The sequence below is a fragment of the Amblyomma maculatum genome, chromosome 1 (assembly GCF_055883805.1).
Source record: "Amblyomma maculatum isolate TAMU_Amacu chromosome 1, ASM5588380v1, whole genome shotgun sequence".
NCBI classification, from domain to species: domain Eukaryota; kingdom Metazoa; phylum Arthropoda; class Arachnida; order Ixodida; family Ixodidae; genus Amblyomma; species Amblyomma maculatum.
In genome coordinates, this window is record NC_139344.1 from 429783693 (window position 1) to 429855781 (window position 72089).

General features: G+C 43.9%; 2 protein-coding genes across 2 annotated transcripts; both read right to left on the reverse strand.

Annotated features, from left to right (window-relative positions):
- Positions 1-5184: 5184 nt before the first annotated feature.
- Positions 5185-17352, reverse strand: LOC146209365 (uncharacterized). Its single transcript, XM_084587393.1, has 5 exons — positions 17222-17352; positions 16119-16270; positions 15977-16044; positions 11308-11391; positions 5185-5475 (listed from the first exon to the last, which is right to left on the reverse strand). The coding sequence occupies exons 1-5, from the start codon at positions 17336-17338 to the stop codon at positions 5339-5341; spliced, it is 558 nt and encodes a 185-aa protein (XP_084443519.1). The 5' UTR covers positions 17339-17352; the 3' UTR covers positions 5185-5338.
- A 29120-nt stretch (positions 17353-46472) lies between these two features.
- LOC146209366 (uncharacterized) lies at positions 46473-56461 on the reverse strand. The gene is made up of 5 exons (XM_084580138.1): positions 56345-56461; positions 55381-55532; positions 55239-55306; positions 48814-48897; positions 46473-46651 (listed from the first exon to the last, which is right to left on the reverse strand). Exons 1-5 carry the CDS (start codon positions 56459-56461, stop codon positions 46515-46517), a joined length of 558 nt encoding a protein of 185 aa, XP_084436264.1. The 3' UTR covers positions 46473-46514.
- Positions 56462-72089: the final 15628 nt, after the last annotated feature.

Here is a 72089-nt window from a genome sequence, read left to right on the forward strand (position 1 = left end):
TACTCACCTATGGGGCTGAAACGTGGAGGCTAACCAAGAGAGTTCTACTTAAGTTGAGGACAACCAAGAGGGCTATGTAACGAAAAATGGTAGGGGTAACATTAAGAGATAGAAAGCGTGCAGAGTGGGTCAGAGAAATAACTCAAGTTACCGACATTCTAGTGGAGATTAAGAAGAAGAAATGGACATGGGCAGGACATGTAGTGCGAAGAGAGGATAACCGATGGTCGCTGAGGGTTACAAACTGGATTCCAAGGGAAGGAAAGCGTAGCAGGGGGCGGCAGAAAGTTAGGTGGGCGGATGAGATTAAGAAGTTCGCAGGGGTCAAGTGGATGCAGCTAGCACAGAACCGGGTTAGTGGAGAAATATGGGAGAGGCCTTCGCCCTGCAGGGGGTATAATCAGGCTGATGATGATGAATGACCTAGATAATAAGTGTTCGTGCAATGCCCTAACCATTTTGTATTAAAAGATGACGAAAGGAATTCGGCATCAGCACTGGAGGCTCCTGAAAACTGAATAAAGGTCAGGCTGGGCATTGGGCATTGAGGAGTTTTCAGCCGAAAGACTCAGAAGTACGGGAATTATGTGCACCTAGTAGGTGAAATGATGAATTGTTGCCATTTGTTTTTCACAAACGGAAAGTATCTGTTGCCCTGTTTGCTTGGCATAACGCAGAAAATATACAAGTGCCTTTGAAATGCACGCAAATTGCGGCTGTTAGAGCGGTGATCTATTGAAGCACTTGACAGCAGATTGCATTTTGAGTGATATTACTACGCGTTAATGCAAGAAATATTGTCAACAAGCTAGGTAATCTTGTATAAATACTAATACTCTCTGCCCTGGACGTGGTGAACATTACAGACTTATGGCTGAACCATATACACGCTTCTGGGATAGTCCCTTTGTCTTACGCCCTACTTTGTAGTGATAGAGACGGCCGTGGCGGTTGAGTGGCTATGGCTGTCAAATATTATCTGCCGATTACAAGAGAATGATATCGCTGACCATGAACGCGCAGAGCGCACAATTAAACGCAGTCACACTTCCGTTCTGGCAGGTGCCAATTACCGGTATCCAGGTACTTCTGAGAGCCACACAGTTATGACTTGTTACCGAGGTGTCTAAACCAACAGATAGAATTAATCTTAGCCAGTATTCTTAATCTACCAAGGATCAACTCAAGCAATTCGGTAATAGGGAACAGGGATATGAAATATTTCGAACATGTTTTCAACGTAATATGCAGCTCTTAATTCAACCAACTTCAGAATAAACTCACAAGACTTCATAAGCAGGCTTGGTCGACATTGGACGTAGCATTCGTGTCCTAGATCTTGATTTCAGAAATAAAACTACAAGAGGGTAGTTCTAGCCCTGAAATGCGTTTTCTGCCAGTTGGTTCCGGCATGCAACCTACGCACGATGACTTTCATATAGTGATTAAAGATTGCAATAAGGCCAATAACGAAAGTACAATTCACTGTCGAAATTACGAAAACCAGCTTTTTCAATCTTTATTGGCGCAATGCTAATTTGTTGTTCAAGAATGAAACAACCCACTGTGAAGCCAATTATATACCATCTACTCTTAAACAGACTCGGCAGGAAACTTCATAGATTACAAGGGATGTCATTCACCTGAAACAAAAGAATTGCACAAATGCGTAAACATAAAAATAAGCACACCATTGCTGCTAAACTTTCTCGCTAACTTGAAACGGAGGTCAAGGATTCAAGACAGCGCTTCTTTGCTAACACACTGAATTCACGGCGTATGAACCTCGCAAGTTCATGTGATATTTATCAAAACCTGACCGCGCTTTCAGCGAAATTAAAATTTCTGGCTCAGTGGTTGAAGTTGTTTCCTTCTATTTTCTTTGAGCAGTTCCTCGAGCTCGTGTTTCTAACTTTCCTCTGGGGAGTGCACGATGGCAAAGCAGAAAATTACGATAGCAGAGCTTGGCACTCTTAACCTCCTTTGTAAATTGGCATCAACATTGTTATGGGGTAGATAAAATTTCTAATGCGTTTCTCAAATGCTATACAGTTCAATTATCACCTTTCTCCAAAATTTCACCACAAAGGGATACGCTTTCTACACATTGGTTAGGCTCGAGTATCATGCCTATTAAACATGTGGATTGAAACGTAAACGCCAGTGCATGCTTTCAAATAATAGAATATATTATAAATAAAATATCAAGTATCTACCTGAAAACAATTTACTCCGCGTAAACCAGCATGGATTCAGAAGAGGGCTCTCAACACTGGTGAAATTAGTAAAAATTACGCATGGTTTTGCCAAGGTAATTGCTTCCGGTATTACAGTAGATGCAATATTTATAGATTTCGTCAAGGCCTTCCGACCGCGTTTTTCATCCTCTCTTATTGAAAAGGCTTGTTCTGTGTAAAATCTAAATTTCCTTGTTGAATTTCAAGCCAGCCTCTCTTCTCGCGTTTTGAAGATTCTATTTTTTCCCAAATAAGGAATTATAGTTCTAGCTTCCTCTAGTGAGAAAACAGCGATATCATGAAATAGGGATTAACTTCTAGCTTGGTTTGTCTAAAGGGGTGTGTTCAAATAAGAACGGTAATCGAGATTTCATGACCATTCTTTGTTTTCAATTAATATTTTATATGTGATGGGAAAATGTCCGGACACACAGAAATGAACCGTAGCTCCGAAAGATATGCAGTAGTTTTCTCGAAAAAAGAATTCGTATATCACTAGAGGTTGAACAGCCGTTTTTGCCATTTCAGAACGTTGCAAGTTTCTAGACCTGTTGCTTTCATACTAAATTATTGCCATCTATTATTCCTTACTCACAAAGTGTATGCAACATTTGTGTTTATGAGAACTATTAGAAACCTGTCTCTTTTTTTTTTTTTCCAGTTGGGCTCGTAAAAGCTCATGAACCTTGCTCCAGGAGCGACGAGCTGTAAACAATTCCATTTTCGATCTTACATACGGAGATGATGCATTAGGCTGTTGGTACTAAAGCATTTTCTGGTTTTTACAAAAGTTGTTTCCATAATATCAGCCAAACTTAGGACCTCTAGACCGCTAGATGGGTTCTCCACAATAAATTAAATTCGCCCCAAATTCGAAAATGGCAAAAAAGGTGCAACTTTAATTACAATTAAAACACACACACACACACACACACACACACACACACACACACACACACACACACACACACACACACACACACACACACACACACACACACACACACACACACACACACACACACACACACACACACACACACACACACACACACACACACACACACACACACACACACACACACACACACACACACACACACACACACACACACACACACACACACACACACACACACACACACACACACACACACACACACACACACACCTTCGATTTTTATGAAACTCCCTTTGAGAATCCTCAATACCTTAGAAAAATTACGTATGAAAAATGTATTGCATCCTATTGTTCACAATTAGAAAAATGAATATGAAACTGTGCGATTGTTCACAACATTGTCAGTAATCGCCCCTACATTCTGGCGCGACTTGCTAAAGTGTTGCCAGTGAATCTTTCTGTCTTTATTATCCATGCCTTGCCCTTTATTCATGAAAAACGTTGATGGTCTTGACTTGTTCCTTCTTTCTCCACATTATTTTGAAGCCGGCCAAAATTCAAGATTATAAAAAAAATAGACAACTTTGATTCAAATTAAAAACGGAGCCTTCCACATCTCTATCCGCACTACCCCAAACAACATTTTTACTCATTTCTCCTAGCAACAAACAGAAGTAAAAATAAATATCAGGCACTGAAAGTATTGCACCATGTAAACTAGGAATAAAAAATGTATATATACAAAACTGCATGTATGTTTTCATTCTGTAGTTGTGCTTATTTCTTTCACTTAAATAGAAGGCGGCAAAAGTTCGTATTAGTACTCTCTGAACTTAGTTCAATTTTAACTAACGCAATATCCAAAGCCTTCACAATACTTATAAAATTGCCTTCAGCTTGTTGGCAGTGTTGGTAATTATTTAAATAGGAATAAGTTCGCAATTTCTGGATATTTCATGGGAGAATGCAATTGACGGTTAAACTTATTTTCTATCCTCTCTCTATATTTTTTTTTGTTGCGAGGTGCAGTGGTATTCAATACAGTTCTTAATAAATTATTTCAGTTCTCGGTTATGACAAAATAACAATATTCTGTTTTTGATGACCGTTTTTATAATATGCACTTAAGTACACTCATAAGCCAGACGCGTTGCAGCTCACTATTTTTGTTGAAATTGCAAATTTCATTATAGCAGCCGTGAGGTTGAGCTGAAATGAGGAGTATTCTTGTCGACAGAGCTATCTAGTTCAGAGAACACGCGACCCAACTCTGAGCCAGTCCGCCGTCCCCCTAACCTGCAAGGCGTACGTAACCTGCAATTTGTGTGGACGGCGCTTTTACTCCGTGTTGGGTCGCGAATTTGATGTATTCTGTAGAACAAACCTTGCAGTCTAAAACTCTCAATTTAGGCTTACATTAAGGAAATAACTTTAGCCATAAAGCCAACAACCTAAAGCATCATGTCCGTATTTAAGGTTGAAAATGGAATTGTTTTCAGTGCGTCTCTACAGGACCAAGGTTTATGATCTTTTACGAAATTAACTGCAACAAAACAGGAATTTAGAGTTGAATTAAAAGCTAAAGGTACATAAATTTTGTGAGTAAAAAAAAAGACAAAATTTTAGTACGCAAGCACCACGTCTCGAAACTTGATACTTCTTAAAATGGCTAAAACGGCATTTTCCACCTATAAAGGTATATCATTTTCCCCCCCGATAAATCTACTTAATATCTTGAAAAACTATGGTTCATTCCTTTGTTTTGAAACATTTTCCCACAACGTATAAAAGTTTATGTGAAAAAAAAAAAAGTGTCTGAGACCTCGATTAACGTTCTTTTATCTGAACACACTCATAGTACTTTGGTGTTCTCATACAGCTGTGTGTTTTTTTTTTTGAAGGTTTTGCTGCTGCATTCTTGTCCATGATGGTGGAAACCTGTTACTCAGGGATCATGTATGTCGACATGTTCTCTTCCATCTATTTCACAAAGAGACTTACATTATTATTAATAAATATTAAATAGTAAAGCACTCTACTGCCTCTCCCAAATATTTTTATTGCAAATGCACACCACAGATCTGACACACACCAAGAGCAAGCAAAGAAACTCAAACGACCTCATCTCGCCAGCAGCCGTTCTTATGAATTACAGAACTTCCCACTTAAGCAAATAAAAACTGCTTTCGATTCTTCATTTTCAGAGGTCATCCGTGTCCTTTCTGCATGCTTCCTTGGAGTATTCCTTGATGCTGACGTCACAGATATCGTGCAGTTGGTCCACGCAGTGTTGAGGGACGTCGTCCTTAACACGGTTCGAAACACAAAGCTGACACTCTGCGTGAAAAACAGGTGGTCACAACAGTTTGTCTTCCTTATGTTGTTGCGACTGTCAGTGTATACATGCACCGATGCTCTTACAAACCCATAATGGAAAGGTGGAAATATCCTGCAGCTGTAAAACAAAGTGCAACTGAGCAGAAAATGGGCTATACGCCATGCGCAGCGCCTATAGGGGCGCCACTGAAAGCCGCGTAGCGGCGGTCGTCGGAACACGAGGCGGGCCTCACGCGGCAAGCGTGTCCGTGGTGCGCGCGTGCGATCTGCCGTTTGTGCGCGTCTCGAGCGCACTTCCGTGGTGACAGTGTGCGCAAGGGGATCGCCCTTTATAAGGGGACATGTGTTCGATATCACGGCCGTCTGAAACTACATCACCTCCATATGCATCAAGTGTCTCCTGCAGACGGGCGTCAACAATGTTGTGTACGAAGTGGAGCTCATTTTGAGTGCCCCGCTTTCATTACAACGCCACGTTAATTCGTTCATTCCTTCACATATGAATCAATGTTCTTTCTTTGCTTAATGGTACACGCTTGCTTCGCTTACATGCAATAAATTGCTACAGCAAAATAGGCAGCGTCGTTGAAACTGCGAGCGGTTTCGTACCAGTGCGACCTCAGGGAAAGCCAGCGAGCTTGCAAACCAGCATTCTGAGCATCAGAAGAATAGTGCATATTGAGCTCCTATAGCAAGAGTTCAGAGTTTTCATTCTTGCGCTTTACCACTGCCTGTACAAGATGGATTTCACTTATTCCGTCGTCAAAAAGGCGGATCGGGTAGATAATTTCATGGAGGAGTGAGACATATCAGAAGAGGTAATATCTGAAAAACTGCATCACAGGTTAGCCAAGAGCATGTTAGATTTAAATTTTATATCCTATTTTATTATTGTAGTATCATCTTTATTTAATTTGTATCGCCCTCGCGCCCAACTGCAGAATTACAGCGTGCTTTACAACAAGCTCTAGAACCTTTAGACTGAATATCAAGGGCAACGACAAGTTATGTTTTCGTAATCTTGCCAGCCAACAGGAACACTGGCTCTGGTCTTCAAAGTAATTGGATGACAAGTTTCAAAACGCATATTGGAAAATGTCTGTTCAATAACCTTCCGCAGCGGCTCAGGCTACTGAGGAAGATCGAAAGTTGACCGCGCCGCCCGCGTTTAAGTGGAGGCGAAACGCAAAATGCAACCGTGTGCTGTGCGATGTCAATGCATGCTAAATATTTTCTGGCTAAGTATTTCATAAATCTAATGCGTATTGTATATTCCTGGCAGCGGAGGCAACCAAGTTTAAACAAGAAGTGTTCACGGAAGGTACAAAACACTGAAAACATATAGTTATCACACTCAGCCCTTCCACACGGCAAATTTAATACCTTTTCCACGAATGACGTTCGTTCAAAATGATATTTGTTTGCTGCTACATGAGAAAATATAATGACATTCGATGAAAACGACATTAGGTATCGATTGAGTTTGAAATACTCATCTGAATGCGATCAACGAGGAAATGTGTTATCTCGGCACCAGAGACACGGTGAGAAGATACACCCAAAATAAACTACAAACGTGCCACCTGCATTAAATACTACTGTGCTTCTATAATTGTGCAGCTAGTCATGTTTGTGAAATATGCCAAGCACCATCGTAAAAAAAAAGAACAAAAAACTGGCACCCATCACTGCCAGCACACCCGTAGCCACCGCACCCTGCGCGGGCGAAGCAGGTCGCTCCTGTTGCCGCGGTCCGTCGGCGCCGAGTCGCCGTCACGGCGGATTTCTTTCGACACCTTCAGAAAAGCATGCTCTGTTGATCGCTGTTATGTAACGAGATTTTGTAAGAAGTGAGAACTGAAATAAAAGCAATTTTCTGCTCTTAGCTGCCGCCGGTGTAACGCAGCTAGCTCATCCGATTTCGTTCTCTAGCTCCGCTGCTAAGGCGTCTCCGAAGTTACACCTTCCGTTAACTGTAAGGCAATTTGTGAGACAATTGAACTGATACTAAGGCAGTTTTATGACTATGAAATTTACTATTTCCAAAGCGCTTCCAGCTACGGCTTTGATGCTAAACTGTTTAGGCGTTTAGGTATAGAGACGACTAGGGCATAGCACACGGCCAGAGCGCCGTCGTCGGCAGCTTTCGCGGGCAGCGTCGTTGCGGTAAGCTCGCGGTATCCGATGTGGCAAGCGTTACGAACTTGCCATATGCTTTCTTGATGAGGCCAAGCTCGGGCATTTTTCAACGGGCCTTACTACGCCAAGCGAACGATCTGGCGAAAACATACGGGAGTCAACGGGGCAGTAGTATGCTGCGTCGTATGGCGATACTCGAAGGTTTTATAAAAGCTCCGTCGGACAGTACACTAGATACTGCCAATTTTACATGTTGCTCTTGACACTTGCTTTAGTGCGCAAAGTTTCGCAGTCGAGCGTAGACGTGCGCATCTTCCGTGCCCTTTCGTAAACAAACGCCGCCGACACTGCCGCTAACTTCGTAATTGATAGTCCTAATCAACAGGCTGGTTACAAGGCATGCAAGACATGAATGTCAATTTAAAGGCTGCTTTCGTTTACAGCGTAGTCATCTTCCCAACATATTCAAGGCGCAACAACATTTGCATGTCAATCGCAGTTACCATACTTTGGAAATGGCATTAGCTTTAATCGTGTAGAAGTGCGTCGCAAAAATTGAACAAATGTCATTCGGGGCGAGTGCTTGCTGTCTGCGTCGAAAAACCGCGACTCGCGGCCGCCGTCGTTCTCGTGAAACATCACTGGAAACTTATACAAACGTATATTGGGTGGAACAGCGCGAAAAGACAAAACACAAGAAGAGACGCACAACAGACGAGCGCTGTCTGTGTTCCGTCTTTTCGCGCTGTTCCACCCACTATGCAATTGTACCAACTCGCCCAACTGTCCATTATACAAACGTGTTCCTGGCAAGGTTTTATGTCTGTTCTAAAAACCAACTACGCAGCAATTCTTCCCGGACATTGCTAAAGGTTGACAGCGGCGTTATATTTGTTAAACCACGACCAACGACGAAAACACGACGCGCGCGCATAGAGGCTGATATGAACAGCGCCCGACCGAGCCCGTCTGCGCTTTGCGGCTTTGGCGACAGGCGGCGTTGTAGGCGTTTTGCGCATAGCGTATAGCCATATTAGTGTTGTTATCCTTACTCACTTTGAGCCAGCCTACGTAGCTTCTTGGCCTTTTAGCTAGTTATTTAAGATAGTTGATTGTGCGCACTAGTAAAAATGTCCGCTGGCTACAGTATGCAAGCACAGAATTTAATGGGCTCTCGGGAAAATAACAGTGACGCGTTTCACCTCCCAAATCTTATAAGAGCAGTACAGAGAGCAAACACAAATGAGGAGACGAGGAGCTGCGGTGGTTCCGGCGCTTGTAAACAATGAATCTCTTGAGGCTATCAAATTTTATCAGGGGGGACGAGGGCACTCCAGAAGGTTGTGACTACAAGAGAAAATCTAACCAGCATCGGCAACAATGAAAAACATAAAACCCTTCAGTAGCGCTGCCACTTCCCACATATCGGTCACACACACACACACACACACACACACACACACACACACACACACACACACACACACACACACACACACACACACACACACACACACACACACACACACACACACACACACACACACACACACACACACACACACACACACACACACACACACACACACACACACACACACACACACACACACACACACACACACACACACACACACACACACACACACACACACACACACACACACACACACACACACACACACACACACACACACACACACACACACACACACACACACACACACACACACACACACACACACACACACACACACACACACACACACACACACACACACACACACACACACACACACACACACACACACACACACACACACACACACACACACACACACACACACACACACACACACACACACACACACACACACACACACACACACACACACACACACACACACACACACACACACACACACACACACACACACACACACACACACACACACACACACACACACACACACACACACACACACACACACACACACACACACACACACACACACACATGTATGTGTGTATATATATGTGTATATGTGTGTGAACAATATGTGGAGTATATATATATATATATACTTCATGTGTGTGTGTGTGTGTGTGTGTGTGTGTGTGTGTGTGTGTGTGTGTGTGTGTGTGTGTGTGTGTGTGTGTGTCCGAGCTTTTAAGCACCAAGTTGGCGTTCCCACTTTCATGCTTTGTTGCTTTTCCATTTTCGTGAAAAGCCCATGATAATGTGAATGCCACCGCGAAGGTTTGAAAATTTTGACTCCTTCTCCACTATAATTGTGATTCGTTTTTTGCTCAAGCTTACAAGCCAGTAAAATCAGTTCGGTCAAATCCAACGTGCCTGAATGAAAGTAAAGACTTAACACTTGAATGTTTGAAATGCAGTTGCACAGGTGGCCTCACATAAGACATCGTCAAAGCAACTATTCACAATCGCAAATCATGCCACACACTTGTAAAATCAGGAGTCGAAATGGTGCTTTCTGTCATGGAGTATGTGCTCGATTGCATGTTTTAAAATGGGGGAGAGGGTAGCATCCTGTGTCGGGATTCTGATGGAGGTCTCTTTTACCGGAAATCGGCGAATTCGGTACGTAATTTCTCTACGTTCAGAAAAAAATATTTTATCGCAACAGAATTTCGTTTTTCGTTTCGATGTTCTCGATGCAAAAAACGTCCAGTTTTTATTTGCAACGAAATTGTATGATTGAAAAAGAATGTGATGATATCTACAGTGTCACGTGACCCCTAAAAATACAGGCAGATGATGCCCTCAAATTTTAAAACACCGATAATCTCTGATTGGCCGAAAGAATATGCCATGACCCTCAAAGAGACAATCAAAGGGTGCTGGCAAATTTGAATGGCAGAGAACCCCTGAAATTCGCACTTGGTTCGTCATATATAGTGACATGACCCACTAACGCGCAGTTGCCACATATGACTAATCCTGCCCATTGATGGAGGTTATTCATTGAAATAATCCGTCTGAATAACGATAAAATATTATTGTATGAATGAAGGCGCATCAAACTTAAGTTCGAGTAGATTATTGGGATCGAGTAGGCTAACCCGATCGACCATACTTTAACATTATACGAGGGGATGTCACATATACCTTACAAAAAATGTGGAATCTAAGCCAACCGCTAAATTAGCGGACATACGGGGTGTAGACTAAATGACTTAGATCCACTGGAAATCGCGTCTGTTGAAACGTTCCCAGGGAGTGTAGCTGGATTACTGTGCAAGCGCATGAAGACAGAATTTTGAACGGAAGGCTCAATTTAATCGAAAGAATGACAACAGAGAAGCAGACGACTAAACGGACAACTTCAATGCTCTCGCATTCACTTCGTGAATGTTGTTAGTAAGACCTCCACCAACCCCCTCCCTCTTTCAGTATATTAAACGCATTTGCTTGTCTGGCTCTAGAATTCAGAAATAAAAAGAACAGCTCTCAAACACGCGACTTTGTTTTTGTGCAGCAACCAATGATTGTCTTCTTCTACTCCGGAACTAAAACATGGTAGCACTGGCTGGAAAATCTGCCCTCTACCTCGAGGTGTTGGCGGCACCATGACAAGATTCAGCTTTCCTGTCGTTTAGCTGTTCTGTGAAGAGTGTGGTAAAATAATGAGAAAAACCAAATAAGCATTAGATCTTTGTTCATCTCACGGTTTCCGTCGTAGGGAATCTCTACAATGACGCAGTCCTTGTAATCCGTGTACGCAAAATGAGCCACCCAGGTCGATTTGGAGTCTGAAAAACAAATTTAAAGAGCATCCAGTTTTGCTAGTTTGACCATTTCTTTTTCTCTTTCTAGCGAAAGTAATAAACAAGTATCTTTTAATGGTACTAATAAATCAATGCTTCAGTTGTCTTATAATGTCAGAATTAGTAATATTAACACCTACTATCAGTATATTCGTGTGGCTGTACTCGAGCGCGTAGACTGGACGGACATTTGCACCCCTCAGCTGTAGCCGGTAGGCCTGGGGTCATGCTGCGCGGTGTGTTTGGAAGCAGCAAAGATCGCGGGTGGACATCGTCCAGCGTTTAGCGGCGCTTAAATTTGTCCATGCCACGCGCTCAAGCATTCGTGTTAAGCGTGCTGACGGCTGTACGTAGAACGCGAGCACTCACTTAAGCCATGAAAACCATAAGAAAATGTACTATTCGTTTTTATGCATATAAGGGAATATGTAATGTAGAGTCATTTTAAGGATCGAAACCATTGGTAAGAAAGTAAAAAAGAAACAATCGCCAAAGGGCCATGCGAATTCAGAACGTTCCAATTTTGCGTATTATATTTTATCGACTCAGCTAAGGTTTGGCGGCAGTTGTTCAGTCTACGCCTATAGTGGGTGTGTATCATCATCACCATCATCATCATCATTATCATCCAGATTATACCCACTGTAGAGCGAAAGCCTCTCCCATATTACTCCGCTTAACTCGGTCCTGTCAGCTTCCTCTTGACCCCTGCGAACGTTCCAATCTCATCCATCCACCTAATTTCTGCCTCCCCCTCCTACGATTTCCTTCTCTTGGAATACAACTTGTTACCCTTCGCAACCATCAAATAATCTTTCTTCGTAATACATGCCCTGGGCCCCGCCGGGGTGGTGCAATGGTAATGCGCCCGACTACTGTGCCGGAGTACCCGGGCTCGAACACAACCTCGGCGGCTGCGTTTCGATGGAGGCGAAACGAAGCGGCGTACGTATGCTGTTTGGTGTCAGCGCACGTTAAAGATCCTCAGGTGGTCGAAATTACTTCGTAGGCCTCCACTACGGCTCCTCTTTCTCTCTTTCTACTTTCACTCCCACCTTCCTCCCTTCCCTTACGGCGCGGTTGAGGTGTCCACAGAAAACAAGCGAGACAGTTACCGCGCCTTTCCCTTCCTATAATCTAATCAGTCAATCAAGCAATGCCCATTTCTTCTTGATTTTCACTGGAATGTCACTAACTCGAGTTATTTCTCTGACTCACTCTGCACGCTTCCTAATCTTAACGTTACACTAACCATTTTCCATTCCATAGCGCTCTGCGTTGTCCTCAGCTCAAGTTTCCGTTAGCCTCCATGTTGCAGCCCCATAGGTTAGTACAGGTAAGATGCAACTGCTACATATGCTCCTCATGAGTAATACCGGCAAGCGGTGGGCGTGTATGATTCTTGTAAAGGAATTAGGGAATGCTCACGAGCGCTAACGTTGTCCCTGGACGCCGCCGTAGTAGGCACTGTAACTGTAATTACGTCCAAGTCACGTGTAACGGGATTGAACGAGAAAGGCTTAATTTGTGAGGGAACCCTGAAATGCTACGTATGACATTCATTATTGCCAGAACTCAAGCTCTCGTTATGCTTTAACATATAATAGCAAATATTATAGGCGTGTTACGACTAATTTGCGAAAGAGGCCAATAACCTCAACAAAGGATAACAGAAACACAAGTAATAATTTTTTTTAGTTCTTAAGTTGATTAAAAAAGTGCAATATTTATGTGGCAGGAGTGTAATAGATTATGCAGAAAAAAAAAAGAAGAAAACATCATGCTACCGGTAGGACTCGCGAACCCATGGCGTCCGAGTTTTCAGCTGGTCAATATCACATTTTCTTTTAAATACACGTTTACATTTTTCCGAGCGTTCGGTGAATATTGATTTCATTCATAGTTATGTCATATCGAGCACCTCATCTCCCTAACATTGCCTGTTCGGTACTCAAAAGAGAGCCGTGTCTTTGGCTTTCTAACTAGAATATGTAATAAGTACCATAAGACGGTAATTGACTGCAGTTGCGCTCCACATGATTCGACCACGCTTCATGTCACATTCGCGGTTGTATCGACGTACTACGTTTGCCGCTAGGGACGAGGATGGCGCTGCTGAAAACTTCAAAAAGTTAGGCTACACGTAACACATAAACACCTAGAGTGCCGCTTTAGCCCATTCGGCAGAGTCATCATCATCAGCCAGACTATACCGACAACAGGGCGAAGGTATCTCCCTTCATAAAAAAAAAACAGCGCGAACAAACGGGGCGACAGGTTGGTTGGTTGGTTCATAGGAAGGGAAAGGCGCAGTATCTGTCACACTTGCTCTGTGGACACCTGAACCGCGCCGTAAGGGAAGGGATGAAGGTGGGAGTGAAAGTGGATAGAGAGAAAGGGGAGCCGTAGTGGAGGGCTACGGAGTAATTTCGACCACCTGGGGATCTTTAACGTGCGCTGACATCGCACAGCACACGGACGCCACTTCGTTTCGCCTCCATCGAAACGCAGCCGCCGAGGCCGGCATTCGATCCCGGGAACTCCGGCACAGTAGTCGGGCGTCTTACCACTGCACCACACCGGCGGGGCCGGGGCGACAGGAAGAAACAACAGAAACAAGCGCTGTTTCTTCCTGTCGTCCCCGTTTGTTCGCGCTGTTTTTTGGATGATGTATCACCAACTCGCCCGCTTAACTATCCTGTTGTATCTCCGGTCTGGACGAGTCTTCAGCTGGAGTGAAGATCGCTGGAAAACGTATCAACATCATTAGATATGCGGATGATACCACTTTAATGGCAGAAAGTGAAGTGGAACTCAAGAGACTTTTGATGCGCGTACAAGAGAGTGAGAAGTTTGGGCTTAAACTGGACATTAAAAAGACAAAGATCATGGCGTCTTGCCCTATCAAGTCCTGGAGCATCAATGGTCAAGAAGTGGAAGCTGTGACAGATTTTCTCTTCTTGGGCTCCAAGATTACCTCGGAAGGGTACTGCAGCCATGAAATTAGGAGACGCCTGCTTCCGGGAAAGAGAGCGATGGTTAGCCTTGACCGCCTAGTAAAGAGCAGGGACATTAGTCTGCCAACCAAGATCCGTATAACTCGTGCTATGGTCTTTCCTGTTGTGATGTATGGATGTGAGAGTTGGACTGTGAAAAAGGCTGACCACCGAAGAATTGACGCGTTTGAATTGTGGTGCTGGCGAAGACTCTTGAGAGTTTCTTGGACTGCCAGAAGATCAAATCAGTCGATACTGTCGAACATAAACCCTGACTGCTCATTGGAGGGTTAAATTTTAAAGTTAAAGCTCAGCTACTTTGGTCATCTGATGAGAAGAGAGGAGTCGCTGGAGAAAGATTTGATGTTGGGAAAGGTTGAGGGTCGCCGGAGAAGGGGTAGGCAGCGAACGCGATGGTTAGATGGCATCCTCGAGGCACTGCAGATGAAGTTATGTGATGTTAGGAAGATAGTGAGAGACCGGAAAGCGTGGCGTGACGTGGTCCATAGGGTCACGAAGAGTCGGACACGACTGAACGACTGAACTGAACTGAACTGTATCTCCCTTATTACTCCAATTAACCCGGCGCTATGCTAGCTGTATCCGCTTGACCCTACGAATTTCTTAGCCTCATCCACAAACATAACTTTCAGCCTCTCCCTGCTAAGATTTCCTTCCCCTGGCATCTTATTGGTTACTGTTAGCTACCATCGGTTATCCTGTATTCGCACTGCAAGCCCTGCCCATGCCCGCTTCTTCTCTATTTTCACTTGAGTGTCATTAACTAGCGTGGGTGGAGTGTAACAATTGCTCCCCTTTAATTACATATACAATCGCAGTACCAAAACTGACCTTTCAAATGTAGAATTCTCATTCCTTCAATACTTATCTGAGGCATCTCTTAGTCTTATTTAAAATGTGTATGGCCCATTATAAGAACCAGGGAGTGTTATATTAACATGAAAAAGTAGTTGTGGTTTAGCTATAGTTAACCCTAGTTGAATTGCGAAAGCAACGATGGATGCTTATTTTTCCTGCTACAATATTCTCGTATGTGCCTGCGTGTCGAAGGGGTAACGCGAATGCAAACGGTTCTGACAGGCTGATTCTGATATCACCCTCCCACATGAAAGGAGCGACCCGAATGGCAGCTCCTGCCTGTGGCATAGGGGTAACGTGGATTCAAACTTCATCGTAGGCTAATTTTTTTATGAGGGACCACGAGCACGGAGACGTACACGGACACGGCACCCAGTGACGAGCGGTTAGACCTGGCGTAGTGTTGCTTTCGCGACAAAAACTCTATCCCTCCCCTAAACCCATCTGTGGTGCCTCACTTTGTTAGGGCGCCCGACTTCTGAACCCAATTTAACGCAGGACTAAATTGCGTGTGCGGCTGCCGCTTTCCAATGGAGGCGAAAAGCATTGCGCCCGTGTACTGTGCGAAGTCACTGCAGGTTAAAGACCCCAGGGTGCTCAAACGTTCTTGCGTCTTGCACCATGGCTTCCATCATAGTGGCTTTGGGAGTGTAAAACCTATCAACAAACCCAGACCAAGCAAAAGCTGTGCTCACCGTCATTCAGCGTGAAGACAGCCTTGTCTGGTGTATCGCCAGCTGACAAATGTAAGGCTACGTTCTGTCTGAAAATAAAGAAGCAAACAATTGTTCGGTAAGCGTTACGGATCATATCGTCCCTTTGCTTCACACAGTATACCTGTTCGTCCCATGATATCCCTTGAACATCCAGACGTATGTGGCCGTTTTTGCTTTCATGTCAAGTTGCACTCGTTTGTTGGTCAAGCACTGGAATTCCGGATCTTCTCCCGAAGTGTACTCGAGTACGACGTAAGGGAAGTGGGCAAACAGCTGCGGCAGAGTTGATAAAAAAAAGAAGAAAAAAAAACGGGATGCTTTGCAGTGTTTCCGGGCAAGTACTGAAATTGAGCGCTCGCGATCAGAGGGAGCGGTACTACCGGGGTGAAACATCTCCTTGACTGCTCGCGTGGCATAGACGCGCTGCAGCGTGTAAGATAAAGGCACGCAGCCTGCGTCATGGCTGTAGTATCGCAGAAACGGATAAAAACGTGTGGCCCTTACGTGACCCTGATCCTGGCTCGTGCTGGCAGTCAGCTTTATAAAGCTTTTTTCTGCTTATCAATTTGACAAAACCAAAAGCCACTCAAGAACCGTCCGCCGTGGACATGAAGCTAAAGAATGCTGGAAATCTGCGTTGCCAATCTGCAGTGAAGGATTTCAAAACAAAACTCGAAAAAAAAAGAAATGAAGAAATACGATTGCTTGTATCATTGCGCGATAACGCACAGTTACGGCTAGAGGAACCATATTTATTGTTTGCCGTGATATGTGTACAAAGGACTTCTATCGTCCATCCCTTTGTTTTACAGGCCACGTTCCTAGGGGCTTCTTCAGAAGAGCTTTTTACCTTCCGGAGATCTTCCAAAAGCAAAACAATGCTGAGAAAATGTGTCCTTTTATAAGGTCTGATACTATATCACACCACACTTGTATGAAAGTGAGTGAAGGCAATTTTGATGTTTGGATGAACGTCTGAAGAATGGGGCTGAACTTATATGCATTTATGATTTCCAAATGCACATCACTGGCTTACTCGCGGCGATATTTTATTTCCATCCCCCAACCCCCCAAAAAATAACGAAAAACAAAAGCTGCTCGCGTGCTTAGTACAAGCATTTCATACTTCACAGCGGTCGCGCTGTGCACAGTCCGCCGACAGCCTATCATCAGCTGAAGAAACGTGAATGTCAATACCTGACTGCCCGCCAATTCTAAACTTACCTCAAATGTATCCGTTGTATTGCGAGCAAGGCGGTGCGCTGCCTTCGCGCTGGCAGGTGCGCAGAGCAACACAGCGTGGACTGCAGTGATAGCGACTACAGCAGCTGTGAACCTCATACTGTCGTCTCGTCTGAGCGCTGCTGTGTAGCTGCCACAGATACTTCGGCAATTTATTATCCCAGTGGCAAACGTGCGACCACGTGATGGGTTGCGCGCAGTAAGACTGGGAAAGGATGAAGCAATCATGCGCCGCATTTATTTTTCATTCAGGCTCCGAATAAGAACTAATTATGGAACACACCCCGGCTTCCATTATTCTGTCTGTATATAAAATATTAGCCCCCACAGTAAAAAATTTCGGCCAAATGTCAGAAGAGCTCAAAAAACCGTTCAGAGACCGATCTTCGTATCCTATGCTTTTCTCCTGCAGAAACTGAAATTCTATTACGCCCACCGCTTTACTTTGAGGCAAGTGGATTATATGAAATTAACTTTGGTTAATGATGATGCGTGAAAGGGTGACAGACGACGGGAAGGGTACACCATCGCGACATGTTTTTTTTTTTTTTTGTTTAAAGCCCTCCGTACCGCTCGCACTGATAACACGGATAGCTTCAGGCGTATTGGACACTGCCAGCAAACAATGGACCCAACTCTCGTTTCCACGGGGCTGTAGTAATTTATTCTAAACGAAAATTTTCCCCGTCCTCCGATTTGACTGTATATATCCAAATTCTATTGCGCCGTGGTTTGGAAATAGTGTTAAACTCATTTATGCTTGCATGTATTAAAATGTGGTTGACAAATAGGAGAGGAAACCAGAAATGACGTGTAATGAAGCTGCGGCAGGCTAGCACTCTGTTCGAGCAGTCACGTAAATGAAGGCTGCTTGCCTCTTCTGCAGAAGTCGTGGAAAAGAAAGAAGTTCACATCCACACGAAAAACGAGCATAACGAATGGAAGCCGCACATGGGCACAAAGAGGCCAACAAATCCGAACCTGGGCAAACAAAGACTTAGAAATTATGGACAAGGGCTTTGCAAACACCGTCGGAAGAATGAAGATGCACACACCTGGGTTAGCCCCAAATGGCCTTGTAGTCGGTTGTATAGGGTACTTGGAAGTAGCGCTGAGGTTAAGCTTGCATCACAAGTATTTTATTAACACAAATGACATGCATAGAAACGAAGCTCACCTTTCCTATTCGGTTTTACCCTGAAGATTAATCTAAATTTTTCCTAAATTTTGCTTTTTTATGTGATCAAGATTTTACCTTGGTGACAAGCTCTTGAAAGGAAAGATAGGCATGAGTGGCACTTCCTTATTTTCTTACTCTCGGGAATACATTATTGAGGCTTGTTACTTGCATATGTAGCAAACAGTATGTGTTACTGCATATTCTAGGGTATCTATAATATACTTCATCATTCCTTATTATTGCTATTGTATTCACCTAGAAGCTTGGTGTAGCTGGTCTCCTTCAATAATTACTTAGGTGTGTGTGTTATCTGCTACAGCAAACGTAGGCAACACTCACAGTAGGAAAAATGGGAGCAAACAGGCATAGTGGCATCACTTGTTGGTAGCATGCATTAAAATGTATGTATACATACTGATAAGTTGCTGCTCAATATGTTTATTTGCTTGATGTAACAAATGACAGAGGAGACAGTTTACTAATAAATAATAGTCTGATGACCAAGCACACTGGTGTGTAAATTTCACTCCAGTTTTTCTTGGGCCCCTATTGTGATTAACCAATGGCGAATGACGTAGAGGATGAAAAGGAATACAACTAAAGACAGCAGTAGTCTCTATCTCTTAAGGGTGTTTTGCAGGTAGGTATTCGTTTGTACAGGAAGTGGTATCAAACCAGTTAACATATATTTGAGGAAAAAGAGGCATCTGAGTGAAGAGAGATATGTGTGATGCTAGCACAAAGCATGTGAAACTGGCAGAAAAGTTCTGAGCATGTATATTTCTTTTCGTGGATACACCAGAAAAAAGTTTGATATGGCTGCTTCATCAAACACACAATGTCATTGTTGCCTTAGGAAACCAAGCGCTTCTGTGTCAAGGGTTTGTGCAATAAATGAAGGTATGAATTTGCATCTTTTTCTTTCACCAGTGTCACTTTTCACGAAATATTACACACATGTGAATAGTGAGTAAAATACACTTTATTATTGAACACTTGAAGTGTGGTTAGCATGATAACACAAGATATTAGTACTTTGTATGAACACAATTTTTTAAAATAACAGTGGCCAATTATCGGAACACAGTCGTTACGGTGTACATATACATTGTCAGTACGCCAATCACAGGAGGTATAAATACATTCTATGAAAATACATTCTTTTGACACGGTGGCCAATTGTCGGAAGGGTGGTCATACATAGATTATATGGGCTCTAAAGACATTCTTTTGATGGTCGATAGCTTCCTTGATTATATTGTCTAAAGATATCGCATAAAGCGATCATAGACATTTTTGTAAGGGTTGATACTCTTCGTAGGACAACCGCTAATCACAGTTAAATGGAGTATCATTAATGACATTTAGTTCCTCTAACACGAAGTGAGGAACCACCACATCTTCACAATAAACCTCCTGCTGCTGACTTCCTCGGCGGAAAAACTACAGTAAAGCGGCCTATCAGCAATCGTGAAGTTAGGTTGCAATCTGGGCTAAGAACACGGCCGCACAAATCATACCGCAGTAAGCGGTTATTCACAGGGACGTTTGGCATGGTTTCAAAATTATGAGGACAAATCGTACAAACTGAGTTTACTGTATTGGTACTGCATTAACTCTGCTATCATAGAGAGAGAGAGCGCAAGGGAAAATGTATACCACTACAGTTGCTAGAAAAAATATTTCTTTTCAGTTTTATTTGAGCCTACATTTATCTTCATATTCGGCTACCGGTCGAATACATTAAAATATTTCCAGAATGCAGGGAAGTTAACGTAGGCGCCTACATTTTGGCAGTGTATCCCGCATTCCTTTCCCCCCTGGGGATGAACAGAAAGGTGATATATGTTTCTTTTCTGTTCTAAACAAAGGTGTCACTGTTTTCCTAAAGTGTGTATTCAAATTTCTTCGTCATGATTTCTCTATAACATGCAGCCCTGCTCACGAGAACCATGCACATTCTGCAGTTGTAGTCAGTTAAACACAGTGACACCATTTATCTGCAATTTTGCCTTAGAACATTTGATTTCACGAGCTTTTAATTAGGAAAGCGAATTGAAGCAAGGATTTCATTGAAATCGGGACGATCAGACAGTAAAACCCACTTCTATATTTAAACTGTGCAAAAAGGTTTGGGAGCATTATGAAGAAAGGAATGTTGTGCGCGCTTAAGCTTAGTTATTTGGATTCAACGGATATTTATTTTTATTTAAAATACCCTCAAGGCCATACTGTATTACAGAGGGGAGTGGTTATACAATGTAATAAAAAGCAAAACATAAAAATATGAGCATAGGTTTACAAAATGTTGCTGGTGTAGTGTAGTATCTTCGTCTCCATAGCAACTGCCATGCATCGCGTGCTGGCGCGCTCGAGGACGAAGACATTGGTCGCCGCCTTGCTGATTCGCCACGCCTGACGCTGCGCTGCGAGTTCCTCCTGAGCGGCTGAATCCATCTAGGTTTACTGAATAAATACACCCCTACAATTAGTGGAGGTGCGGGGTGCGTTCCCATCCACCGTGAAACTCAGAAGCCGCACATTGCCCTCTGATTCCACCAAGCCGTACGAGACCACCTCGACATCGCCGCCCATACCAACCACGGTACTGTTTTCTGGCGCTTTACGACAGCGTGATCCATGCCTCTTCAGTGGCACGGCCGACCAAGACGTCGATGACTGGTTGTCGGCGTATGAGCGCGCCAGATGATAACGTGGATGATATGCTTCGCCGGCGCGTCATACAGCCATCAAATAGTCCATGGGCTTCTCCGGTTGTTTTGGTCACCAAGAAAGATAGTTCCATCCGGTTTTGCGTCGATTACTGTAGGCTAAACAAGATCACGCGCAAAGACGTCTATTCTCTGCCACGAATCGACGACGCCTTGGACTGTTTACAGGGAGCCGCGTATTTCTAACTCTGGATTTGCGCTCTAGCTTCTGGCAGGTGCCAATGGCTGACGATGACCGCTCGAAAACTGCCTTTATAACACCTGATGGCTTATACGAGTTAAACGTTATGCCCTTTGGTCTTTGTAATGCTCCGGCTACGTTCGAGCGCCTGATGGACACTGTTATTCGTGGACTCGAGTAGCAGACTTGTATTTGTTATCTGGATGACATCGTAGTTTTTTTCTGCCGACTTTTCTTCTCACCTTCTCCGCCTAAAGCATGTCCTCACGTATCTCGCCGACGCTGGGCTTCAGCTGAATTTGAAGAAGTGCCACTTTGCCACTCGAAAACTCACAATTTTAGGCCACGTAGTTTCTAAGGACGGCATTCTTTCCGACCTCATCAAACTTCGCGCAGCTGCAGTTTCCGAAGCCAACCTCCCTGAAGCAGCTCCGGAGCTTTATCGGCCTCTGCTCCTACTTTCGACGTTTCATCTTGAACATTCGCCTCTGTCATCGCTCCTCTTATCGAGTTCCTTGCCGGCAGCTTCGACCTTTCCGCCTGGATTCCAGCCTGCGATAAAGCCTTCGACACTTTACGCAGCCTTTTGGATTCGCCTCCCATTCTACGCCAATTTGATCCGACTGCGCCTAAGGAGATTCACACTGACGCCAGCGGCACGGCCGCTCACTGGAGGCGCACTTCCACTGAGCGGCCGTGTCAGCGGTATTGGGCTTGGTGCCGTCCTCACCCAACGTAAGCCTGGTATGTTGTGTCATACGCCAGCCGAACATTGACGAAAGCAGAGTCTAATTATTCAGTAACAGAAAGAGAATGTTTGGCCATTGTTTGGGCCATCGGAAAATTTCGGCCCTATGTGTATGGCCGACCGTTTTATGTCGTGACAGATCACCACGCTTTGTGCTGGCTGGCCTCTCTGAAGACCCATCCAGTCGCCTTGCTCGCTGGGCTCTTCGTCTCCAGGAGTATGACATTCATGCCATCTATCGATCAGGTCTGAAACATACGGACGCGGATGCTCTTTCCCGCTCGCCATTGCCTCGTGATACCTCGTATGACCACGTCTGTACTTACCATTTGTCGACTCTTTCCACAGTCGACATGGTTACCGACCAGCGGAATGACCCGTGGATCAGTGCACTTTTGCATTTTCTTTCAAGTCCTACTCCCGATCATTCATCCATAGCGCTCGTCCGGCAAGCCCACTACTTCTTCATTCGTGACGGTCTTCTCTATCGCCGCAATTATTTGCTTGATGGACAGAAGTAGCTTCTAGTCATCACGCGTCATCTCCGCGCCGACATTTGTCCTGCGTACCATGGTGACCCACAGTGTGCCCACGGGTGCGTATTGAAAACCTACACGCGTCTACGTCTGCTATTCTATTGGCGTGGAATGTACCGCTTTGTACGACATTTTGTGCGCGCTTACGAATCTTGTCAACGCCGAAAAACTCTACAGAAGCCCCTTGTTTCGTTGCAGCCGTTACCCTGCCCTGCTCGTCCGTTTGACAGCATTGGCATAGATCTCTATGGCCCTCTTCCTTCTACTCCCGCTGGAAACCGGTGGATTATCGTGGCAGTAGATGATCATACTCGTTACACTGAAACATCACCGTTACCCTCTGCCTCCGCAAGAGACGTTGCTTTGTTTCTTCTCAACAACTTTAGTCTTCTCCACTGGACGCCGAAGGAACTACTTAGTGATAGGGAACGCGTTTTCTTGTCCGAAACTCTCGAGGCCCTACTGAAAGAATGCCGCATCATTCACCGCACCACAACTTCTTACCACCCTCAGACGAATGGGCTGATCGAGCGATTCAACCGTACTCTGAGTGACATGCTGGCCATGTACGTTAACGACGCTCATTCCAACTGGGACCAAGTTCTTCCCTTCATAACCTACGCGTAAAATACTGCGATACAGACCACCACTGCGTTCTCTCCCTTCTTTCTTCTTTACGGGCGCGAGCCAACCTGCACAATGGACGCGCTTTTTCCCTACCGCCCTGATGTCTCTGAATCGACGCCACTCTCGGACGCTTCCCAGTACGCAGAAGAATGCCGTCCGCTTGCCCGTTAGCCTACAACGGAAAACCAGTGGCAACAAAAACACCACCGCGACACCGGCGAGCCTTCTACATATGCACCTAACTGCCTGGTGTGGCTCTGGGTCCCTGCCACAACCACCAGCCTTTCAAAGAAGCTTCTTGACTGATATCACGGTCCATACCGAGTCCTCCAACAAACATCTCCTGTCAACTACGTAGTTGAGCCTGTTACGCCCTCTGCGGACTTACGTCGCCGTGGACGCGAAACAGTTCATGTGAACCGAATCAAGCCATACTACGATCCGTCTGTTCTTACGGCTCCATACGTGACCAGGATGGCTCCTTCTCTACCCGGGGGGAAAATGTTGTGTGGTAATTTTCGTCTTCATAACCACTGCCATGCATCGCGTGCTGGCGCGCTCAAGGACGAAAAAGTTGGTCGCTGCCTTCCTGATTCGCCAATGGATCATGAACATCACGCAGGAACAGAAATCTGCTGACAATCTGCCGCAAAAAAAGATGCCCTAAGCCTACGCCGCCATCCTTGACACTTTTAAATAAATTCGTGAGGCTGCATCTTTCCCATCTTGAAGCCCACACAGAAACCGCGAATATCCTATGCAGATTCATGCACATTCAATCTTGCACAGTGTAAAACTTGCATCGCATACCACTGCCTAGAAATGAAGAAGAGGTTGCACACTATGGCTCTGGCAAAAATTTATAAGCCAGTTCATTTCCACTTATGTGCCCTTTCCCGCATGTCATCTGTGCATGCTCTCCAATATGTCCCGCTATCACGATAACATTCTATTGGCACGCCAAGGTTCTTTGGCGGAGTCGTCACCCAGGACAGGTTTGCAAAATTATCAGAAGCACTTTGCCACCTACCATGCCAGAGTTCCAGGGACTTGGACCAGTTTATCCTACTGCCTGTAACTTCGCTAAAGGTTATTACAGAGTAAACAACTTCTGTTATACTCTCCTGGTTAACCGTAAAAACCGCAACATCATCGGCGTACGCCATCAGCTTCACTTCCACGGCCTGCAAACGAAAACCAGTAGTATTCTCATTGTTCAAGATATTTAATCAAAGGGTTTCAATGTAAATGCAGAATAAAAGATGGCTGACGGGACAACCCTGCCGCACAGAACGCTGCACGTTAATGGGGTCACCACGGCGGGGTTATTGAAATTGGAAGTTTAATCAGCTCGTCGCTCCAGGAGCAATTTTTGTGACTCTTTTACGAAATCAACTGCAACAACAAAACAAGATTTTAATAGTTCTGATAAAAGTAACTATTGTATAAATTTCGTGTCACCCCTCCGGAGTGGTGCAGCGGTAAGACGCCCGATTACTGTGCTGGAGTACCCGGGTGCGCATTTGGGTTTGTTCGCTACGGTGGCTCCGCAAGAGAGAAAATGATAGAATCGGTGAAGAAAGCGGGCTGCTCCAACTAGCATCTACCGCCCCCAGGAGCCGAGCGGCCTAGCAATTCGCGGCGCATGCTTCTTCAATGGGCGTCATATTGGCCGCGGCAGTAGCTTGAGAGAGGCTATAATAATAATAATAATAATAATAATAATAATAATAATAATAATAATAATAATAATAATAATAATAATAATAATAATAATAATAATAATAATAATAATAATAATAATAATAATAGTAATAATAATAATAATAATAATAATAATAATAATAATAATAATAATAATAATAATAATAATAATAATAATAAATACCCGGGTGCGATCTTCACCACGGTGGCTGCGTTTTGATGGAGGCGAAATGAAGAGGCGTATGTGTGCTGTGCAATGTAAGTGCACGTTAAAGATCCCCAGGGGATCGAAATTACTCCGTAGCCCTACCGACTCCCCTTTCTCTCTTTCCACTTTCGCTCCCACATTCCTCCCTTCCCTTACAGCGCGGGTCAGGTGCCCACAGAAAGAAGTGTGACAGATACTGCGCTTTTACCTTCCTGTGAACCAATTGTTATTATTATTATTGTTATTATTATTATTATATAAATTTTGTGAGTAAAATATAATGGATGACAACACTTTAGTACGCAAGCATAGTACGCACGCAACATGTCTCCAAACTTGCAACTTTTTAAAATGGCAAAAATGGCTTTTTTCACCTATGGAGATATGCTATTTTTTCCCCATAATACTACAATATCTTGCAAAACTAAGGTTCACTACTTTGGTTCGAGACATTTGCCCGTAATATATAAATATTTCAGTGAAAGCAAAAAAAAAGGTCGTGGGACCTCGATTACCGTTCTTATCTGAACACACCCATAGGTTTTTGGTCTTCTTCACATACAGCAGTGTTTTCTCTTTTGAGGTTCTTGTTGCTGTGTTGGGGACCATGATGCTGTTGTTCAGTGGTCATGTATTTTGATGTGTCCGCTCCTGTTTATTTCAAAGAAAGACTCACATTAATAATTCACTATTTATTTTATAATAACTTTATTAATTAATATTAATTATTAAGGACATTAGCAATAAATTAACAGTAAATAATAAAGCACTCTTACTGCCTCTCGCAAATATTTTTATTGCTAATGAACACTTCAGATCTGACACACAAAGTGCAAGTAAAGAAACTCTATTGGCCTCATCTCGCTGACAGCCGTTCCGTTTATGAATTACAGAATTTCTCGCTTTTGCAAACAGAAGCCACTTTCGATTCTTCATCTTCAGAGGTCATCCGTGTCGTTTTCGCATGCTTCCTTGGAGTATTCCTGGATGCTGACGTCACAAATATCGTGTAGCTGGTCCACGCAATGTTGAGGGACGTCGTCTTGAACAGGCTTTGAAACCCAAAGCTGACACTCTGTGTAAAAAGCAGATGGTTACAACAGTTAGTCTTGCTTATGGTATTTGTGACTGTCAGTGTATGCATGCACCGATGCTCTTACACACCCATAAAGCAAAACTGGAAATATCCTGCAGCTGAAAACAAATTGCAGCGGAACAGGAAATAGGCTAGCCATATTATTGTCGTTACCCTCACTCGCTTTGGGCCAGCTTACTTAGTTTCTTGGTTGTTTTAGCTATTTATTTAAAAAAGATGGTTGCGCGTAGTTCTAAAAACGTCCGCAGGATACAGTATGTAAGCACAGAATTTCAATAGCTCAGTAAAATTACAGTGACACATTTTATCTCACAAATACTGTAAGGGCAGTGCAGAGAGCTAACACAAGCAAGGAGAGAGGGCGCTGCTGTGGTGCTTGCGCTTGTGCGATGTAATCTCTTGGGGCAATCGAACTTAATCAGGGAGGAAGATGGCACTCCAGAAGCTTGTGGCTACAAGAGAGATTCTAACCGGCATCGACAAAAAGGACAAATACAAAATACGTGAGCAGCTGCCACCAACCGTATATCGCTCAAACATATGTAAATATATGGTGCAAAAATTAATTGTCCTGTGAGGAACATGTCCGAGCCTTATAGACTAAGTTGGTGTTCCTGCTTTCATTGTTTCTTGTTTTGGTATATACTCTCGTAGAAAGACCATATTAATGTGAATGAAACCGTGAAGCTTCGAAACATTTGATTGCTTTTCCTCTTTGTTTGTGGTTCGTTTTTTGCTTAAGTAACGGTAAAGCCGGCTCTTTCATATCCACCGCCTGTATGACTGCAACATAGCCTGTACGAGAGTAAATACTTGTTATTTAAATGTTCGAAAGGTGGCCTCACATAACACATCGTCGAACCACCTATTCCCAAATGCAAATCATGCGCGTATTTGACAAATCAAGAGTTGAAACAATGCTTTTTGTCTCGAAGCAATGTGCTTGAATACACGTTTTAAATTGAGGGAGGGAGGTGGGGGGGGGGGGGGGGGGGGGGTTGCATGATGTGCCTGTATTTTGCTTAGGTGTATCTTATCGGGAATCAATGAATTTGGAACGAATAACTGTGCATTAAGAAAAGAACATTCGGAACGTAATTAGGATTTTCGTTTTGACAAAAATATCCGAATTCTTTGTAACGAAATTGACTTATTAAGAAACGGCGTGATGACGCCATTAGTGTTACGTTACCCCGAAGGATGGAATCAAGTGACACCCTCGAATTATAGAACACCGAAGTTCTCCGATTGGTCGAAAGGGTGACTGCGTCAACAATGTCCCGTTGCACATAAAGAAACAGTCCGAGGGTGCCGCCAAATCGAAACAGCAGTGAACTCCTAAAATTCGCCCTTGGTTTGTAGTAACCTGCATCACTAATGCGCCTCAATTCATATAATAATCTGTTTAAACCATGTAGGTAGTTGCTAGATGAGACTAATTGTGCCCATTATTCGACATTATTCTACGAACAAATTCGTCTAAAAAAGATGAAATAATATTACTAATGAAGGCGGATTTAACGTACATTTAGATAGATTAATGGGATATATTAGACTAATTTAATAGCACATACTTGAATATTCGACAAGGGGAATGTCTCGTGTGCCCTAAAAGGAATGGGAAAGGACGACTAACTGGAAAAATGGCGGGCATAAGTGATATAGGCTACGTGACTCACTGAAAATCAAGCCTGTCGAAAAGTAGCCCGGGAGTGTAGCTGGAATGTGCAAGCGCATGAAGAAAAACATTTGTGAGGTAGACAAAGTTTAATCGAATGAATAGCATTAGGCAAGCAGACATTTAAACGAAGAACTTCAATGCTGTCGAATTTACTTGTGAATTATGTAGTTAAGATCTGTTTCTTCCTGTCATTATATTATAAGCATTTACTTCTCTCACCCAAGTAGTGGAAAACAAAACAGAAAAAAATGCCCACGTTTTAACACGCGACCCTGTTTTTGTTCAGCAAACACTGCATGTCTTCTTACACTCTAGAACGAAAAGATGGTAGCACTGGCGGGAAAATCTGCCCGCCAGCTCAAGGCGTTGGCACCGTGACAAGATACAACTTTCATGCCGTTCAGATGTACTGTGAGGAGTGTGAAAAAATGATTTTAAAAAACTAATAAACATTAGAACTTTGCTCATCTTACGGTTTCCATCGTAGGGAATCTCTACGATGACGCAGTCCTTGTAATCAGTGTAGACAAAGTGAGCCACCCATGTCGATATGTAGTCTGGAAAGCAAATTTAAATAGCAACTCTCAATTCTATGAGTGTACCCATTTTTATCTTTTCCTAAACAAAAATTCTAACAAGTAAGCAATGCAATGCTTCAGTTCTCTTGTAATTTCACATTTGAAATTATTGTCGCCTGCCATCAGCATATTCATGCGGGCATGGACTGGGCGTGCATTTGCACCAGTCTGCGCTAGCTGATAGGCCCAGGATGATGCTGCGCAGTTTAGGGCTGGCAAAGATCGCAGGTGCATTTTAGACCCCTGATCGGATGTAGAACACATCGGCCAGATTTGAGCGACGTTCGGATTCGTCGTTGTCACGCGCTCGAGCGTTCGTGCGGAGCGTGGTGACGGCTGTAGTATGTACAGCCTTTGTGAAAAGTTTAGAGCCCAGGGGGTCTACTTCTGAGCCACACTATTGGCTCGTAATGCATTCCCATGTGCTTAAACTTGCTGATGGCAAAAAGATTGCACTGAAGCCATGAAAACCATAAGGAAACGTACTTTTTTTGCTGCGTTTCTAACGGCAAATTTATAGTGTATTCATTTTAAGGATGAAAACATTGATATGAAAGTAAAGAACAAAATTCTAGGGGGCATTCTGGTCCACTAAATTGCGATGAGGCGAAAGCCTTTATTGCGCGGTGACCCGAAGCTCTCCACTACGGCACCTCTTTCTCTTTTTTCACTCTCACTTCCCTTAAGGCGCGGTTCAGGTGTCCGCAGAGCCCCGCTGGGGTGGTGCAGTGGTAAGATGCCCAACTACTGTGCCGGAGTACCAGGGTTCGAACCCGACCTCGGCGGCTGCGTTTCGATGGAGGCGAAACGAAGAGGCGTCGTCCGTGTGCTGTGCGCACGTTAAAGATCCCCAGGTGGTCGAAATTACTCCGTAGCCCTCCACTACGGCTCCTCTTTCTCTCTTTACACTTTCATTCCCACCTTCCTTCCTTCCCTTACGGCGCGGTTGAGGTGTCCACAGAAAATAAGTGAGACAGTCACAGCGCCATTCCTTTCCTGTAAATAAATCAGTCAGGTGTCCGCAGAGATTAGTGACGGACACTGCACCTTTTCATTCCTGTAAAGCAATTTGAAACGCCGCTAATTCTTGCTTTGCGGCGTCTTCTTCTGTAAGCTTTTTGGCGCGGCGTGAGAAAAAGCGCCAAAAGACTGTCACAGAATAGGCGGCGTCCATTAAGTTGCCCATGTTGCATTTATACACATGCGGAATTGTTGTCTGTAAACCCCATATGTTCACGGGACCTGTATATGTGACCGTCGGTCGGGCGCGCAAGAACGCGTACGTGCACGTTGCCTCGGAACAGTATAGCTTTCCCTGTGTTAGCTCCAACTCTCTCCATGCTCGAGCAGAAGAGTAAGTGCTGCCTGTGTCGTACGTTTCCCACTAAAATCACCCCTACTATGTCCAAAGTATAGAGCTTTCTTTGTATATCCGTTTTTCCTTGGCAATGTGACCCCCAGAAGAACCGAAGTTGGGGGCGTACGTGACTGTTGTTTTTCTTGTGCGTTATGTTTTTCAAACCTAAGATGTCGGCCATGCAGTGCTATTGTGTGGTGTGTCTACGTGCGCCTTCATCTGTGAGTGAACTACTTTGTGCGCTTTAAGTGTGTGTTTTGTTCGGACTCCGACTCTGCGCACAAAGCAACGTCGACAAGGGTTTAAAAAGGAGCCGCCGAGGCCCAAACTGAGTCCGCCCAGTTCGCTCCCGAAGAAGGAAACCCGAGCTGCCGCGTGCTCCCGGGGGGTACCCGAGCGCCGCCGCCGGCACCGCATCCTCAGACCGCAAGCTTCACCGGGAGGACTGTCGCCTTCGAGCGCCGCCCGTCTGCGTCGTCCCAAGGATGGACTGCCGCCGCGTTCCCCGGTCAGTTGTACGTTCGAAACTGCTCTGAACTTTCTTTCCCTTGTTGTTACTTAAATTGTTACTTCCATCCCGGAAAAGCATGAACCTGTACACGTAATTCGGAGTATTTAATTCGATTGTTTCTTCACTCGTGTCGTTGCCTTTTATAATGTTAATTGCTGCCCTCTAAATGTTTTGTGTAATCCTTGGTCTTGTTGTTTCAAGTCAACAGAGTCCTCGTCTCATTCTTCACGTTTACTTACCGGCTACGCCGGGCATCGAACGACCACCCCCCATCCAGTCGCCTTGCTCGCTGGGCTCTTCGTCTCCAGGAGTATGACATTCATGTCATCTATCGATCAGGTCTGAAACATACGGACGCGGATGCTCGTTCCCGCTCGCCATTGCCTCGTGATACCTCGTATGACCACGTCTGTACTTACCATTTGTCGACTCTTTCCACAGTCGACATGGTTACCGACCAGCGGAATGACCCGTGGATCAGTGCACTTTTGCATTTTCTTTCAAGTCCTACTCCCGATCATTCATCCATAGCGCTCGTCCGGCAAGCCCACCACTTCTCCATTCGTGACGGTCTTCTCTATGGCCGCAATTATTTGCTTGATGGGCAGAAGTAGGATCTAGTCATCACGCGTCATCTCCGCGCCGACATTTGTGCTGCGTACCATGGTGACCCACAGTGTGCCCACGGGTACGTATTGAAAACCTACACGCGCCTACGTCTGCTATTCTATTGGCGTGGAATGTACCGCTTTGTACGACATTTTGTGCGCGCTTACGAATCTTGTCAACGCCGAAAAACTCTACAGAAGCCCCTTGTTTCGTTGCAGCCGTTACCCTGCCCTGCTCGTCCGTTTGACAGCATTGGCATAGATCTCTATGACCCTCTTCCTTCTACTCCCGCTGGAAACCGGTGGATTATCGTGGCAGTAGATGATCATACTCGTTACACTGAAACATCACCGTTACCCTCTGCCTCCGCAAGAGACGTTGCTTTGTTTCTTCTCAACAACTTTAGTCTTCTCCACTGGACGCCGAAGGAACTACTCAGTGATAGGGAACGCGTTTTCTTGTCCGAAACTCTCGAGGCCCTACTGAAAGAATGCCGCATCATTCACCGCACCACAACTTCTTACCACCCTCAGACGAATGGGCTGATCGAGCGATTCAACCGTACTCTGAGTGACATGCTGGCCATGTACGTTAACGACGCTCATTCCAACTGGGACCAAGTTCTTCCCTTCATAACCTACGCGTAAAATACTGCGATACAGACCACCACTGCGTTCTCTCCCTTCTTTCTTCTTTACGGGCGCGAGCCAACCTGCACAATGGACGCGCTTTTTCCCTACCGCCCTGATGTCTCTGAATCGACGCCACTCTCGGACGCTTCCCAGTACGCAGAATGCCGTCCGCTTGCCCGTTAGCCTACAACGGAAACCCAGTGGCAACAAAAACACCACCGCGACACCGGCGAGCCTTCTACATATGCACCTAACTGCCTGGTGTGGCTCTGGGTCCCTGCCACAACCACCAGCCTTTCAAAGAAGCTTCTTGCTCGATATCACGGTCCATACCGAGTCCTCCAACAAACATCTCCTGTCAACTACGTAGTTGAGCCTGTTACGCCCTCTGCGGACTTACGTCGCCGTGGACGCGAAACAGTTCATGTGAACCGAATCAAGCCATACTACGATCCGTCTGTTCTTACGGCTCCATACGTGACCAGGATGGCTCCTTCTCTACCCGGGGGGAAAATGTTGTGTGGTAATTTTCGTCTTCATAACCACTGCCATGCATCGCGTGCTGGCGCGCTCAAGGACGAAGAAGTTGGTCGCTGCCTTCCTGATTCGCCAATGGATCATGAACATCACGCAGGAACAGAAATCTGCTGACAATCTGCCGCAAAAAAAGATGCCCTAAGCCTACGCCGCCATCCTTGACACTTTTAAATAAGTTCGTGAGGCTGCATCTTTACCATATTGAAGCCCACACAGAAACCGCGAATATCCTATGCAGATTCATGCACACTCAATCTTGCACAGTGTAAAACTTGCATCGCATACCACTGCCTAGAAATGAAGAAGAGGTTGCACACTATGGCTCTGGCAAAAATTTATAAGCCAGTTCATTTCCACTTATCTGCCCTTTCCCGCATGTCATCTGTGCATGCTCTCCAATATGTCCCGCTATCACGATAGCATTCTATTGGCACGCCAAGATTCTTTGGCGGAGTCGTCACCCAGGACACGTTTGCAAAATTATCAGAAGCACTTTGCCACCTACCATGCCAGAGTTCCAGGGACCTGGACCAGTTTATCCTACTGCCTGTAACTTCGCTAAAGGTTATTACAGAGTAAACAACTTCTGTTATACCCTCCTGGTTAACCGTAAAAACCGCAACAGCATCGGCGTACGCCATCAGCTTCACTTCCACGGCTTGCAAACGAAAACCAGTAGTATTCTCATTGTTCAAGATATTTAATCACAGGGTTTCAATGTAAATGCAGAATAAAAGATGGCTGACGGGACAACCCTGCCGCACAGAACGCTGCACGTTAATAGGGTCACCACGGCGGGGTTATTGAAATTGGAAGTTTTATCAGCTCGTCGCTCCAGGAGCAATTTTTGTGACTCTTTTACGAAATCAACTGCAACAACAAAAGATTTTAATAGTTCTCATAAAAGTAACTATTGTGTAAATTTCGTGTCACCCCTCCGGAGTGGTGCAGTGGTAAGACGACCGATTACTGTGCTGGAGTACCCGGGTGCGCATTTGGGTTTGTTCGCTACGGTGGCTCCGCAAGAGAGAAAATGATAGAATAGGTGAAGAAAGCGGGCTGCTCCAACTATCATCTACCGCCCCCAGGAGCCGAGCGGCCTAGCAATTCGCGGCGCATGCTTCTTCAATGGGCGTCATATTGGCCGCGGCAGTACCTTGAGAGAGGCTATAATAATAATAATAATAATAATAATAATAATAATAATAATAATAATAATAATAATAATAATAATAATAATAATAATAATAATAATAATAATAATAATAATAATAATAATAATAATAATAATAATAATAATAATAATAATAATAATCAATCAATCGATCAATCTTTATTTAGTGTGCGCAGGAACAACCATGTGGTCTTTGTGCTGCAGCACAAATAAAAAAAATGAAAAAGCACAAACATGTTTACACACACAGAGAGAACACAAAAAAAGAAATAAATAATACATGAAATGAAACTGAGACGAAAAGTATCACGGAAAGTAAGCATACAATGAGTAGCATCACTTATATACACAGTGAGAGAATTTTTTAGCACACCAGGAAATAAAGAAAAAAAAAAAGAACGGTAGATAGAAGAGAAAAAAACAACGACAGATGACTGACATTGATTATAGTAATATAGAAATATACATAAAATAAACAACCATTCCAGGCGCAACAAGTGCATGGTACTTAAAACACAGGCTAGAAATACAGAATAATACAATAAAGAAGTAAAATTAAACAAGGGACAGTAAGATTCGAATATAAAGTTTAAAGTTGAAATATAAGTAAGAAACGGATACAGACAGCATTGAACAGGAGAAAAAGCAAAAAGTGAAGTAAATACAATTTAAGGCTAGAAAGTGGGAGTTATATGTGATAAAGTACTATTTAGAATACAACGCTACGAACATCCAATGTAAATGAACAGAGCGAGTTTTGGAAGATGTCAAGGTGAGGACAAAAAGAGTTAAATAACCACTGCATCCTGTCCAGAGGGGAGTGGGAATGAAGAGGAGAAACCTGAAAAGGTCTGAATTCCCTCATGCTCTTTCGCGGAACGCGCAGTAGGATGTACTCTAAGAGCTGAGGGCACATAATGTGGCCATGAAGGAGTTTGTACAGAAATATGATATCAAGTCTGATACGACGGCAGTGAAGGGAAGGAAGATTCAGTTAGGCGCTCCTGGTGGAGCGAGAGGGGGAAGTTGCGCAAGGAAAGCGATAATGAAATATCCGTAAAAATTTTTTTTGTACTCTGTCAACCTTGTCCAAGTTCGATTTGCAAGTGCCATTCCAAACAACCGACGCATACTCCAAGACCGGCAGGCATATGGACAGGTACAGTTTTAGGAACGGAAGTGGAGTATGAAACTCTCTCGAAAGTCTGCAAACGAATCCGAGTGTGCGCATAGCCCGCTGAGCAATTCGTTTAGTGTGAGAGGAGAAGCTGAGGGTGCGGTCAAAAAGTACACCAAGGTCATTAATTTCATCAACCCTATCCAACAGCACAGAATTCACAGAATAATGGTAGAGAAAGCTATGTGTTTTACGAGTAAAGGACACAACCCTAGTTTTGGAAGAATTGAGGGTAAGTCGATTCATCGCACACCAATCAGAAAAAGCAGATATGTCCGATTGCAACAACACGCAATCTTGAAAAGAATGTATTACCTTGAATATTTTTATATCATCAGCATAAAGAAGAAACGAGGAGTTCTTTATCGCCGAGGAAACATCATTAATAAAAACGGAGAAGAGAAGCGGGCCTAGTACTGAACCTTGAGGAACTCCACTCGTTGCAGGGTAAACGAAAGAAGTCTGTCCATTGACACTGACAAAGCAGAAGCGATCAAGGAGATAGTTGCGTAGGAGGGCTACGAGAGAGACTTCAACGCCAGAGAGTAGAAGTTTTTCAAGAAGTAGTGAGTGAGTAACAACGTCGAAAGCTTTGCTCATATCACAGTACACAGTGTCAACCTGACCCCTCTGAAGGACTGCTGCAGAGGCATACGTCATAAACGTGACTAGGTTGGTAGAAGTAGAGCGACCCGACATGAAGCCATGTTGATTCGGTACTATGATATGTTTGAGATGGAAGGAAAGTACGCTGTGCAAAGCTAATTCGAAAAGCTTAGAGGTTGCACATAAAAGAGAAATCGGACGATAATTGGAAACATCAGATTTGTTTCCAGACTTGAAGACAGGAAACACGCGTGACATTTTCCACACGCGAGGAAAGGCAGCATTTTTTAAACAGTTATTAAATATGGCAGTCAGTACTGGTACGAAGATATAACTGAAGGCTTTTATTATGGCAGCTGGAATGCCATCAGGTCCAGGAGACAAAGATGGTCTCAGACGCTTAAGACTCTCAGTTATCAACTCCTCGTCAAAGAGAATGGATTTAGATAGTGCACCAGATGGGAGGCAAACGGAATCACAATGTGGATGTTTGTAAACGGAGGAAAAATGTTATGCAAAACTGTCGGCAACATCCCGAATTTCCGAACCCTGAGAGTCAACTAAGCTGATACTTAAATCTGATTTAATGGAACGCTTGCGAACGTAACGCCAGAACTGACTAGGGCGATTTGAGGCATTCCTCTCTAAAAACTCAAGATAGGAGTCGTAGTCCCGCTTGTATAAGCGTTTGCAAAGAGAACGCAAACGGCGAAACTCATCTGCCCAATTGTGAAACCCAGGGCGTTTCGCTTTACGATGGGCCCGTTCCTTGAGCTTTAACGCCGTTATTAGTTCCCTTGAAAACCAGGAAGGGAACTTCCTACGCGTAGGAGTATGCAAAGGTATGTACCGACGCATACCATCAAGAACTATTTCTGTAAAGCGACTGACTTGTCCATCTGAATCATTAATGTCATTTAAAAGGGACCAGTCGACGGAAGAGAAGAAATTGAAAAGACCGACATAATCACCACGTGCATACGCGAAACGGGGCTAATTCCCCACCCGATCTGAATTAGTAGAAGGTGAGGCAGAGACAGCAGTAGTAACTAGAAGCGGAGGGTGAAATTTGTCACAGCGAGTCAGCAGTATGTCTGAACTCGAGACTCGAACACTTTCAAAATTCGATATACAGATGTCAAGAATATTACCGCAACAGTTTTCAATGAAATTGTGTTGCTGCAAAGAGTTAAAGGCTATAAAATCAAGTAGAGCGTTACACTTACCTAATATGTAATGATTGTTGTGAGAAGAAATAAGTGAGTTCCAGTTAATACCAGGAGTATTAAAATCACCTAAAATAAGAAGTTTGTGTTTGCTATGACGGGTTATAACATGTTCGATTGAGAGCAGAACATCATCATAGGCTGAAGGAGGTAGATTCGGAGGAATGTAGAAAGCTGCAAGTAAAAGTTTTTCATGTCGATTTAAAGTGAGCTCGAGCCACACACATTCTTCAACAGTTTCCAGATCGGAACGTCGAACACACTTCACAAAACTGTCAATAGCAATGAGCACTCCACCTCCTCTTGATTTGGGACCTGTTTCAGGGCGGTTGCTACGAAAAACAGAGTAATTATTTGGAAAGAAATCGTTGGAAGGAATATCACTCGACAGCCAGGTTTCGGTAACCACAACAGCGGTATAACAAGACGACAAGACGCTAGAAAAAAAATTCTGATCCCTTAGTCCGAAGACCTCGGGCGTTTTGATAATAGATATCCAAATTAGGGGCCACTGCAATTTTGCGTCAGTTCAGAGGGATGAAGCATATCGTCGTAAAGCTTCCCACGAAAGTCCTTGTATATGCAACCCATCGGCCACATCGAAGGCTCAACAAGCTTACTGTAGGATTCTTCATCAACTTCAATATGGAAGGACGAGTAGGAGTCGTACCTTGTTATCAGCTGCCGGCAGGAAATGGGAGTAATATTCACTGATTTTAGATGGTTGGTAAGGTCTACCGATGTAGTATCGGGACTGAGTTTAGAGACGAAAATGGTCTTCGGACGCTTCTTTTGGTAAATGGCAACGTTCAGGACAGATGAGCTCGATGCCCCAGTAATGGTTCGACTTCGGTGCTTCTTCATCGCACTGGGTAAGTCAACCGCACGGCGAGGAGCAGAGGCAGAAGATGAACAGGGAATATCTCCAGAAGTCATCCCTCGATGAAGAGCGGCGGAGTAGTCCACAGATGGCTGCTCCTCACGGGTAGGATTGCCCACGGAGACAACGAGAGGACGCTCGACGAGAGGACGCTCACACTGCGAAGCAGCGCACCGCGCAAGCTCCTGGCGTAGGCCGTGAACATCGGCACGTAGAGAGGCGATAACCTCGGCTTGTTGTACGAAAGCCCGCGAGTTCTCTACACGAAGGCGCTCGTTCTCTTCCCGTAGCTGGGCAACCTCATCGCTCAGAAAAGAGATTCCCTCAAGCGCGTCGAGGAGGAGAGCCCGTAGCGAGCCAAGCTCACCGCCATGTTCGCCGGTCGCGGCTGAAGGGGGAAAACCGGTCGGGTGGCTGGGCAGGAGCGGGGCACCAGGGACTCTAGCACCACCGTCGCTAAGCCTAACACCGTCAGACGACGACGACGCACACAAATTGCACAAGAATGGCCGAGAGCCGGACTTCAGAAGTTGCAGCTCGTCATCCGCCCAGGTGACGCACTTCGTGTGAACACGTTTCGCGCAGTCGTTTCGCACAATAATAATAATAATAATAATAATAATAATAATAATAATAATAATAATAATAATAATAATAATAATAATAATAATAATAATAATAATAATAATAATCAATCAATCAATCAATCTTTAATTAATGTGCGCAGGAACAACCATGTGGTCTTTGTGCTGCAGCACAAAAAAAATGAAAAAGCACGAACATGTTTACACACACAGAGAGAACACACAAAAAAAAAGAAATAAATAATACATGAAATGAAACTGAGACGAAAAGTATCAGGGAAAGTAAGCAAACAATGAGTAGCATCACTTATATACACAGTGAGAGAATTTTTTAGCACACCAGGAAATAAAGAAAAAAAAAAGAACGGTAGATAGAAGAGAGAGAGAAAAAAAAACGGATAACTGAGATTGATTATAGTATTATAGAAATATACATAAAATAAACAACCATTCCAGGCGCAACAAGTGGATGGTACTTAAAACACAGGCTAGAAATACAGAATAATACAATAAAGAAGTAAAATTGAACAGGGGACAGTAAGATTCGAATATAAAGTTTAAAGTTGAAATATAAGTAAGAACCGGATAAAAGTAGTTCAAGATACAGACAGCATTGAACAGGAGAAAAAGCAAAAAGTGAAGTAAATACAATTTAAGGCTAGAAAGTGGGAGTTATATGTGATAAAGTACTATTTAGAATACAACGCTACGAACATCCAATGTAAATGAACAGAGCGAGTTTTGGAAGATGTCAAGGTGAGGACAAAAAGAGTTAAATAACCATTGCATCCTGTCCAGAGGGGAGTGGGAATGAAGAGGAGAAACCTGAAATGGTCTGAATTCCCTCATGCTCTTTCGCGGAACGCGCAGTAGGATGTACTCTAAGAGCTGAGGGCACATAATGTGGCCATGAAGGAGTTTGTACAGAAATATGATATCAAGTCTGATACGACGGCAGTGAAGGGAAGGAAGATTCAGTTGGGCGCTCCTGGTGGAGCGAGAGGGGGAAGTTGCGAAAGGAAAGCGATAATGAAATATCCGTAAAAATTTTTTTTGTACTCTGTCAACCTTGTCCAAGTTCGATTTGCAAGTGCCATTCCAAACAACCGACGCATACTCCAAGACCGGGAGGCATATGGACAGGTACAGTTTTAGGAACGGAAGTGGAGTATGGAACTCTCTCGAAAGTCTGCAAACGAATCCGAGTGTGCGCATAGCCCGCTGAGCAATGCGTTTAGTGTGAGAGGAGAAGCTGAGGGTGCGGTCAAAAAGTACACCAAGGTCATTAATTTCATCAACCCTATCCAACAGCACAGAATTCACAGAATAATGGTAGAGGAAGCTATGTGTTTTACGAGTAAAGGACACAACCCTAGTTTTGGAAGAATTGAGGGTAAGTCGATTCATCGCACACCAATCAGAAAAAGCAGATATGTCCGATTGCAACAACACGCAATCTTGAAAAGAATGTATTACCTTGAATATTTTTATATCATCAGCATAAAGAAGAAACGAGGAGTTCTTTATCGCCGAGGAAACATCATTAATAAAAACGGAGAAGAGAAGCGGGCCTAGTACTGAACCTTGAGGAACTCCACTCGTTGCAGGGTAAACGAAAGAAGTCTGTCCATTGACACTGACAAAGCAGAAGCGATCAAGGAGATAGTTGCGTAGGAGGGCTACGAGAGAGACTTCAACGCCAGAGAGTAGAAGTTTTTCAAGAAGTAGTGAGTGAGTAACAACGTCGAAAGCTTTGCTCATATCACATTACACAGTGTCAACCTGACCCCTCTGAAGGACTGCTGCAGAGGCATACGTCATAAACGTGACTAGGTTGGCAGAAGTAGAGCGACCCGACATGAAGCCATGTTGATTCGGTACTATGATATGTTTGAGATGGAAGGAAAGTACGCTGTGCAAAGCTAATTCGAAAAGCTTAGAGGTTGCACATAGAAGAGAAATCGGACGATAATTGGAAACATCAGATTTGTTTCCAGACTTGAAGACAGGAAACACGCGTGACATTTTCCACACGCGAGGAAAGGCAGCATTTTTTAAACAGTTATTAAATATGGCAGTCAGTACTGGTACGAAGATATAACTGAAGGCTTTTATTATGGCAGCTGGAATGCCATCAGGTCCAGGAGACAAAGATGGTCTCAGACGCTTAAGACTCTCAGTTATCAACTCCTCGTCAAAGAGAATGGAATTAGATAGTGCACCAGATGGGAGGCAAACGGAATCACAATGTGGATGTTTGTAAACGGAGGAAAAATGTTATGCAAAACTGTCGGCAACATCCCGAATTTCCGAACCCTGAGAGTCAACTAAGCTGATACTTAAATCTGATTTAATGGAACGCTTGCGAACGTAACGCCAGAACTGACTAGGACGATTTGAGGCATTCCTCTCTAAAGACTCAAGATAGGAGTCGTAGTCCCGCTTGTATAAGCGTTTGCAAAGAGAACGCAAACGGCGAAACTCATCTGCCCAATTTGAAACCCAGGGCGTTTCGCTTTACGATGGGCCCGTTCCTTGAGCTTTAACGCCGTTATTAGTTCCCTTGAAAACCAGGAAGGGAACTTTCTACGCGTAGGAGTATGCAAAGGTATGTACCGACGCATACCATCAAGAACTATTTCTGTAAAGCGACTGACTTGTCCATCTGAATCATTAATGTCATTTAAAAGGGACCAGTCGACGGAAGAGAAGAAATTGAAAAGACCGACATAATCACCACGTGCATACGCGAAACGGGGCGAATTCCCCACCCGATCTGAATTAGTAGAAGCTGAGGCAGAGACAGCAGTAGTAACTAGAAGCGGAGGGTGAAATTTGTCACAGCGAGTCAGCAGTATGTCTGAACTCGAGACTCGAACACTTTCAAAATTCGATAGACAGATGTCAAGAATATTACCGCAACAGTTTTGAATGAAATTGTGTTGCTGCAAAGAGTTAAAGGCTATAAAATCAAGTAGAGCGTTACACTTACTTAATATGTAATGATTGTTGTGAGAAGAAATAAGTGAGTTCCAGTTAATACCAGGAGTATTAAAATCACCTAAAATAAGAAGTTTGTGTTTGCTATGACGGGTTATAACATGTTCGATTGAGAGCAGAACATCTTCATAGGCTGAAGGAGGTAGATTCGGAGGAATGTAGAAAGCTGCAAGTAAAAGTTTTTCATGTCGATTTAAAGTGAGCTCGAGCCACACACATTCTTCAACAGTTTCCAGATCGGAACGTCGAACACACTTCACAAAACTGTCAATAGCAATGAGCACTCCACCTCCTCTTGATTTGGGACCTGTTTCAGGGCGGTCGCTACGAAAAACAGAGTAATTATTTGGAAAGAAATCGTTGGAAGGAATATCACTCGACAGCCAGGTTTCGGTAACCACAACAGCGGTATAACAAGAAGACAAGACGCTAGAAAAAAAATTCTGATCCCTTAGTCCGAAGACCTCGGGCGTTTTGATAATAGATATCCAAATTAGGGGCCACTGCAATTTTGCGTCAGTTCAGAGGGATGAAGCATATCGTCGTAAAGCTTCCCACGAAAGTCCTTGTATATGCAACCCATCGGCCACATCGAAGGCTCAACAAGCTTACTGTAGGATTCTTCATCAACTTCAATATGGAAGGACGAGTAGGAGTCGTACCTTGTTATCAGCTGCCGGCAGGAAATGGGAGTAATATTCACTGATTTTAGATGGTTGGTAAGGTCTACCGATGTAGTATCGGGACTGAGTTTAGAGACGAAAATGGTCTTCGGACGCTTCTTTTGGTAAATGGCAACGTTCAGGACAGATGAGCTCGATGCGCCAGTAATGGTTCGACTTCGGTGCTTCTTCATCGCACTGGGTAAGTCAACCGCACGGCGAGGAGCAGAGGCAGAAGATGAACAGGGAATATCTCCAGAAGTCATCCCTCGATGAAGAGCGGCGGAGTAGTCCACAGATGGCTGCTCCTCACGGGTAGGATTGCCCACGGAGACAACGAGAGGACGCTCGACGAGAGGACGCTCACACTGCGAAGCCGCGCACCGCGCAAGCTCCTGGCGTAGGCCGTGAACATCGGCACGTAGAGAGGCGATAACCTCGGCTTGTTGTACGAAAGCCCGCGAGTTCTCTACACGAAGGCGCTCGTTCTCTTCCCGTAGCTGGGCAACCTCATCGCTCAGAAAAGAGATTCCCTCAAGCGCGTCGAGGAGGAGAGCCCGTAGCGAGCCAAGCTCACCGCCATGTTCGCCGGTCGCGGCTGAAGGGGGAAAACCGGTCGGGTGGCTGGGCAGGAGCGGGGCACCAGGGACTCTAGCACCACCGTCGCTAAGCCTAACACCGTCAGACGACGACGACGCACACAAATTTCACAAGAATGGCCGAGAGCCGGACTTCAGAAGTTGCAGCTCGTCATCCGCCCAGATGACGCACTTCGTGTGAACACGTTTCGCACTGTCGTTTCGCACAATAATAATAATAATAATAATAATAATCAATCAATCTTTCAATCAATCAATCAATCTTTATTTAATGTGCGCAGGAACAACCATGTGGTCTTTGTGCTGCAGCACAAAAAAAAAAAATGAAAAAGCACAAACATGTTTACACACACAGAGAGAACACAAAAAAAAAGAAATAAATAATACATGAAATGAAACTGAGACGAAAAGTATCACGGAAATTAAGCAAACAATGAGTATCATCACTTATATACACAGTGAGAGAATTTTTTAGCACACCAGGAAATAAAGAAAAAAAAAAAAAGAACGGTAGGTAGAAGAGGGGAAAAAAAAAAAAAAAAACAGATGACTGACATTGATTATAGTATACATAAAATAAACAACCATTCCAGGCGCAACAAGTGCATGGTACTTAAAACACAGGCTAGAAATACAGAATAATACAATAAAGAAGTAAAATTGAACAAGGGACAGTAAGATTCGAATATAAAGTTTAAAGTTGAAATATAAGCAAGAAACGGATAAAAAGTAGTTCAAGATACAGACAGCATTGAACAGGAGAAAAAGCAAAAAGTGAAGTAAATACAATTTAAGGCTAGAAAGTGGGAGTTATATGTGATAAAGTACTATTTAGAATACAACGCTACGAACATCCAATGTAAATGAACAGAGCGAGTTTTGGAAGATGTCAAGGTGAGGACAAAAAGAGTTAAATAACCACTGCATCCTGTCCAGAGGGGAGTGGGAATGAAGAGGAGAAACCTGAAATGGTCTGAATTCCCGCATGCTCTTTCGCGGAACGCGCAGTAGGATGTACTCTAAGAGCTGAGGGCACATAATGTGGCCATGAAGGAGTTTGTACAGAAATATGATATCAAGTCTGATACGACGGCAGTGAAGGGAAGGAAGATTCAGTTGGGCGCTCCTGGTGGAGCGAGAGGGGGAAGTTACAAAAGGAAAGCGATAATGAAATATCCGTAAAAATTTTTTTTGTACTCTGTCAACCTTGTCCAAGTTCGATTTGCAAGTGCCATTCCAAACAACCGACGCATACTCCAAGACCGGGAGGCATATGGACAGGTACAGTTTTAGGAACGGAAGTGGAGTATGGAACTCTCTCGAAAGTCTGCAAACGAATCCGAGTGTGCGCATAGCCCGCTGAGCAATGCGTTTAGTGTGAGAGGAGAAGCTGAGGGTGCGGTCAAAAAGTACACCAAGGTCATTAATTTCATCAACCCTATCCAACAGCACAGAATTGACAGAATAATGGTAGAGAAAGCTATGTGTTTTACGAGTAAAGGACACAACCCTAGTTTTGGAAGAATTGAGGGTAAGTCGATTCATCGCACACCAATCAGAAAAAGCAGATATGTCCGATTGCAACAACACGCAATCTTGAAAAGAATGTATTACCTTGAATATTATTATATCATCAGCATAAAGAAGAAACGAGGAGTTCTTTATCGCCGAGGAAACACCATTAATAAAAACGGAGAAGAGAAGCGGGCCTAGTACTGAACCTTGAGGAACTCCACTCGTTGCAGGGTAAACGAAAGAAGTCTGTCCATTGACACTGACAAAGCAGAAGCGATCAAGGAGATAGTTGCGTAGGAGGGCTACGAGTGAGACTTCAACGCCAGAGAGTAGAAGTTTTTCAAGAAGTAGTGAGTGAGTAACAACGTCGAAAGCTTTGCTCATATCACAGTACACAGTGTCAACCTGACCCCTCTGAAGGACTGCTGCAGAGGCATACGTCATAAACGTGACTAGGTTGGTGGAAGTAGAGCGACCCGACATGAAGCCATGTTGATTCGGTACTATGATATGTTTGAGATGGAAGGAAAGTACGCTGTGCAAAGCTAATTCGAAAAGCTTAGAGGTTGCACATAGAAGAGAAATCGGACGATAATTGGAAACATCAGTTTTGTTTCCAGACTTGAAGACAGGAAACACGCGTGCCATTTTCCACACGCGAGGAAAGGCAGCATTTTTTAAACAGTTATTAAATATGGCAGTCAGTACTGGTACGAAGATATAACTGAAGGCTTTTATTATGGCAGCTGGAATGCCATCAGGTCCAGGAGACAAAGATGGTCTCAGACGCTTAAGACTCTCAGTTATCAACTCCACGTCAAAGAGAATGGAATTAGATAGTGCACCAGATGGGAGGCAAACGGAATCACAATGTGGATGTTTGTAAACGGAGGAAAAATGTTGTGCAAAACTGTCGGCAACATCCCGAATTTCCGAACCCTGAGAGTCAACTAAGCTGATACTTAAATCTGATTTAATGGAACGCTTGCGAACGTAACGCCAGAACTGACTAGGACGATTTGAGGCATACCTCTCTAAAGACTCAAGATAGGAGTCGTAGTCCCGCTTGTATAAGCGTTTGCAAAGAGAACGCACACGGCGAAACTCATCTGCCCAATTGTGAAACCCAGGGCGTTTCGCTTTACGATGGGCCCGTTCCTTGAGCTTTAACGCCGTTATTAGTTCCCTTGAAAACCAGGAAGGGAACTTCCTACGCGTAGGAGTATGCAAAGGTATGTACCGACGCATACCATCAAGAACTATTTCTGTAAAGCGACTGACTTGTCCATCTGAATCATTAATGTCATTTAAAAGGGACCAGTCGACGGAAGAGAAGAAATTGAAAAGACCGACATAATCACCACGTGCATACGCGAAACGGGGCGAATTCCCCACCCGATCTGAGTTAGTAGAAGGTGAGGCAGAGACAGCAGTAGTAACTAGAAGCGGAGGGTGAAATTTGTCACAGCGAGTCAGCGGTATGTCCGAACTCGAGACTCGAACACTTTCAAAATTCGATAGACAGATGTCAAGAATATTACCGCAACAGTTTTCAATGAAATTGTGTTGCTGCAAAGAGTTAAAGGCTATGAAATCAAGTAGAGAGTTACACTTACTTAATATGTAATGATTGTTGTGAGAAGAAATAAGTGAGTTCCAGTTGATACCAGGAGTATTAAAATCACCTAAAATAAGAAGTTTGTGTTTGCTATGACGGGTTATAACATGTTCGATTGAGAGCAGAACATCATCATAGGCTGAAGGAGGTAGATTCGGAGGAATGGAGAAAGCTGCAAGTAAAAGTTTTTCATGTCGATTTAAAGTGAGCTCGAGCCACACACATTCTTCAACACACAACAACAATAATAATAATAATAATAATAATAATAATAATAATAATAATAATAATAATAATAATAATAATAATAATAATAATAATAATAATAATAATAATAATAATAATAATAATAATAATAATAATAATAAATACCCGGGTGCGATCTTCACCACGGTGGCTGCGTTTTGATGGAGGCGAAATGAAGAGGCGTATGTGTGCTGTGCAATGTCAGTGCACGTTAAAGATCCCCAGGTGATCGAAATTAATCCGTAGCCCTACCGACTCCCCTTTCTCTCTTTCCACTTTCGCTCCCACATTCCTCCCTTCCCTTACAGCGCGGGTCAGGTGCCCACAGAAAGAAGTGTGACAGATACTGCGTGTTTACCTTCCTGTGAACCAATTGTTATTATTATTATTATATAAATTTTGTGAGTAAAATATAATGGATGACAACACTTTAGTACGCAAGCATAGTACGCACGCAACATGTCTCCAAACTTGCAACTTTTTGAAATGGCAAAAATGGCTTTTTTCACCTATGGATATATGCTATTTTTTCCCCATAATACTACAATATCTTGCAAAACTAAGGTTCACTACTTTGGTTCGAGACATTTGCCCGTGATATATAAATATTTCAGTGAAAGCAAAAAAAGGTCGTGGGACCTCGATTACCGTTCTTATCTGAACACACCCATAGGTTTTTGGTCTCCTTCACATACAGCAGTGTTTTCTCTTTTGAGGTTCTTGTTGCTGTGTTGGGGACCATGATGCTGTTGTTCAGTGGTCATGTATTTTGATGTGTCCGCTCCTGTTTATTTTAAAGAAAGACTCACATTAATAATTCACTATTTATTTTATAATAACTTTATTAATTAATAATAATTATTAAGGACATTAGCAATAAATTAACAGTAAATAATAAAGCACTCTTACTGCCTCTCGCAAATATTTTTATTCCTAATGAACACTTCAGATCTGACACACAAAGTGCAAGTAAAGAAACTCTATTGGCCTCATCTCGCTGACAGCCGTTCCGTTTATGAATTACAGAATTTCTCGCTTTTGCAAACAGAAGCCACTTTCGATTCTTCATCTTCAGAGGTCATCCGTGTCGTTTTCGCATGCTTCCTTGGAGTATTCCTGGATGCTGACGTCACAAATATCGTGCAGCTGGTCCACGCAATGTTGAGGGACGTCGTCTTGAACAGGCTTTGAAACCCAAAGCTGACACTCTGTGTAAAAAGCAGATGGTTACAACAGTTAGTCTTGCTTATGGTATTTGTGACTGTCAGTGTATGCATGCACCGATGCTCTTAAACACCCATAAAGCAAAACTGGAAATATCCTGCAGCTGAAAACAAATCGCAGCGGAACAGGAAATTGGCTAGCCATGTTATTGTCGTTACCCTCACTCGCTTTGGGCCAGCTTACTTAGTTTCTTGGTTGTTTTAGCTATTTATTTAAAAAAGATGGCTGCGCGTAGTTCTAAAAACGTCCGCAGGGTACAGTATGTAAGCACAGAATTTCAATAGCTCAGTAAAATTACAGTGACATTTTATCACACAAACACTGTAAGGGCAGTACAGAGAGCTAACACAAGCAAGGAGAGAGGGCGCTGCTGTGGTGCTTGCGCTTGTGCGATGTAATCTCTTGGGGCAATCGAACTTAATCAGGGAGGAAGATGGCATTCCAGAAGCTTGTGGCTACAAGAGAGATTCTAACCGGCATCGACAAAAAGGACAAATACAAAATATGTGAGCAGCTGCCACCAACCGTATATCGCTCAAACATATGTAAATATATGGTGCAAAAATTAATTGTCCTGTGAGGAACATGTCCGAGCCTTATAGACTAAGTTGGTGTTCCTGCTTTCATTGTTTCTTGTTTTGGTATATACTCTCGTAGAAAGACCATATTAATGTGAATGAAACCGTGAAGCTTCGAAACATTTGATTGCTTTTCCTCTTTGTTTGTGGTTCGTTTTTTGCTTAAGTAACGGTAAAGCCGGCTCTTTCATATCCACCACATGTATGACTGCAACATAGCCTGTACGAGAGTAAATACTTGTTATTTAAATGTTCGAAAGGTGGCCTCACATAATACATCGTCGAACCACCTATTCCCAAATGCAAATCATGCGCGTATTTGACAAATCAAGAGTCGAAACAATGCTTTTTGTCTCGAAGCAATGTGCTTGAATACATGTTTTAAATTGAGGGAGGGAGGTGGGGGGGGGGGGTGCATGATGTACCTGTATTTTGCTTAGGTGTATCTTATCGGGAATCAATGAATTTGGAACGAATAACTGTGCATTAAGAAAAGAACATTCGGAACGTAATTAGGATTTTCGTTTTGACAAAAATATCCGAATTCTTTGTAACGAAATTGACTTATTAAGAAACGGCGTGATGACGCCATTAGTGTCACGTTACCCCGAAGGATGGAATCAAGTGACGCCCTCGAATTTTAGAATACCGAAGTTCTCCGATTGGTCGAAAGGGTGACTGCGTCAACAATGTCCCGTTGCACATAAAGAAACAGTCCGAGGGTGCCGCCAAATGGAAACAGCAGTGAACTCCTAAAATTCGCCCTTGGTTTGTAGTAACCTGCATCACTAATGCGCCTCAATTCATATAATAATCTGTTCAAACCATGTAGGTAGTTGCTAGATGAGACTAATTGTGCCCATTATTCGACATTATTCTACGAACAAATTCGTCTAAAAAAGATGAAATAATATTACTAATGAAGGCGGATTTAACGTACATTTAGCTAGATTAATGGGATATATTAGACTAATTTAATAGCACATACTTGAATATCCGACAAGGGGAATGTCTCGTGTGCCCTAAAAGGAATGGGAAAGGACAACTAACTGGAAAAATGGCGGGCATAAGTGATATAGGCTACGTGACTCACTGAAAATCACGCCTGTCGAAAAGTAGCCCGGGAGTGTAGCTGGAATGTGCAAGCGCATGAAGAAAAACATTTGTGAGGTAGACAAAATTTAATCGAATGAATAGCATTAGGCAAGCAGACGTTTAAACGAAGAACTTCAATGCTGTCGAATTTACTTGTGAATTATGTAGTTAGGATCTCTTTCTTCCTGTCATTATATTATAAGCATTTACTTCTCTCACCCAATTAGTGGAAAACAAAACAGAAAAAAATGCTCACGTTTTAACACGCGACCCTGTTTTTGTTCAGCAAGCACTGCATGTCTTCTTACACTCTAGAACGAAAAGATTGTAGCACTGGTGGGAAAATCTGCCCGCCAGCTCAAGGCGTTGGCACCGTGACAAGATACAACTTTCATGCCGTTCAGATGTACTGTGAGGAGTGTGAAAAAATGATGTTAAAAAACTAATAAACATTAGAACTTTGCTCATCTTACGGTTTCCATCGTAGGGAATTTCTACGATGACGCAGTCCTTGTAATCAGTGTAGACAAAGTGAGCCACCCATGTCGATATGTAGTCTGGAAAGCAAATTTAAATAGCAACTCTCAATTCTATGAGTGTACCCATTTTTATCTTTTCCTAAACAAAAATTCTAACAAGTAAGCAATGCAATGCTTCAGTTCTCTTGTAATTTCACATTTGAAATTATTGTCGCCTGCCATCAGCATATTCATGCGGGCATGGACTGGGCGTGCATTTGCACCAGTCTGCGCTAGCTGATAGGCCCAGGATGATGCTGCGCAGTTTAGGGCTGGCAAAGATCGCAGGTGCATTTTAGACCCCTGATCGGATGTAGAACACATCGGCCAGATTTGAGCGACGTTCGGATTCGTCGTTGTCACGCGCTCGAGCGTTCGTGTGGAGCGTGGTGACGGCTGTAGTATGTACAGCCTTTGTGAAAAGTTTAGAGCCCAGGGGGTCTACTTCTGAGCCACACTATTGGCTCGTAATGCATTCCCATGTGCTTGAACTTGCTGATGGCAAAAAGATTGCACTGAAGCCATGAAAACCATAAGGAAACGTACTTTTTTTGCTGCGTTTCTAACGGCAAATTTATAGTGTATTCATTTTAAGGATGAAAACATTGATATGAAAGTAAAGAACAAAATTCTAGGGGGCATTCTGGTCCACTAAATTGCGATGAGGCGAAAGCCTTTATTGCGCGGTGACTCGAAGCTCTCCACTACGGCACCTCTTTCTCTGTTTTCACTCTCACTTCCCTTAAGGCGCGGTTCAGGTGTCCGCAGAGCCCCGCTGGGGTGGTGCAGTGGTAAGATGCCCAACTACTGTGCCGGAGTGCCAGGGTTCGAACCCGACCTCGGCGGCTGCGTTTCGATGGAGGCGAAACGAAGAGGCGTCCGTGTGCTGTGCGCACGTTAAAGATCCCCAGGTGGTCGAAATTACTCCGTAGCCCTCCACTACGGCTCCTCTTTCTCTCTTTACACTTTCATTCCCACCTTCCTTCCTTCCCTTACGGCGCGGTTGAGGTGTCCACAGAAAACAAGTGAGACAGTCACAGCGCCATTCCTTTCCTGTAAATAAATCAGTCAGGTGTCCGCAGAGATTAGTGACGGACACTGCACCTTTTCATTCCTGTAAAGCAATTTGAAACGCCGCTAATTCTTGCTTTGCGGCGTCTTCTTCTGTAAGCTTTTTGGCGCGGCGTGAGAAAAAGCGCCAAAAGACTGTCACAGAATAGGCGGCGTCCATTAAGTTGCCCATGTTGCATTTATACACATGCGGAATTGTTGTCTGTAAACCCCATATGTTCACGGGACCTGTATATGTGACCGTCGGTCGGGCGCGCAAGAACGCGTACGTGCACGTTGCCTCGGAACAGTATAGCTTTCCCTGTGTTAGCTCCAACTCTCTCCATGCTCGAGCAGAAGAGTAAGTGCTGCCTGTGTCGTACGTTTCCCACTAAAATCACCCCTACTACGTCCAAAGTATAGAGCTTTCTTTGTATATCCGTTTTTCCTTGGCAATGTGACCCCCAGAAGAACCGAAGTTGGGGGCGTACGTGACTGTTGTTTTTCTTGTGCGTTATGTTTTTCAAACCTAAGATGGCGGCCATGCAGTGCTATTGTGTGGTGTGTCTACGTGCGCCTTCATCTGTGAGTGAACTACTTTGTGCGCTTTAAGTGTGTGTTTTGTTCGGACTCCGACTCTGCGCACAAAGCAACGTCGACAAGGGTTTAAAAAGGAGCCGCCGAGGCCCAAACTGAGTCCGCCCAGTTCGCTCCCGAAGAAGGAAACCCGAGCTGCCGCGTGCTCCCGGGGGGTACCCGAGCGCCGCCGCCGGCACCGCATCCTCAGACCGCAAGCTTCACCGGGAGGACTGTCGCCTTCGAGCGCCGCCCGTCTGCGTCGTCCCAGGGATGGACTGCCGCCGCGTTCCCCGGTCAATTGTACGTTCGAAACTGCTCTGAACTTTCTTTCCCTTGTTGTTACTTAAATTGTTACTTCCATCCCGGAAAAGCATGAACCTGTACACGTAATTCGGAGTATTTAATTCGATTGTTTCTTCACTCGTGTCGTTGCCTTTTATAATGTTAATTGCTGCCCTCTAAATGTTTTGTGTAATCATTGGTCTTGTTGTTTCAAGTCAATGGAGTCCTCGTCTCATTCTTCACGTTTACTTTCCGGCTACGCCGGGCATCGAACGACCACCCCCCTTTTTGTCAAGTCTCGGTGATGACCTCCGCTGATTACCGAGGGCATGATATAGACGCGGCATGGAATCCTGTATTGGACGCCAGGCGGGGTCAGCATTGTATTGCGTGAGTGACGTCATGACCGGATAGGTCGTCGTTATAACATCAGTTCCGAGTATTAGACATGGCGGGATGTAGCGTCATGATGGCGTCACCTCCAGCCATGACGTCACGTCACGGCCGATGAAGTCACCATGTGATGACGTCAAAGTCGTCTCCGGGATTATCATCATCACTGTCACTGTCACAACTACCATGATCATTGTCTTTCACTATTTGCCACTGACTAAAGTCCTCCACTGACAGCTTTAAAGGTAAACAGTGGCGGTGCTCTTCATGACAACCGCTTTGGCTTGACGCTACAAACCTAGAACTAAGATACGTTTCTCACGTGCCTGGCGTGGCTGTCAGGATGACTGACAGCTATATCGTGGCTAGGCGGGCACTGACAGTATGAGCCATTAAATACTTTCGCCTCTGCACTCCCTAAAGTGACCTCTGAACCCACGATGTTATGTTTTGCGCATGGTATTTTACCGACCCAGCTGCGGATCGGCGGCAGTTTTCAGTCATCGGCTTAAGTGGGCGTATATGATATTTGTAGTTATTTTGAGGTGTTCATGAGCGCTAACCTAGTCCCTGGCCGCCGATGTGTTACGTCTTGTAATGACGTCAGAGTCACGCGTAACGTGATTGAACGAGGAAGGCTTAAGCTGGGAGAGGACCCTCATATGCTACGTATGACATTAATATTGCAGCACCAAGATCCTCATTATGCTGTTGAAATACAAAAGCAAAGAATTTAGAAGCGCATTACGACTAACCTGCGATTGAAGCCAACAGGCCTCAAGCGAGGATAGCAGAAAGAAAGGTATCTATCTATGTATTTTATTAAACTGATAATTGAAGTGTAATCCTTATATATGGCTGGGAGGTAAGGAATTATGTCGAGGAAAAACAACCACATACTACCGATAGGACTCACGCATTCACCGCGTTCGAATTGACAGTTGATTAATTTGAATATTTTGAATCCCCACGTTTCCATCTTTTCGTGCGTTCGGTGAATATTGGCTTCATTCATTGTTATGTCGTAAAAAGTGCGTCATCTAACAGTATCTGTTCAGTACCTAAACGAGGGCGTTGTCCCTGGCATTCTTATTGGAATATGTACACAGGTAGGATAAGAGGATAATTGTCCATTCGCCCCGCATCAGCCGACCACGTTTCATATGACACTCACGATTATAACGCCGTACAACGCTGATCGCTAAGGACGAGGTTGGCGCTATGGAAGACTTTAAAAGTTAGGCTCCACGTAACATACGAACACCTCCAGCGCCGGTGTGGCTTATTTGGTAGAGCCATTATCATCAGCCGTACTATACCCACTGCAAAGGGAAGGCCTCTCCAATAATCCTCCAATTAACCCGGTTCTGCGCTACCTCTATCCACATGAGTCCTGCGAACCTCTTAACCTGATCCGCCCAGCTAACTTTCTGTCGTTGGCAGTGATAATTATTCATCAACTCTCTCTCTCACACCGCAAAATACCAGCCGTCTATATTGGCTTACTTTCTAAAAACGAGCAGGTAGATGACGGATCGGGGTTAGGTCCCCGACCATGACGGATATTTCTTCAAGGACGAAGTTTCTGTTAGAGTGTTATGGGTTTTTACTGGCAGCGTTTTGGCTGGATCTAAGTCGAGTGTAATAATTTCTCCCTTATTACATATACAATTGCAGGTTCACTGAATTCGCCTTCCTTAAACACTTTTCTCAAGGATCTCTTAGCCATAGCCAAAACCGGACGCACCTTGGTACAATAATCACATAAGACGACTATAAAATACAAAGAAACGATTGTACAGGTCAGCCAAGCTTTCATCGAGTGAAGCTCGTTGGAATGCCTATAAATTAGCCTCCAGCGAATACGTGTTGGCGCTAAAGAATGCCAGGAATAAATATCTATGCCACACGCTGCCTTCCATGTTAATTAATGATCCTAAGAAATTCTGGCGCGTCATTAACCAGAAAGATAACGACACTATAACCCTCGTTGACAGCTTTGGAAGTGTTATACCCTGTAATCAAACCGCGTCCATTCTTAATGAAACATTCACCCGAAACTTTTCTGCAACCCGTAATGTCTCGTTACCTCCTGTACCTTGTTACGACTACTAAGATATGTTTCCAATCACAATAGACCCATGTGGCATTGAAGCTGTGATTAATTCATTGCGTCTTTTCTCTGCTCCTGGTTGTGACCTGATTACTGTGAAATTTTTGCGCAGCACTGTTGTTTATTCATCCATTGTGCTAGCAAAAATATTTCAACAATCACTTGATACAGGACGCCTGCCCCTTGACTGGAAAGTCGGTAAGGTGATTCCACTCTACAAATCGGGTAACAAGCAGTCTCCTCTCAATTACCGACCTATCTCACTCACCAGTATCCCGTGCAAAATATTAGAACACATCCTACATTCATGTCTTGCAAATTTTCTCGAATCTAACTCATTCTTCTCCAGCTCGCAGCATGGCTTTCGAAAATCTTACTCCTGCGAAACTCAGCTCGCTTCCTTCACTCATAAACTAAATCTTATTCTTGATAATCGTTTAATGGCAGACTGTATTTTTCTCGACTTTTCCAAGGCTTTCGACAAAGTGTGTCATAAACTGTTACTTTACAAACTACAACTAATGAACATGGATCGCAAGCTTCTTACTTGGATTGAATATTTTCTTACTAACCGTTCACAGTACGTGTCAGCCAATAATCATAACTCTCACTTCAACCCTGTTAATTCCGGCGTTCCACAAGGCTCCGTACTTGGCCCTCTTCTTTTTCTAATTTACATTAACGACTTGCCTTCTTCCGTTTCCTCACATATTCACTTATTTGCTGATGACTGTGTCATTTTTCGAGCAATAACATGCAGTGACGATGTAACCACCTTTCAATCAGACCTGAATGCTATAACTTCTTGGTGCAAAACATGGCTAATGGAACTCAACATCGATAAATGTAAATCCCTTCGCGTATCCAGAACTTGCGACAGTACTCCCACTTATTTTCTAAACCATCTTCCGTTAGAATCGGTACACTCGTATAAGTACCTTGGTGTACACATCACTTCCACTCTTACTTGGTCTTTACATATCACACACATAATTAACAACGCTAATCGCATGCTGGGTTACATCCGCCGCAATTTCGCTACAGCGCCTTCCTCGCTCAAACGTTTGCTGTACAAAATGTTAGTACGACCAAAGATAGAATACGCGGCACCTATCTGGGACCCTCATCACGAAAATCTAATTCATTCGCTTGAAATGGTCCAACATAACGCTGCCCGTTTCATTCTTTCAAACTATAACCGGAGCGCCAGCATATCTTCAATGAAATCAAGCCTTAATCTGCCACCCTTAGCTACACGTCGTAAAATGTTTCGTATCTGTCTGTTCCATAAAATGTTTCATCATCCGCACTTACGTACTGAACTTATCCCTCCCCCGCATCACGTATCATCAAGACTAGATCACGCCTACAAAGTCGGTGTACCATTTTGCAGAACTAACGCTTTCTTTCAGTCCTTTTTACCTCGCACTGCAGCAGAGTGGAATCACCTTCCGGCGCCAACAGCAACCATCAAAGATCATCAGCTTTTCAAGGACGCCTTAGCTAACATTGTATGATTAACCACATCTGTAACCTTTCGACAATTGGTCCATTTTGTTTATTTAATTACTATTTATGCCTGTAACCACTCCCCTCTTTAATGCCAACGGCCCTGAGGGTACTTGAAATAAAAATATGTAAAAGGAATATGGTGGTTTATAAGAATCACGCAGTGTTATATGAACAAAAAAGCCCCGCTCCTCTCCCTGAACGCCGCAATGGTGGTGCAGTTTGTTAGGGCACTCCACCGTTCAACTCAAGGACGCAGGATCAAGTTGAGGATGCGGCTCCCGCTTTCCTGTGGAGGCGAAAAGCATGGCGCTCGTGTACGGTGCGATGGCACGCACGCTAGGGGACCCATGATGGTCAAAGGTTCTTGAGCACTACACCACGGCGTCCCTCTTAGTCGCTTTGGCGATTAAACCCTATCAACAAAACCAAAACAAACGAAAGCTCAGCTCACCGTCATTCAGCGTGAAGACAACCTTATCTGGGGCATCGCCAGCTGACAAATGTAAGACAACGTTCTGTCTGGAAATAAAAAAGCAAACAATCATTGGGCAAGCGTTACGGATCATATCGTCCCTTTGCTTCACACTGTATACCTCTTGGTCCCCTGGTGGCCCTTGAACATCCAGACGTATGTTGCCGTTTTCGCTTTCATGTCTAGCTGCACTCGCTTGTTGGTTAGGCATTGGAATTCGGGATCTTCTCCCGAAGTGTACTCCAGTACGACGTAAGGGAAGTGGGCAAACAGCTGCGGCGGAGTTAAGAAAATGAAGCGCTTCGCAAATTCCTTCCGGGAAAGTTCCAAAATAGAGAGCTCGCGATCAGAGGGAGCAGTATCGCAGGTAAGGGTATACATATTTAGCCCTTACGTGACCTGCGCCAGCCGCATAAAGCTTTTTATCACTGATCAATTCGACAGAACCGAAACAAAAAACACTGAAGAGGTGTTGTCTGCTGCGGACATAAAGCTAGGAAATGCTGAAAAGCTGAGCTGCCAATCCGCAGTGTAGCATTTAAGAACGAAAACCAAAGAAAATAATGCAGCACATCAAGCGTTGCTATATCTTTGCGCTGTAATGCACCGCCAAACGTAGAGGGACTGTATTTATTTCTGTTTGAGACTTTTTTACAAATCACTTTTATCCTCCATTCTTTTGTTTTTCAGGCCGAGGCCCTAAGGGCTTTCTGAGAAGAGCTTCTTTATTTTCAACAGGGCTTCCGAAAGCAAAAACTGCTAAGAAAATGTGTCCTTTCGCATTAGGTTATTTCACATCACGCTTGTTTTAAAGTGAGTAAAGGTAAATTTTGTTTTTGGATGAACGCCTATGAGAATGGTGCTGAACCTATATGCACACTACTTTATGCCTTTGTTTCCAATGCACAAAGCTGGCTTACACGCGCTGACGTTATCCTGCCGAAAAAAAAAAAAAAAAGATGCTCGCATGATTAGTACAAGCATTTCATTCTTCATAGAAGTCACGCTATGCACAGAGTCCAACTACAGTATATTATCAGCTGAAAGAACGTCAAGCACTGAGTGGCGGTCAATACTCAACATACCTCGAATGTATCCGTCACATTGCGAGCAAGGCGGTGCGCTGCCTTCGCGTTGGCAGGTGCGAAGAACAACGCAGCGTGGGCTGCAGTGATAGCGACTACCGCAGCTACGAACCTCATACTGCCGTCTCGTGTGAGCGCTGCTGTGAAGCTTCACGTATAATACTTCAGCAGTTTATTGACCCTCTGGCAAACGCGCGGGTCACGTGATGGGTTACGTGTACTAAGACTGGGAAAGGACAAAGCAATTATGTGCCGAATTTGTTTTTCCTTCAGGATCCGAATAAAAACTATTTATGGAACGCACCGCAGCTTCCCGTATTCTTCCTATATATGAAATATATATAATATTGACCCCCACAGAGCGCCGTTTCGGTCCAATGTCAGGAGAACTAAACAATCCTCGAGAAACTGATCTTCGTATGACATGCTTTTTTGCTGCGGAAAAACAAAAGCACTGAAATTAAATTAGGCCCCCCGCTTTACTCTGAGGCACGTGGATTACATGTAATTGACTTTCGAGAGCGATGATGCGTGAAAGAGTGACAGATGACGGGATGGGTAAATGACGACCGAATGTTTATTTTCTAAGCCCTGCGTACCGTTCGCGCGGATAACACGGAAAGTTTTAGGCGTCTTGGACAGTGCAACCAACCAATGAACCCAAGCCGAACAAGTGTCGTTTGCACAGAGCTGTAATAATTTACTCTAAGCGGAATTTTTTCTTCGTCCTCTAACTTGACTGCATATATTCAAATGTTACTGTTCAATTGGTTTGAAAATAGTTTTAGGCTCATTTGTGCTCGAATTTAATAAAATGGGTTCACAGAAAGGAGAGGAGAGTAGAAATGACGTGGAATAAAACTGAGAGAGGCTAGCGCTCTGTTCAAGCAGTCACGTAAATGAAGGCTGCTTGCCTCTTCTGCAGAAGTCGCGGAAAAAAAAGTTCACATCCACACGAAAAACGAACATAACGAATGGAAGCCGTACGTGGGCACAAAGAGGCCAACATGTGTGAACTTCGGCAAGCAAAGGCTTAGAAATTATGGACATGGGCTTCGCAAATACCGTCGGAAGAATGAAGATGTACTTACGTATGTTAGCCCCAAATGGTCGTGTCGTCGGTTGTCTAGTGTACTTGGAAGTAACTGAGGTTAAGCTTGCATCACAAGGATTTTACTAATACCAATGACGTGCATAGAAACGAGAAACGAAACTCATCTCTCCTGTTCGCTTTTACTCTGAAGATTGATGCGCTTCTTATGACAACCGCTAATCACTTTTCAGATAAAGTATCATTAAGGACAGTTCTTTCTTCTAATATGAAGTGAGAAACCTCCAAATGTCCGCAATAAACTTCCTGCTGCTGACTTCCTCGGCGAAAAAACAGCAGTAAAGCAGCATATCAGCAATCATGAAGTAAGGTTGCAATTTGGGCTAAGAACACGCCCTAAAAATCTTAGTGCGGTAAGCGGTTATTCACAGGGACATCAGGCATGGTTTCAAAATTATGAGGACAAAACGTACACATCGAATTAACTGTCGTGGTACTGCATTCACTATGCTAGCGTGGAGAGCGGAATGAAAAATGCTTACCACCGCAGTTGCCAGAAAAAATATTTCCTTGCTCATTTCTTTGAGCTTACATTTATCTTCACATTCAGCAACGGCCGAATATCTTAAAACATTTCCACAATGCAGGTAAGTTAACATAGGCGCCTACCTATTGGTACTTATTCCGCATTCCTGACCGTCCTGCAGATGAAAAGGAAGGTGATACTGGTTTCTTTTCTAAAAAAAATTTGCCGCTGTTTTCCCAAAGTGTATATTCACATTTGTCCGTTAAGAATTCGCTATAGCATGCAGCCCTGTTCAAAACAACCATTCATATTCTATAGTTGTAGTCAGGTAAACACAATGGAACCATTTATCTGAGATTTTCCCTAGGACACCTGATTCCATGACCTTGTATTAGGGAAAGCCAGCGGAAGCAATTATTTCATTGAAATCGGCACCAACAGACAGTACAACCTACTTGTAGAGCTAAACGAAGCAGGTAGGTTTAGGTGCCCTAAAACGAAAGGAAATTTGTGCTTCATCTTAGTTATTTGAAGTAAAAGGATATTGAGCGGTTAGCAAAACAGAATGTAACGAATGCCTTACAAACTAATAAAATGAGAAATGTGAATAATGAGGATCAGTTTCTGCAGATCGTTTGAAGACGGCGGAGGAGGGCTTGTATGAAACTTTACCACCACGTATATTCTGGATTTCAAGCGACTCCCACCCCCCCCCCCCCCCCCACCCCCGCCTTCTTGCCCAAAGAAAAAGAAAAAGGACGAAAAATATCCTAATAGGAACGGCATACCCATACTTAGCCTTCTATGGGCCGGTAAGCTGTGTCGCAACCAGGCGGTTACTTGACAGTAGGAGCCCTATATTTCAGTCATATTAGAGAAGGGGCTCGTTTTCAGAAAGACCACTTGACAACAGACACGAACGCACCATCAAGCGACCCATATAAAATTGCGCAGAATAAATAGTTCCTATATATGTCCAATAAATACCCGGAGAAAGCGTTTATTGGACCGTAGCATCAGCAGCCAAACGCGCACATACTGATAAACAAGAGTGTAGAAGAGTGATACATAAAGACTTTTGCCTAATATTGACAAGGACAGCGCTTTCACTTCAGTCGTGTGCTCGAAAAAGGGTGATATACTTATCAGCAAAATTAAAACGGAAATGACTATTCCTTCACTGCCATTCGACATTTTCGAAGATATTCGAAGGATGCCATTTTTGATGCAATGGCTTAGTGTTCGCTATAGGAACGCCTCTGCAGTTGGAAATTTTGATGGTGGCAGAAAGTGAAGTACAGAGCTGTAGCTGGTGATTACTGATCGTAAAATGAAATGAACGTGAGTAGAGGTAAATTATTAGAAATTAATTCGAATTAACGAATAGTCTGGGGAGGCAGAGACCAAACAATTGCGACAAGCAATGAGGTAGTTCTTGTTGTAAGCGAATAAAGCAACTCAGATAAGCTAGTCATTGGAAATTCATGCAGAGAGGACTAAAGGGGATGGAAAAGAAAACATGACGTCGAGAGAAAATCTAGTCATTGTCAGGCCATGAATTGCATCTAGTCGGTATATAACTGAAGAGGAAAGTAAATATTGGAAGTGCATTTCTTCTGCTTACAATTGCGCATAAATTTGAAGGCGAAAGGAATGATTTCGGGATTTTTTGCCTAGATTTGCAACGACAAAAACGTTTCAGCTAAGAGATTTGCAGTTCGCGGGTCACGTTGTGCTTAATGTAACTTAGTTCAAATCGAGAAAAAAAAGAAATTACTTAGCTTTATCCATAGTTAACCGCGTTTTACGTGCGAAGTGTGAAGCACTTCAACACCAAGATGCTCACTTAGACATATTAGGTTTAGCTGAGCCTAAGCAAGCTTCGTAAGCCTAATTAGGCTTTCGAAGATGTAAGTGTGCAGTGTGTGAAAATATGACAAAGCCGCGGTAGCATTGGATATAGTACCCACCGTACAACATTGCAGCAAATGAAAAATCAAGCCTGCTACGCCTTCATTCATACGCAATTTATTTAGGGACTAGTCACTTCCAAAATATATGATCTGTTGGATCAGAATCCTTGATGTTTGACACGTGGCATGCTTTTCTATTAACTAAAGAATAGCAATGATGCATTTATTAACTGCTCCCAACACATGAATTCGTTCGTTGTCAAGTTTGCTGTCCAAAGGGCACTCAAGAAGCATAAGCGAAACTTAAGTATTCGTCACCGATTTCCTGCAACACAATAATACCAAAATAAAAAAAAAACATCATAAAAGTCACTTCTGCATGAGTTTTCATTTAAAATTCTGAAAGCTTTTATTCCTGTAGTAAAGTGAACGCAATTGAATTTCTTAAAGTTTAGCACGTTACGTTCTGCTACCACATAGCGCAGTCTGTGATTGCGATACTGCTGTATATTCATCTCTTCAAAATTCCATCGCAGTATTGAACGATTTTTGTTAAAGCTTTACCCACCTTTTACTGATACTTGTGCTCATTTTTTTAAAATGTTGACATAATTCGAAAACAAAAATTGTTATCGCTGCTACTGAAAGAGTTCTTAGTACTGCCTGGATATTGGCGAAGCTCTCTTTAATATTGTTCACAGGTATCTATTTTCTATGTTAGGTACACGGATATTCTCCAAATATTCTTCGAAACCTCTAAAGACTCCTTTTACAATTTGTTTAAATGCTCATTCGTTGTCTGGTGATACACCGCCGCGATGGCGTAGTGGTTAGGGCTCTCGGCTAGTACCCTTGGATGCGGGCTTGAATCCCGTGCAGGTTAAGAAACCACAGGTGGTCGAACTTTCCCGATCCCTCCACTACGTCATCGCTTATAGCCTAAGTCGCGTTGAGAGATTTAACCTCATAAAGCGAATCGAAAAGTTACTTTTGAAGCGTATTTAACACATTATTCCTGTCCAGGTCATCAATCATTATTTACAGTTTATTCCCCAAGTTACTTAGCAAGGCAATGTCATCAGCAAATCGCAGATTACTGAGGTATTTTCCATCTACCCTTATCCCTAACTGCTCCCATTCCAAGTCTCTGAATACTTCCTCTAAGCAAGCTGTGCATAGTACTGGGGAGATTGTGTCTCCTTGCCTAACACCTTTCTTTACGCGAATTTTGTTACTTTCTTTATGCAGAACTATGGTTGCTGTGCAGCCACTATATATATCTTCCAGCACTTTCACGTACGGCTCGTCTACCCCCTGATTTCGCCATGCCTGCATCACCGCCGAGGTTTCTACTGAGTCAAATGCTTTTTCGTAATCAATGAATGCTATGTATAAGGGCTGGTTATATTCTGAGCTTTTTCTATCACCTGGTTGATGGTATGAATATGATCGATAGTAGTGTACCGTTTCCGAAAACCTGCTTGATCCTTTGCTTGATTGCAGTCTGAGGTTGTCCTGGTTCTATTAGCGATTACTTTAGTAAATACCTTATATGTAACAGACAGTAAGTTGATTGGTCTGTAATTTTTAAGGTCCTTAGCGTCCCTTTTCTTATGAATAAGGATAATGTTTGCATTCTTCTATGCTTCCGGTACCGTCGATGACACCAGGCACTGCGTATAAGGGGTGGCCAGTTTTTCTAGCACGATATGCGCCCCGTCCTTGAACAAATCTTTAGTTATCTGATCCTCTCCAGCTGATTTCCCCCTTTTCATAGTTTCTAATGCTTTCTTGACCTCGTCCTTCGTCACTGTTGGAACGTCTGACTGTTCTTCCCTACCGCCAATCACTTGATTGATTGATGACCTAGACCGGAAAAGCAGAAAGGTAGGCTTGAATATCGCTACGCAGAAGACGAAGGTAATGTTCAACAGCCTCGGGAAGGAGCAGCAGTTTACTTTAGGTAGCGAAACACTGAAAGTAGTAGGCGAATATGTCTACTTAGGACAGGTAGTAACCGCAGATCCAGACCATGAAAAGGAAATGACCAGAAAAATAAGATTGGGATGGAGCGCATTTGGCAAGCACTCGCAGATTATGACTAGCAACTTACCGGTATCGCTCAAGAGGAAAGTATACAACATTTGCATCTTACCTGTACTCACCTATGGGGCTGAAACGTGGAGGCTAACCAAGAGGGTTTTTCTTAAGTTGAGGACTACGCAGGCGGCTATATGGAACGAAAAATGGTAGGGGTAACATTAAGAGATAGGAAGCGTGCAGAATGGGTCAGAGAAATAACTCAAGTTACTGACATTCTAGTGGAAATCAAGAAGGAATGGGCATGGGCAGGACATGCAGTGCGAAGAGAGGATAACCGATGGTCGCTTAGGGTAACAAACTGGATTCCAAGGGAAGGAAAGCGTAGCATGGGGCGGCAGAAAGTTAGGTGGGCGGATGAGTTTAAGAAGTTTTCAGGGGCCAAGTGGACGCAGCTAGCACGGAACCGGGTTAATTGGAGAAATATGGGAGAGCCCTTCGCCCTGCAGTGGATATATTCAGGCTGCTGTTGCTGATGATGATGAACACAATATTCGCTAAAAGAGCTTTTTAGATCTTCATTTTTTTTAAGCGAGGAGCTTAATAGCGAATATTCCGGTAGACATTATTGATACCGCCATTTCACGGACATTTTATATTTGCCACAGTCTCTGCTGCGAACGTGTTTTCGTGAGCTCGCCAGATAAGTCAAGAAAATGTTTTTTTTTTTTAATCCTACCTGCATTTCATCCGCAGTGCGCAACATTGAAATGGATCATGTTTGCTGTCTATTCTAAACAGGGTTTTGTGAAGAACAGCGCAAGTACAAAGACACTAGAGAAGAGCGAAGGACAGAACACTGTCTAGACTTGTCTAGGGTGTTTGTGTTTGCGCTGTTATGACAGGTGATACGCTGGAGTTGCCGCTGTACCAAACATTTTAGTTGTATGCACAACGGTGTGACTTGATAAGAAAGTGTGTTCGGTGTAGCTAACACGTGTATGACAGATGGATGCTGTGTACGGCGCGAAAGGACGAGAAGCAACACAAAACAGCAGAAGTGCCAATTTCCAACTCAGGTTTATGAGACTGAACCCAGTATTTATAAAACACACCCAGCCGTGTCACGATGACCTAAAACAAGAAACCCCCAATAAAAACCTATCACCCACAATCAGCATTAGATTATTGGAGTAACAGATGACACGCAGGAAAGCATCTCAGTTTAATAGAGCATGTCACTCAAAAAAGAAACCACCTAACGTGAAAGCTCCCGCATGAAGCAGAAGCGCACGTGTCGAGAGAAAACAGGGCAGATTACCGTGTCCTTTTTTTTCTATCTGCTCTTCTGCAATAACAAAACAAGTCTTAATCGAAAACAGTAATGACAAAAAAGAGGGGGGGGGAAATAAATGACTATATATATATATATATATATATATATATATATATATATATATATATATATATATATATATATATATATATATATGTATGTATATATTGTGAGCCTTCCGTGGATGTTCTTTAATTAGTTCATGTCATATGATCTTCCTCTTTCATTTGTACATACCATCATCATCGTCCCTTGGCGCCGGCTCCGGCACGCGCCTGGGTTTCGTCATCGGATTAAAACGCTAGACAAGGCATCGCTGGCCTTGCCGTCACGATCTTGCCGTCTCTACCTAGCCTTCTTATAAACGTCACTTATAAATCTGGTCGCCAACACCAATACGCCGACGCTCTCTCTCGCTGTCTCCTTTTGGAATCAACTTGCTGTTTTTCTTCCCAATGCATTTCCACCTCTGACCAAAGCCGACCATCTCTTTGCCCGACGTATACCACAACCGTTTGTTTCGACGACTCTGAGAACAAGCACGCTCTCCACTCACAGCAATTAGCCGATGCCTACTGCCGTCCTATCATCGACCGCCTTATCGGCGCTTCGGACCCGCCCAAAGCTAGGCTTCGCCGACAGCTTCGCAATTTCAAGCTCGAAGATGGCATCCTACTCCGCTACGTGTATTGCCCTGATGGGACTCGCTGGATCCTAGTCGTGCCGCGTGTGCTTTGCCCACGTATACTGGAGGCTCTCCACGATGACGCTACTGCAAGTCACCTTGGTTTTGATCAAACCTACGACCGTGTGAGAAAACGATTCTTTTGGCCTGGCTTATCTTCCACCGTTGCCAAATACGTCGCATCCTGTCCTCTGTGCCAATGTCGCAAACGGCTGACTTCTTCGCCCGCTGGCGTTCTACAGCCTCTTCCTTGTCCCGCCACGCCATTCGACGTAGTCGGCATCGACTTATATGGTCCCCTACCTCTCTCCGATGGGGGTGACCATTGGATTATAACAGCTGTCCACCACCTCACACGCTACGCTGAGACAGCACCTGTTCCGACAGGTTCCGCTGAAGAAGTAGCAAATTTTTTTTTGCGATCAATTGTATTGCGTCATGGCGCTCCTCGGGTGCTCCTAAGTGACCGCGGTACAGCCTTCTTATCGAAAGTCGTTGCCAAAGTTCTTCACGCGTCATCCACCCTTCATAAGACAACCTCAAGCTACCATCCCAAGACTAACGGTCTGACTGAGCGATTTCATCGCACCTTGTCAGACATGATATCCATGTACATCACACCAGATCATCGAAATTGGGACACTATTCTACCATTCGTCACATTCGCCTATAACACAGCAGTACAGCGCACTACCGGTTATTCTCCATTTTTCCTCGTTTATGGCCGTCCTCCCACTACAATTCTCGACGCTTCCTTCTTCTCTACGCCCGACTACTCCACATCATGACCTACCCATTTTTTATCTCGTGTGGCCAGATGCCGTCATCTTGCCCGCCTCAACACGGTAGCGTGTCGGGAAGACTGCAAGACTCGCTACGATTCTACACATCGAGTGATCTCTTTTCGTCCTGGCGACGAAGTACTGCTTTATACACCATTGCGCACCCCTGGCCTTATAGTGACAAATTCCACCACCGCTACGTAGGTCCCTATTAGGTCATAAGCCAAGCTTCCCCAGTGAACTACAAAGTGACGCCTGTTGATACCCCAGCTGATCGACGCTACCTACCGTGGAACTGAAATTGTTCATGTGTCTCGCTTGAAACCGTTTGTGCACCGCGATGCATCGCTTAGGAGCGGCCAGGCTGGCCGCTTCCGACCTCCCGGGCAGATTGTGTGAGCCTTCCGTGGATGTTCATTAATTAGTTCATGCCATGATCTTCCTCTTTCATTCGTACATGCCATCATCATCGTTCCGTGGCGCCGGCTCCGGCACGCGCCTGGGTTTTGTCATCGGGTTAAAACGCTAGACATGGCATCGCTGGCCTTGCCGTCACGACCTTGCCGTCTCAACCTAGCCTTCTTTCACAATATATATATATATATATATATATATATATATATATATATATATATATATATATATATATATATATATATATATATATATATATATATATAAATTAAAATATAGGCCGTACCCCTCGTACCAAAAAAAAACATGTACGGCTTGTACACAACAAAATTATACACTTATTAGCATATTAATAATAAAGGCAATGTACACTGAACGCATTCCTTTTCACGCAAAAAAAAAAAACGATGAAAACAGGTGTCGAAGTCGGAGGAATATTAGGTACTAATATCAGACAAGGAAGCATTGAAGACTGTAAATGCACTGCAAAGAACAATGTATTGATAAAAAGGAGCACATAAATGTAGTACAACGACAGAAATGTGAATTTGGTTGATAGTTTATATTTAAGCAGGCATTCACAAATGCATGCATTCATGTAAAGTGCAATTTCGCACAGCTTACGAATGAGTAAAGAATATTCAGAACATACAAAGGTAGCAAAAATTGAGAGTAAAATGATACAATACAGGCATACAAATTTCAGTTCATTTGGGTTAAAGTTAACAATATCAATGTTAGCCTTTAGGTATTTGTTGAGTATATTAGGAATTCGATGTAGGCGGTACCTCTCTCTTTGTGAAACAAAGCAAGAGACGATGGAAACAAAATGGCCTAAAGGAACTCGAAACAAAGCTGAAAATTAAACTTAAAACTTCGAGAATTATGTTTGGAGTCAAATTGAAAGAAATAGTTCCCTCTTAATTAAAAGCGAAAATCTTCGATAGAAGCCAAACGAACTCGAGAATCGCGATTGTGAAACCTAAAGGAGCTCATCAAGAAATGCTACCTCAACGTCATTGCCCGAGATAGACGGCCTGCTTGATAAAATAGACCTCAACCATTTCCCGCTGTTTTTGTTTCGCTACAGCACGCCAGAAACATTTTATTGTTCAATTCCGGGCGACACCGTTTGCATATTTTGCAGTGGTCTGGAAACTTCCATGTATGTAGCGCACATTAGGCATGTGCGCGTTCTTTTCAACTACGGCCAGTTGCCCTTTGTATATCAGTCCGAAGATCGAAGGAATCTGGTACACTACTCGGGATGTAAATTTGGTGAACTTCATCGGATGTTCAATTCCGCAAACTGATGGTTTGTTTGACTTGTTCATGCAGTATATTTTCCAGGGTTGGGAGAACGCAGAAAATAGATTTTCAACATTTTATTTATTTATGTCTTGATACATACTGCAGCCCCTGCTGGAGCTATTGCAAGAGTGGGATCAAGAAAAAAACATACTAAAACAGCAAGGTTCGAAACAAACTGAATAAACACGTTTGCGCACATAGTGGATACAACATGGTACAGACGTTGTGAATAAAAGAAAAGTAAACGAAGCAATACACAGTAAATACAACTCAAATCAATATACAAAAAAAAAACATATGGCACTGATGTCTGTTAAATATCCGCATAATGGATTAAGAGACCGCTTTGTTGCAAGAATTGGATTCCAATGTACAATTTTCAGGAGAAAAAAGCTGTGTTCAAAGATATCGGCATTGGCGAAGTGTGGTTTAGACTAAGGTAAGATGACTTCTGGTTGATCGGGGAATATCGAGGGTATAGTGCACATTAGGAGCAAATAACGCTGCAGTGCAACAGCTTGAATGAATTCATATGACAGCGCACGGTCAGGCGGGTTAGATTTATTGTGGACGCGGCTCGAGAAGGCGAAAAATGGCGACAGTACCAATGATATATAAACCTGATTGCATTTCTTTCAATGCTCTTCATTATCCAATTTCAAGATGGTAATGTTGATTCCAGACTGGAGATGCGTAGAGGCCTATTAGACTACCCGAAGAATTAAAGACGTGTTCATTAGTAGCTTAGTTCCTTCTGGAGCATTCAATGTTCTTACGTACTGAAGCGTTTTAGTGCTTTAGAGCAAACGAAATTAATATGCTTTGACCAGAACATGTTAGAAGTAAATATAACACCGATATAATTGTATTCAGAAGTCCTGGACGATGGAAAGCCGTTGAACGCCTAAATAAACAGTGAAGGGAGCATGCTGTTAGTAAACGTCACCATTAGAGTTTTAGTAAAGTTTATTTTCATTTTCGACGTATTACTCCAGGCACAAAAACTAGTTCCACATGACCTGTGGCTGTAATAAAATCTACAGATATACCACCCACTGGGGCTGCAATAACTAGGGTACAGGAATGGTTTTGAGAAAATTCAATTAGTTCTATTAGGTGCCGAAACTTTGTCTAAATACGTGTTGAAAATGAGACATTATGTTACTGCATTTCAAAGATTCTATAAATGTTCGGGAATTTTGTGCTCCAACAGTTTACAGAATACTACGTTAATAAGATAGGCCTGTAATTAAGGGAAAGCTGCTTGTTACCGCATTTGTACAATGGAGCCACCTTCGCTAGTTTCCAGGATGATGGTAGGACGCCAGAAAAAGATGAGGGCTAGATATCCAGTAGTCCATAATGAATATTGAACAAGAAATTAGTTGGATATACAATCAGGCCCAGTTGATTGTCGTGTGTCCAGCTTCCATACTGGGATTAGTAAACCTCTTAGTTATAAATATCGTGAAACGAGGTTTACATGTCAGGATGACCAAAAGAAGAAGCTCCGTCGCTGTAAGATTGAAATACAGATTGAAAAAAAAAAGGCGTTGAATACATTACATTTTTTTTTCTCGATCATTAGTAGCTTCATTATTAAAGACAAGAGATGAAAATGCAGCCTGTTTGGACAAAATCGATTTCCGAAATTGGCGGAGATCGGTGCTCAGAAGATCACCAAGCTGGCAGTTTCAAAACCGATCTTTTGCCAGACTAGTTAACATCCGGAACTCGTCCTTTGCTCTGTTAAGTTTGACAGAGCTTGCAGGACCCATGAGGTGTATTGCGCGCCTGAGGCGTCTAATACGGTGTGAAACATGCTAAATGTTTCAAGGCAAACAAGGAGTCATAAGAGTTCGCGTATTTGTTTTGAAATGATTGATGTCGCGCCTATGACTAAGCATGAGAAACTATTCGAAGGCATCTGCAAGACAATCACTGACTGACAGCAACATAATCAACTTGTGTAAAGTAATGGAATGCTGTGAAAGTGTAACGTGGAATAGGAATGAAATTATCGAACTAGGCAACTACCGCGTTATGGTCAGAAATGCCATCGACAAAGTCACCTTCGTAACTCTTTCCACAAACACTGGATCCCATAAGAAAACAGGTGAATTGCGAATTACCCTTGCATCTTCGTTAACTATTTGTTTGAGGTTGACGAACAGGGAAAGGTCTATAAGCTCATTGCAAACACTGGTTTCCCGAGCAGATAAGGAAAGCGTTGACCAATGGAGGCCAGCAGCGTTAAAATTATCTATCAGAAATAAATTACACAAACTGAAGTTTTTATTTTCTAAATAATCGTTGAGGGTGTGGAACAATTCGAAAGAAGAACCATGAGTCGGTAAATGACACTAATGGTAGTGGACTGCTTGTTAAAAAACCAGTCTACATCAAATGGATTCAACTTCTGGAGGGTCAAGGCCGGATTGTGAACAGTAGTGCAGATCGAAAGAAAAGCGCAACCCCTGAGTTGAGTTCAGTTGTTGCGTGCTACTTGTGGGATTAGCATTATTCTGCCGGCAATTGCTCCACCGTAGTGTCACGTACGTGTTAGAAAAAGTACGAGCATCAGTTTAATCTGCCGCATTTTGCGCACAGTCACTTTAATAGTACATATTCTACTCCAGCAGTCACCATCTATGCACACATTCACTCACAGTACAACATAGTCCACTCCAGAAGTCACCATCTATGCACACATTCACTCGCAGTAAAACAGAGTGGACTCCAGCTGCCACCGTCCATACACACACTCACTCACAGTTTAACAGAATTCATTCAAGAAGTCACCATCTAAGCGCACACTCACTCACAGTAGAATACAGCCCATTCTAGTTGTCATCCTCTAGAGTCAAGATCAGTGTCCCGCAGAAATTGTAAAAGAAGGCCTGAAGCCTCCCAATTGCATGTCCGATTTCCACTAGGGTAGACAATGCCCTGAAGTGCACTGTAAAGGGCTCCTGTCTTCTTGAAGGAAGCAAGCATCACACACCTTTCAGCGTTGTACTTTGGATAGCACATAATATAATGTTCTATATCTCCGCACCCACCACATACAGAACATAGCGGAGACGATGCCATGCCCGTCTTACGCAACCAGGCAGGAGTACGAGCAAAGCCCGTGCGAACTCGATGTAGTAGAGTGGCCGGATGTCGTCTCAGTCCCTTGTTCAAACATGACTTAAAGGCGCACTACACAGGGTACTAAAATGGTTGAGTGCCGTTTCTCTGAACAGCCTTTTTTATATTCTGGGACTTGTTTTTTGAGGAAGTACCTAACAGTGCTTTGTGGGCGAGACTGTCTGCCACCTCGTTGCCTCTGACACCTATGTGGGAGGGCACCCTTTGGAAATGTAAAGTAAAGCCTCTGCTGTGCAGATTCTGCACCAAGCTTAGAGAGCTTACAGACAAGGCATCAGTGGGGAACCCCGTGCTCCAACCATAGAAGGGCAGATTGTGAATCTGTTAAGATGACAACAGGTTGAGCCGGACAAGACCCTAGCTTCAGTAAAACCACTTCATTAGCAACACGTTTGGCCGTTGTGGAGGGTACGACTTCAGTGAAGCGTGCAGACCACGTATAGTTCATAGAAGGAATATAAAAGCCGCTGAGCTAGATTTTGTGACATTGTCTACAGAACCAATCGCGCAACCATTCTCACGTTTGCGACATTGCTTGTCCGCCAGCACCACTATGTAACCAGGAGGTGTAAATTCGCAATCATGGATGCTCACGTTATCGTTATTTATTTATTCAAATACCCAAAGGCCCCAATGAAAGGACATTGCATAGGGGCGGGGGGGGGGGGGGGAGGGATGTTAAGATTGTAATACATGAATATTTAACCTTGTGGATGGTGTATGATAGCCTGAGTTGCTTATGCGCCACTGAACACAATACAGTTCGCAGGTCGAGTCAACGTTGGCTCTACCTGCGTACTGAGGCTCCTCCTTATACCCTTGTTCAGTGCTCATTCATACCGTGTTATCCATCTTTTCCCTCTCGTTCTGCACCTAAACACAAAACAAGAATATTAAAAACAGCAATGAATGCACATAATGAGATAAGCAATGTGGCATAGGCTTCAAATTACAAAAAAAGCGTTAGTTTGCGAACAAATCCATCGGGGCTGCTAATGGTAGCAACGTTCCGGGAGTTTGTGCCATTCGTGAAAAGCAAGAAAGAGCGGTGAATGAAGAAGTAAGCTAGTACGAGCAAATATTGCCTGAACTTTGAACTTGCGATCGAGGCGTAGAAAAGTGCGATGAGCAGGCTTGATATTGCTGCGTGCCTCTGAAAAAAGGACAAAGAAGAACAGAGGACAAAGAGGACGAAACTGAGTGTAGCGCGTGGAACTGTTCCGATCAGTGATCGCTGCCTTGCACTCGTTACATTTTCTGGTGGAGGTGCTGGGTGCGATTTCCCTTTTTGCTGAGTGCAACCCCTCAAGGGCAACCGAGAGCCACCACGGATTTTACACCGGTCCATCGCAGTTGCAGCCGCAGTCTTCGCGGTCAGTCGCCAGAGTTCGGGCCTCTTTCCTGCACGCCTGTGGCCAACATGCATAGATCTAACACGAACATTGCTGCTAACGGACAGTCTTCACCCCAGTTCGTCGTCCTCCAGTCTCGGACGCCACCGTCCTTCCATGGCGAGCTTTATGAGGACGCTGAAGACTGGCTGGACCAATTCGAACGGGTAGTCAATTACAACGGCTGGGATGAGCAAAGGAAGCTTTATAATGTCTACTTTGCTTTCGAAGGTTCAGCGCGGACGTGGTTCGTGAACCACGAAACGACACTATCAACATGGGACCTCTTTCGTCGCCAGCTGTTGGCGACCTACACCGCCAACGACCGAAGAGAGCGTGCGGAGTCGGCGCTGAAATCTCGTATCCCAGCCCCAAACGAGAGCATTGGAATGTTCTACGAGGACATGATCCGCCTTTTTAGGCGTTCTGATCCAAATATGTCAGAGGAGAAGAAAGTGCGCCACCTAATGCGCGGGGTGAAGCAAGAACTATTTGCTGGGCAACAAACACTTCGACACAGGGCTCAGCACTATAACCGTAACGTGTCCGCCATGTCACCGGTCGTCTACGGTTCCGGCTTCAACGGTTCTGATGATGCCTTAAAGGAGCTTATTCGATCTGTGGTCAGAGAAGAGCCGAGACATATTCAGCTACAGGGTCTAACATCGTCGTCGAGGCTTCCATCACTCGCGGAGGTTGTTCGCGAAGAAGTGAGGCAAGCCGTCCCGGAACCGTCTGTGCCTGGTGTGCAGCCACCGCCACCGAGTGTGCCAACGTACGCGGCCGTGCTTCAGCAGCATAACCTCTGTGATCCTCCAAGAGGGAACCCCACTATGCCGCATCCAAACCAGCCCCATACTGGGTACGGCTCTCCCAGAGCCAGAGTGAACCCCCTACTCTTGATTCAAGCCCACGCCATTCTCGTCTTCTAGCCGAGACACGATTTCGAAGGACTGACGTCTGGTGTGCTCCTGACAATCAGCCTATTTGTTACCACTGTGGTGAGGCTGGTCACATGTTAAGGTTCTGTCCGTACCGCCGCGCCGGACTTCGTGGCTTCTATCCGCGTACACGATGTCCTCGGAGTAGTGAACAACCACCCGAAATCGTGGAGTACCTGTCGACGCATACGAATCCTCCGGA

Coding starts and splice junctions, on each gene's coding strand:
- LOC146209365 (XM_084587393.1), bottom strand. CDS start 17,338: ATGAGGTTCACAGCTGCTGTAGTCGCTATCACTGCAGTCCACGCTGTG. Junction 16,271..17,221: donor ATACAACGGATACATTTGAG/GTAAGTTTAGAA, acceptor ACTCTGCCGCAG/CTGTTTGCCCACTTCCCTTA. Junction 5,476..11,307: donor GATTCCCTACGACGGAAACC/GTGAGATGAACA, acceptor TTTTTCACGCAG/AGTGTCAGCTTTGTGTTTCG.
- LOC146209366 (XM_084580138.1), bottom strand. CDS start 56,461: ATGAGGTTCGTAGCTGCGGTAGTCGCTATCACTGCAGCCCACGCTGCG. Junction 55,307..55,380: donor GGCCACCAGGGGACCAAGAG/GTATACAGTGTG, acceptor TTTTATTTCCAG/ACAGAACGTTGTCTTACATT. Junction 46,652..48,813: donor AATTCCCTACGATGGAAACC/GTAAGATGAGCA, acceptor CTTTTTACACAG/AGTGTCAGCTTTGGGTTTCA.